The sequence below is a fragment of the Olea europaea genome, chromosome 1 (assembly GCF_002742605.1).
Source record: "Olea europaea var. sylvestris chromosome 1, O_europaea_v1, whole genome shotgun sequence".
Taxonomy (NCBI): Eukaryota; Viridiplantae; Streptophyta; class Magnoliopsida; order Lamiales; family Oleaceae; genus Olea; species Olea europaea.
The window spans coordinates 14,084,724-14,150,145 of NC_036237.1; the positions used below are offsets into that span (position 1 = coordinate 14,084,724).

The 65,422-nt window shown below is 35.0% G+C and overlaps 3 protein-coding genes and 1 long non-coding RNA gene across 19 annotated transcripts in view; 1 reads left to right on the top strand and 3 right to left on the bottom strand.

The window, feature by feature from the left end:
• The window catches only part of LOC111404695, a 1,315-nt gene extending 608 nt beyond the window's left edge, over positions 1–707 (bottom strand). Inside the window, exons 1-2 of the mRNA XM_023033466.1 lie at positions 657–707; positions 121–529 (exon numbers count right to left, since the gene is read on the bottom strand). Coding sequence (XP_022889234.1) covers positions 121–529; positions 657–707 — 460 coding nt within the window. The remainder of the gene's footprint in view (positions 1–120; positions 530–656) is intronic.
• A 17,132-nt stretch (positions 708–17,839) lies between these two features.
• Positions 17,840–19,075, bottom strand: LOC111404711. The gene is made up of 2 exons (XM_023033480.1): positions 18,153–19,075; positions 17,840–18,104 (listed from the first exon to the last, which is right to left on the bottom strand). Exons 1-2 carry the CDS (start codon positions 19,073–19,075, stop codon positions 17,840–17,842), a joined length of 1,188 nt encoding a protein of 395 aa, XP_022889248.1.
• A 9,201-nt stretch (positions 19,076–28,276) lies between these two features.
• LOC111395110 (serine/threonine-protein phosphatase BSL1-like) lies at positions 28,277–45,596 on the top strand. 4 transcript variants are annotated; one of them, XM_023021122.1, is made up of 22 exons: positions 28,277–28,806; positions 28,924–28,984; positions 29,104–29,182; positions 29,295–29,374; positions 29,461–29,555; positions 31,609–31,663; positions 32,880–32,924; positions 33,622–33,691; positions 34,690–34,791; positions 35,096–35,177; positions 35,278–35,442; positions 37,133–37,307; positions 37,377–37,572; positions 37,654–37,821; positions 37,931–38,169; positions 42,890–42,974; positions 43,400–43,498; positions 43,583–43,782; positions 43,854–43,929; positions 44,480–44,615; positions 44,699–44,838; positions 45,211–45,596. In XM_023021122.1, exons 1-22 carry the CDS (start codon positions 28,605–28,607, stop codon positions 45,292–45,294), a joined length of 2,634 nt encoding a protein of 877 aa, XP_022876890.1. In that variant the 5' UTR covers positions 28,277–28,604; the 3' UTR covers positions 45,295–45,596. The 4 variants fall into 4 exon arrangements, with proteins under 4 accessions (XP_022876890.1, XP_022876903.1, XP_022876908.1 ...); XM_023021140.1 differs by having other exon boundaries at positions 28,278–28,806; positions 37,133–37,238; XM_023021135.1 differs by lacking the exon at positions 32,880–32,924 and having other exon boundaries at positions 31,609–31,708.
• A 7,949-nt stretch (positions 45,597–53,545) lies between these two features.
• On the bottom strand, positions 53,546–59,857 carry LOC111395134. 13 transcript variants are annotated; one of them, XR_002702787.1, is made up of 8 exons: positions 59,727–59,857; positions 59,594–59,650; positions 58,259–58,479; positions 57,466–57,571; positions 57,330–57,382; positions 57,146–57,238; positions 55,383–55,549; positions 54,669–54,955 (listed from the first exon to the last, which is right to left on the bottom strand). It is a non-coding gene; the product is annotated as an uncharacterized LOC111395134 (long non-coding RNA). The 13 variants fall into 13 exon arrangements; XR_002702789.1 differs by lacking the exon at positions 54,669–54,955 and adding exons at positions 53,546–53,862; positions 53,967–54,083 and having other exon boundaries at positions 57,466–58,479; positions 59,493–59,857; XR_002702784.1 differs by having other exon boundaries at positions 57,466–58,479.
• Between the last annotated feature and the right edge of the window lie 5,565 nt (positions 59,858–65,422).

The window sequence follows — 65,422 nt, forward strand, 5'->3', positions numbered from 1 at the left end:
TTTTCAGGGTCGGCCAAAAGTAGCCTTGGCGGAGAACCTTGCGTGCCAGAGCCGTTCCTCCGGAGTGATTTTCGCATATTCCTTCATGGATTTCCTTGAGTATGTATGTGGCATCTTCGCCTCCTACGCATCGAAGAAGCGGCGAGGCAAAGCCTCTCTTGTAAAGGGTATCTTCTTGCAAGAGAAAGTGTGTATCCCTTCTTCTTAACTTCCTCGCCTCGCCTCTGGAAGCAGGCAGTGTCTGCTCCTTCAGGTACGCGATGATAGGCTGCATCCATAATGGGGTGCCTTCTATCCATAGTATCTCTTCACCTTCGGAGGTGGAGGGCTTTGATAAGTGCTCAATAGGGATTACGTTTAGCAGCTCTGAGTCCATGTTGCTAGCCAATTTTGAGAGGGCGTCTGCATGTGCATTCTCTAGATGGGGGACTTGAGTCAGTTCGAACCTTTCAAAATGAGGAATTATGTCCAGAACTAACTTCAAGTACGCAATCATGTTACCATCTTTGGTTGCAAAGTTTCCATTGACCTAATTTACTATAAGCTGAGAGTCACTGCTCGCCTGGAGCCTTTCGACCCGCATCTCCTTAGCAAGTCTAAGACCTGCCAAAAGGGCCTCGTATTCAGCAGCGTTGTTCGAGGCTTTGAAATCGAACCTCACTGCACAATTTAGCTTGTGGCCTTCCGAGCTTTCCAATACGATCCATGCCCCTGCGCCAGGCTCTCCTGAGAACCTATCTACGAACAGTTTTCATGGGGGGGCTCGGCTGGTTCCATTATCGCCTCCATTTCTGGGGCTTTGACAAACTTAACCATAAAATCAGCAAGGGTCTGGCCCTTGATTGTGTGTCGAGGCCGGAACGTTAGATCGAACTCACTGAGCTCGATTGCCCATTTTAGCAGGCGTCCTGATGCGTCTGTTTTTTGTATCACCTGCTTTAGTGGGAAATTGGTGAGAACTTGTATTGAGTGGGCTTGAAAGTATGGCCTCAGCTTTCTTGAGGCTGTGATAAGGGTTAGTGCCAGTTTTTCCATGTCTGGATAGCGTGTTTCAGCTGGGAGAAGTGCTTTGCTGATGTAGTACACTGGCAGTTGGCGTTCATTTTCTTCCTTGATCAGGACTGCACTGACCGCCACGTCCGAAATCGCTAGATACAGGAGTAGAGATTCATCCGGTTGAGGTTTTGACAAGAGGGGCGCCTCTCCAAGGTGCTTTTTCAGAGCCTCGAAGGCTTCTTCACACTCCAAAGTCCATTGCTTTCCCTGCTTCAGCACATTGAAGAAAGGCAAGCTTTTATCTGTGGCTCTGGAGATGAAGCGACTGAGTGCGACAATCCGACCGTTGAGACTTTGGACCTCCTTCGATTTTTGAGGTGACCTCATTTCTAGCAAGGTCGTTATTTTCACTGGATTTACCTCAATTCCTCTCTGATTTACAATATACCCTAAGAACTGGCCCGATGCCACTCCAAAGGTGCACTTGAGGGGATTCAATTTCATATTATACTTTCTAAGTATCTGAAAAGTTTGGTTGAGGTGACTCACGTGTTCGGCTGCCTGGAGGCTTTTGACCAACATGTTGTCCACATAGACCTCCATGGTTTTGCCAATGAGTTCGGCAAACATCATGCTGACCAACCTCTGATACGTGACTCCAGCATTCTTCAATTCGAAGAGCATGACTTTGTAGCAATATAGACCCCTGTCCGTAATAAATGATGTAGCTTCTTCATCAGGTCGGAACATGGGTATCTGGTTATACTCTGAGTCTGCATCCATGAAACTCAGTAGTTCATGTCCAGCAATAGAATCCACAAGTTGATCTATTCTTGGAAGTGGGAAACTGTCTTTGGGGCACGCCTTATTTAGGTTTGTGAAGTCCACGCATACCCTCCACTTTTCGCTGGGCTTTTCACCAGGACCGGGTTGGATATCCACCTTGGATAGATGGCTTCTCTTATGAAACCACTGCGGCTAAGTTTATTTACTTCATCTTTCAGTGCCTCGTATCTTTTCGGATTGAGGGCACGCCTCTTCTGTCTATGGGGGGCATAGGAGGGATTGATGTTTAGGTAATAGCAACTGATCCTAGGATCTATTCCCACCATATCTTCATGTTTCCACGCGAAGACATCCAGATTCCCTTTCAGGAAGCTTATCATCTCTGTTTTTGCTTCAGGGGACAATGACTTTCCTATACGCAAGACTTGACTGGGGTCTTCTGGATTGACGGGGAAAATCTCCAATTCTTCCATTGGGGTCACATTTGGTTCAGAGTCAATTATTCAGGAATCTAACTCATCAAGAGGGTGTCCTTGTTCAGGGACCTTTTCCATGTCGACGTCTCCCCCTTGTTCAGAGGTATGCCCTTGTTCAGGGGCGTCGAGCATTTTCACGTCCGTACTGACTTCAGCGGGTACCTCAGTTAGGATTACATTAACAGTTCGGGGCTCGGACTTTCGCAGCGAGTTTAAGTAGCATGCCCTGGAGCCCATCTGATCACCTCGGACCGTAGCAATCCCATGTTCGATTGGAAATTTCATGCACAAGTAATGGATGGACGTGACAGCCCAAAGATCTTTTAGAGTGGGTCTGCCCAATACTCCATGATAACCTGATCTGTGATCTACCACCAGAAATTCCATGAAGTGCTGGACCACTAGGGGTACCGAACCCATTTCGACAGGCAGGGTGATCCGCCCTTGTGGGATGATGATGTCCCCAGTGAATTCGAATAGTGGGTCGGTCATGGGGATCAAGCCATGTTCAATTTGCATTTTGTCAAAAGTAGAGCCGAACAATATGTTCATGGAACTGCCATTGTCAACGAGCATGCATTTTAATCCGTTTCTAACTACTATGATTCTTACAACCAATGCATCACAATGAAGGTGGTGAACCCCCTTTGAGTCTTCCTGGGAGAAGGTGATTGGGGTCATCCTATCTGCTGCTTGCGATTCATTGACAATGTAAATGATCATTGGGGGGTCCTTTGCTTCCCTTGTGTAATTCCTCTAGGCATTCCTAGTGTTGCCACCGACGTGGGGTCCCCCAATGATAGTATCAATTTCCCTGATGACCCGGCTTCCAGAAAATTGGGCTTGGTTTCCCTGTCTTGATTGACCTCGGTCCCTTGATTCTCTTCTCCGAGGAGATTGTTCCATGTGACCTCTCCCTCCCCTTCTCGGGGAGGCGGATCTACGAGGGTATTCGTCCCTGATGGAAGGGTGCGGGTTGCTTCGGTCAGGACGTCGATTGGCGTCTCGACACTCACTAGTGTCATGTCCATAGAGTTGATGGAACGTACAAAACCTTGTCCCTTCCAAGGGTCTGTTTGACTTTTTCTTCTTTTTCTTCTTGTTATCAGCTTTTCTAGATGGTCCCGCTTCGGCAGGGGCATTATCATATGTCAATACCGGTACTGCATTCAATATGGCAGAAGCCAGGGCCTGTCCGGATGTGGGGGCTATTGTATGACCCGCTTGGGTCCATTGCTGAATAACATGGTGTTCTGCGGGTTCTCGACCTACCTACCTCTGAGGAGGAGGGAGTCCCTGCGCCGCACGATTGCGATGATCAATCATTTCTTCACCAAAAATTTCCACTCTCATCATTTCCACTAGCTCGTCATATGTGGAGGGATTCTTGCTACGCACATCCCTCCAGAACAAAGTATTCATGTTAAGCCCACCTTTCAAGGCTGAAAGGGATTCTCTGTCAGTGACTTGTTCGCAGTAGGTGATTTCGTCTATAAACCTGGCGAGATAGCTTTTCAGCGTCTCCCCAGGGGCTTGCCTTATATCTTGCAGGCGTTGCACTGGTGTCTCTCCTTCCCTGCGTGAGAGGTACTGGTTCAAAAATGTTTTTTTCAAATCTGGCCAACTTCTGATGCTTAGGGGAGGAAGCCTGCTGTACCATACCTCGGCAGCCCCGCCTAGCGTTAAATGGAAGGCTCTGCATTTTAAAGTAGGCAGGCTCCCCTTAGGCTCATCTGTGTTATGTACTTGGTGAGGTACTTCTCCAGATCCCCCTTTCCTTCATACTTGGGGATCTTAGGGAGCATGAAATTTGCTGGTATTGGGAAGCTTCGGATCTCCCTTGAGAACAGGAGGTTATCATCATCATCGTCAATCTCATAAGATCGATAGGGCCCATCTGACCCTTCATCGTCTTGGATGTTCTGGGGAGGTGGAAGTGCTTCTCCTCGACTTTCCCAATCGACTAGGTTCCTCCTATCTATCCTATTTCTAAGAGGAGGGGGAACATGTTCTTGTTTGTGATCTGGACGAACTAATCCTCTTGTTGGGCGGACCCTATTGCTAGGACCCTCCCCTATCCAGTCGAAGATGCTTACCGACCTTTGGTCCTCATGTTCTTGAGGGAAATTGTCCCCCAAGCGTGGTTCTGATGGTTGACTCCCTTGCACATAAGATGTAGCTTCGGCGTTCATCTCCCTTTCGAGGGGACATTTCGTGTGCCGACTCATGTGGCCTCGGGAGTGAGATACAGGGGCTTCCCGCACCGGATAAGATCCTTGGGGCATTTGATAGCCCTGATGACCCTGGGCTTGCATGAGGAGTTCATGCATTGCCATATTCCTTCAGTGATGTCTCTCATACCTGCAGCTATCTGAGCCATTCCTTCAGTGAGTATGGCTGTTCTTCCACCTCGACGACGCCGGTGATGTGGTCTCTGATGAGTAAAATTGTTATGGAGTACCTCTTCTTCAGAGGCCTCTCTCATGGGGCTGTCGTCTTCATGGCTATAGCTCATCCTATCTCTTTTTCAAGGGTAGTGAGAACTTGAATTGTAACTCGACTTTGTTCTTTTTCAAGAATATTTCCTTTTCAGGGTTCGTTGCTAGTTTTCTGGTAACCTCTCCGATGGAGAATGCAAAACTTCGAATGGGAAGTGTTTTCCACAGACGGTGCCAATCTGTTGACCTCGAAAAATGGCTCTTCCACGTGGCCAATAGAGAGCTACTCCACGTATTCCTCCCTGCACACAATCAGCGAACGGTCAGATGCACACGGTCGGGACCAACGAGGGTGGTGGCGGCCGTATACACTCCGATGGTCAAGTCAGGTTTAAGTGGTCGGAACAGTACCCAGGGGCTGTGCAAATCAATGATAATGGGGGAGGAGAAAATATATAAGCTTGTTGTGGAGTGCTATGTAGTCAGATTTTCATTACCTTTGCCTCTTGCCAAACCTTGGGTATTTATAGGTGGTATGAGCCATTGGATGTGGGACGCGTGTATACATCTGACGGTATGAGGTGTTCACTCATAGGCGTCAATCAGCCGTGTCTGTAGAGTGGGCGGACAGCTTGTCTCTTATGAGTTGAATTGACATAAAGTTGATAAGTCACATCATCTAGCCTCATGGAAACGTCAAATCAATTTAAACCTTAGGTACAGGAAAGATCTTGGCATAAATCTCTTTCTGAAATTGGCGGCGAATCATCTAACCGGAGTCCACTTGGTCTCGGCCTTGTCTTCGGGGGCGAGGTACTTTTGGTCAGGTACTACTAGGTTGCAGGTATTGCTGACATCACTTCAGAAACACTTCGGACGGGTCTTTACCAGGTCGGAACATATGGTGGTGAGCGTCCGAGGCGTATCATATCGGTCTCTCGGATCGGAGCGTAACAGGTTGAATATGAGGGAGGGTGTTGGAACGATTTGCAATGTGAGAAGCTCTTGGAAAAGAATCTGTAGCATTTAACTATAGATAAAATAGCAATAAAACATCATATGCTAATGAATCCAACAATATAAAGAAGTAATAAGGAATTTCTAGCAACTTCATATCCCATAAAATTGACTGCGGTTTTATCACCTTATCAACACAAACAAATCCTCATAAAACTAAGTATTTTGTGCAGCACTATACATCTTACATTGTTCTAACATCAAAAGCCAACAATGTACTAGGTTGGTTAAACATATGTTTGATAAGTTAACCTTTAATGTTCTCATCCAAATTGCACATGAAGGAAACTAAACTTTAACCTGAACAAAATTGAACCCCATTTGACCCATTTTGATGACTGTAGCACCTAGATGCGATAAATGTGGGTGAGCAAAGTACGGACTTGAAATACCTAACGTAGAACAAGAGCATTAATATGAGTCTACAAAATAATGAAACACGTGTTCACCTTTGAAATTGAATATAACATTAGTAGACGATGGAGGGATCAAATTAGATTGAGGTAATTGTTTGGTAAACACTTGACATTCAACGTCACCCTACATAAAAAAAAAACCTAAATAGAACTTCAAAAAATTAAAAATTAAATACAATTCGTATACTAACAAACAAGAGTTGTGAATATGAGAATGGTGTCCGCCACGAATAATGAAGTTGTAGACGTAACTGAAAGTTCGATGTACTCTTCTATATCAGTAGGCTTAGCTCTCGGCCTCTTTCCTTTACCTAAAGTCGAAGTTGATTGCATATACATCGAAATAATTTAAATTTTGTAGTCGAGATTTTTTTTTAATTGAAGAGTTTAATAGAACAATGTACCTTTGTTTTCTTTGAAGTCGACTGCAATGGGCGTTTTATTCGAAGTTTCCTTGGCACACCTTTTTTATTCGATTATTTAGGATCTAATACACTCATGCTAACAGTATTTTGAGAATTAGTACATTGAGTTGCTAAATGAATAGTTGGCTGGAAAATGACATTACCATCACCACACAACTTTCAAGTCCTTAGTTCTGTAGCTTGAGATTTTATCTAGTTCATTATCACGCGTGCCAACTTTCATCGTTTGCAGTGAAGTCTGCCACCTCTAAAAAAACCTGACGCATATCATCATATCTCGACTGTTCACAAGTACTAACCAACCTGTCATAGTTCACTGCGACCCTCGTGTGTGTTCTACGGACATCACTCCTCCATCTCCGCACTATAGACTTCTCTAGATTATTGACATCATTACGATTTAGGATTGTGATCGCATGCCTATAAATAATACCTAGTGGCAATTGCAAATAATATCACCAATGTCTATCCGAAACGAGACGAAATATGTTTTCTTCCTCTTGTCCTCAGGATATACGATAGATTTTCAAACCTTGTACTTCCTCCCAAAACATCCATCTGCAATTGAAATGATAATAAACCTACCATATGAACTCATCTTGAACTTTGAAATATTGTAAACAACTGAAATTGCTTTTCCATTTCAAAAGTTGCCACCATTTTCGAGTATGACTTGAAATCAACCTGAAACTCTTTATCAACCTTATTCATCAGTGCTCTTTCTCGCTGTTTGGCAACCTAGTTCAATGAGGTCCTTGAATGAACATATCTATCAAAGAATTCATTTATACTCTCACTTCGTTGTGTTGTGGACGTCCCTGTCCAGAAAGTGATTTTCAAAAAGCAAGGTGCCCAACAACTTTTGTTCTCGTATAGTCCCAACAACTGATCGTTATCATGCAAGTCAAACTTATAGATCATCACTCTCCAACCTTCTTCGAATTCATCAACAATCTGCGAATCATATACCAGTCCATGTGTAGCCAAGAATATCGAACTTTTATCAACGTGATAGTCAAACTTCTTTGATAACTTCTTCATAATGTGCCAAAAACACCGTCTATACTTAGTAATTGGAAAAACAATATTAATTACATTTTGCATGGCCCTATCTTAATCAATAATTATTCCATAAGGAGGTTGGCCATACATGCACTAAAATCATGTCCTTAATAGCAATACAAACATACTTGTATCCTCATTTGACAACAAACCATAACCAAAAAGTGTTGATTGTCCATTGTCGAACTTCTTATACACTTGCCTTCACCTATTATCTATCCAAAAAACATGCTTAAGCCATGACCCGTAATCTAAATCCATATAGAAGTAAAGTTTTGAGCACCATGCTTGCATATTTGAAAAGTGGGATTGTAATACTGTGGCATCTCCTTCTCCAAGTCATTATCATCTGACTTTTTCAATATAGTTTCGATAATCATTTTCAATGGATGTCATATTTTCGTACGCACCTGCTTTTACAATTGTAAATTTGTAAATTTTGTGCAATGGAATTCTTGTCATATCATTCAATTCAAGCTTCCATTCCACATTTACACTTAATTTTCAGTTGCATCGATATAAATTAGATTTGGAAAGTGTTGATTTATGATTGTGCTCCAGGTGGACGGTGTTAATTCTCCATATTCCATGATTATCTGAAGATTCAGATATCCCCACTTTACAATCTATATGACTTGTTGGTTAAGGTTTCAAATGTATACTTGTATTACTGCTTCTTCGACCTTCACAAGTACATGTGAATGTCACATATCTAACAACTTCATCATTCTCCTCTTTTGAATTCCTTTTCCTTACTGGAAAATCTACAGCGTAAGCATATCTCTTGCAGAAATCAAACAACTATTTTTCATCCTTGAACGTCATACCCACATCAAGCATAGTCACTCCATCTCTTCCTAATGGTTCTTTGTCTATAATGTTGATATTGTCCGCAACTATCTCATTATTGGAAAGCATGAAAAGATCTTCATTCACATCTTCTATAATTTCGTATGTTGCAACCAAATAAATGATAACTTTCAGCAAAGCAAAAATCAATTACAGCACAATCACTTGATGGAATTTGTACAGACTTTTACAAAATAAACATTTCTTGCACAGTATTAATTTCACAATTTCAGATAATATAAACTCATGAAAGAAACATCGTACAACTTATAAATTTTTAAATACAATTAAGAATTACATCAAAATAATGGCCGACACTAATGAAATAATATTCTATCTTAATTTCATTACACTTTACTCATTGCATCGAATCACATAATGCATTACATAAACAATATAGAAACAACGCAATCTCACTCTTTCACTTTTGAAATGTGCTGAGCATTAAAGAATATATTTTTCTGATTTCATTCTCATAACATTCACATAATGCATTTAACAAAACATTAAAAATTCAAAATGCACACTACTAAACAAATCTATAAAAATCGTGGCTCACTTGGGCTATCACCGTATGTGGGTAAGAAAATGCCGATCGCGATTGGCAGTTGGTTTTTTGACGAAAAAATGCACAATGTGGCTAATGTAGGAAATAAGTTGCTCAGGTCAAACGGTCGAAAAAGATGATAGTGGCCTAATTTAATCACTGTATAAAGGTAAGAAAATAACGATCACGATTGTATATGTTAGAAACCTGCTTTTCCTCATTTTTCATTTTTTTTGTTGCCATGTCACCAATTTTTTAAATTATGTAGAGCGTCTGTGAAACTATCTCTGTACGCCAAGAATAATTCTATTCTGTTGGACCAATGCTATACATTTTGATGAGAAACAGTGCATTCATTTCTCTGCGTTGCATGTGAGATAACTAAGTCTTGTGTATGAATTTGAACATGTACTAATATTGTTGTCTTTGTATTCTCGAACTCACAGTCGAATTTTAATATAAATGATGAGGTCATAAGTAAATAAAAATGAAAATTAAATTGTCGAGCTTGTTAGTTGAATTTCCTAATTGACTTGAAAAAGTGTAAATGTATGGATAATTGTCGACATTTGTGAAATATAAATTGTAGAACTGAATTGTAGTAGTTGAATTGTATATGTAATTATGGATAATTGGCAACATTATGTGGAGATCTGCCTAGTGTGTAATGTTGTATTGAATTGCAGAAAGGTCCAGAGAATTTTCGAACTTAAGTAATTACGGAGAGAAATAAATAATGTCGAAAGGAATGTAAATTTCAAGTTTCTTTTTAAATGTCAAATTCTACACTATATTTCCATGCTTGTTGTGAACCGTTTTCGTGTTTTTGTCATCATCCGGAAGTTGGATGTTAACAGAGAAATTGAGCCATTATTTAAAATTGATGGATGTTTAGTTCATTTTGGAGTACAAGAGTACGCTCTGATATCTAGGTTGAAATGCCACAACATGGTAGAAACTATTAAAATGCAACAAGTATTGGTGAAGAAACAAATTTGGGAGAGTACAAGCTGTGTTTAGTGGTGATTGTAGATAGCATGTTTAAAGCACTTGAAAGAAAAAACGTATCAACTTGAAAACATTATCGTTGGTGGATGATTAATGTATTAATGTTATCTACGCATACTTAAAGGGCAAAGTGTTAGAATAATAATATGATCCAATTTTCATTTAGAATGTTATTTAAACTCCTATTCAAAATATATTTGGCAAATCCTAGTTGAAGTTTTATTTGGAAGCCAATTGAGAATTGAAATTTGTGTTGAACTTGAAGAGAACAAATTATGAACCTGGGAAAAAAGTCACCACAATTTCGTTAGCTGGCCACTAGCTTGACGCTCGAGCATCGTCATCAAAATTTCAACAGAGGCCTAGCGGTCAAGTGGCGTTGTTATCTAGCTCAGGTTTGTTTTGCATTTTGACATATTTTGAGCAATCCTTTGCATCTACAACTCTACTATTAGGGTTTGGATATCCCCTAGTTGTTTTCTATTTATATTTGGCTCTTCTCTACAATTCAGTCAATCGTGGATTACCTCATTATAAGTTAAAAGCATTAGTAAATACAAAATCTTTGTATTGTTTTCCAGATTATAATAAAATCTCACTCTCTACAAATTATATCGTTTTTGTGTTTTTGTAGTCTTTATTTCATATTGTGCCTAGAATCTCACATTTTTTCCAACAAATTGGTATCATAGATTTTAGTTTTACAATTTTTGGGAAGATTGAGGTTTTGATTGAGTTAAGAACTCAACTTGATATTTCGTGATGAGAACTATAAGGTATAAAATTTGGCTATTAGATCACAACACAAAATTCTCTTTGTGGGAAGTAAATATGCGAGCAATACTCGCTCAAATAGATTTGGGCAATGCGTTGTTGAGATTGACAAGATGCCGACAAATTTGACTCTGAAGAAGAAACAATGGAGGATCAAAAGACCCTTATTTCAAATACATCTTCAATTTTCAAATAATATTCTTCGGGGCGTTTTGAAAAAAAAAATCAGCAGCTATGTTACAGTTAAAGTTGGAGCAATTATGCATGACGGATAGTCTTGCTAGCAAATTATGTCTAAAGCAAAGTCTACATTTTCATCGTATAACAGAAGTTACATCTCTTTAGGATCACCTAGTTGCTTTTAAGGAAATCCTCACTGATTTAGATACCTTGGAGGTTAAATATGATGAAGATTTGTGATTGATTTTATTGTGTTCATTGCCTGCTTCATACATGTCTTTTAGAGACACAATTTTATATAATCGTGACACTCTCACCACCGAAGAAGTCTATGATACTCTGTATTCAAAGAAAAAAATTAAACATCTTGTTGCATCTAAGATTCATGAAGATGGCCACAGTATTAATGATGGTCATGTGAGGGGCAAGTTAAATGCCCCGTTTGGTACCCATTTTTTTCAAAATGTATTTTTTTCTCTTCTTTTTAACCACACATTCTTTATTAAAATAATATCACGTAAATAAAAAAAAACTTTTCATTATTTTTCAACCACACATTTCCATCAATTTACTATTCAAAAATACATTTTTACATAAAAATGTCTCTCAAATACCCTCAAAATCTAACTTCAAATTTTGAAATTATTGCAAAAAATGGCACTTGATAAACGATTGTTATAAGTTGGAGAATAAAGCAAAATTATGAAACATGTATTGTAGAAAATCCTAACAGTGATGGAGAGCTTTTACTTATGTCTAACTATAACTCCACATCTGACATGGTTTGATTTTTACATAAAAATGTCTCTCAAATACCCTCAAAATCTAACTTCAAATTTTGAAATTATTGCAAAAAATGGCACTTGATAAAAGATTGTTATAAGTTGGAGAATAAAGCAAAATTATGAAACATGTATTGTAGAAAATCCTAACAGTGATGGAGAGCTTTTACTTATGTCTAACTATAACTCCACATCTGACATGGTTTAGATTCTTATATAGCTTGTTCTTTTCATATGTGTCCTTTCAACATATGAAGAAGTCTAAGAAGGTGTTGTAATGATCGATAATAATACACCTTGTTGAATAGCTGTATTGGTCGGGTCAGAATAAAGATGTTTGATGGAATGGTTAGAAGACTTGATGCAGTGAAACACATCAAATCTAAAGAAAAATTTTATCTCCTTGAGTATTCCTGATTCAAAAGGATGCATGAGCACTGTTGAAGGTTAGTAAAAGAGCTTATGTTTTATTAAATGTACATAAAAAAATCTCATTTATATGTCTTGCAATATTATATATAATCTTTGATCAATCATATTTTCATAACTTAGGTGGATTTTGAGTTGGATTCTGCACCTTTGGAGTCTAATTCGAAGTCTTTTTTAAAGAATACATTTCAATTAAATTTAAAAGTTATGTGTGAATTCATCTTACCAACTTTATTGGTTGTGTCATTGTACTCAGTTACTAGTAATAGACCCATTTTTGGCCATAAAACTCCATACAAGGGAACCTCAAAGGGAAAAGAAAAAGTTGGTTCCTCCTCCGGTACAGCCCGCACCAGAGAGCTAATAGGAAGTATACGAAGATTCCGAAATGCAAAAACATTAGCTCGATATGAGAACATAATACGCCATTGGGGCATGATACCAGAGAGACAGGTCCAGTTAGAGGACTTTCGTGGTTTTGAGTTAACAAATCTGATACAAATCTGTGGATGGGAAAGGATTGTAGAAAAGCCACACCCGATTTATGAAAGTATAGTCCGCGAATTTTATGCAAACTTCAATAGTGAAATTGATACTCCGAATTCTGAACACTTACACCAGACGTGGGTGCAAGGTAAGTGGATAATGTTCTCTCCAGCCGTCATTCATGACTTCTACAATCTTAATTTGGACAATGTGATCCCGATTCCCACTTAATTCAATTGGAATGAAGCGGCGGAGGTTCTCTTGGGAAGAGAAAATGCTTGGCCCCTACCCACAGCAGAGTGGCATCAAATTGAGCTTACTCCCTCCATAGCCATCATCTGGGTCTTCATGTGCCATAATATTGAACCCACATCGCATCGGACAACTTTCACGAATCAAACTGCTGGGTTCATATATCATTTAGTCCGAGGATGCAAAGTTGATTTAGCTACTCTTATCTATAACCACATACAGAATTTGGGGACCTGGGGAAATAGGTGGTCTTCGATGATCTTCCCTAGTCTGATTAGCGGGATATGTCTCGCCGTCGGTGTTACAGTTGAGGCAGGGGAGATGGCTGAGAAATTAAGCCCATTGATAAAGCACACAACATTTGAAGCTCAGGAACAAGCTAGGGTGAGGAAGAGAGAACAAGACCGACTTGAGCAGCAAAGACATAATGAGTAGGGAGAAGGACAAGCAGCTGAAAATATACACCTGGCACAAGCCCCGCCACAACCAGCTAAAATGGATTCGCAGCTACTTCGACAGATAATTGCCACCGCCACTGGAACTAGCAGGGATATACAAAATCTCTAGTAGAGGTTCGAGACGATGACCACCACTGTTGAAAAAGTGCAGAGAGACCTCTACTCCTCCCGAGACTACACATTGGGCACTATGAATGAAGCCACAGCTGCAAGAAGGAAAGTAGAGACTATGAATGGTAGGTTCAACATGTACGCTAGGAGAATGGATGGTATACAGTGGCGTGTGAACGAAACTTGAGATCGTTTGGGAAGTATGGCCATATTCCCAAAAATAAAAATAAAAATTTGACTTGAAAGGGAATATGCTAATCGAAAATTTGGCATCAAAACCAATTCTTTACAAAAAATTTTGAAAAGCATCTTGAAAAATAAAATAAAACAAACGACTTTGAACCTCGAAATGCATTCCTTCACACTCAAACACCCAAAACACTTTATTTAGCCCCGACTCATGCAACTATAAGCGTGTAGAGCCTAGACTATCATGTGTGAATAATCGATGACCTAGTAAAACATACGAAATTTAAACAAATTCCTAAACTAATGTAATAAAATAAATTGAAGGATGCAGTGGGTTGTCTCCCACCCAGCGCTAGTTTATAGTCGATAGCTCGACTTTCCTGTGTCTTCTTCACGTTGGGTTGCTGAGTTGCACAGTGGACTTCTGCTTAGGGAAGTTACAGCCCCAATAATGTTTTAGTCTTTGCCCATTAACGATGAATGTGCCTTTGGTCTCGTGACTCACTTCAATAGCCCCATATTACATCACTTTAGTTATGGTATAAGGACCCGACCACCTTGTTCTTAGCTTTCCTGAGAAGAGTTTGAGTCTAGAATTGTATAATAACACTTTCTGGCCAACTTCAAACTCTCGCCTCTGAATGTGTAAATCATACCATCTCTTGGTGCGCTCCTTGATCAACTTTGAGTTCTCGTAAGCTTCCATTCTCAACTCATCAAATTTATTAAGTTGCAACAGTCGTTTTTCACCAGCAGCCTTGAGATCCATATTCAACTGTTTCATAGCCCAATATGCTCGGTGCTCCAACTCCAATGGTAGATGACATGCTTTCCCAAAAACCAAGCGGTATGGAGACATTCCTATTGGTGTCTTAAACGCTGTTCTGTAAACCCACAGTGCATCGTCCAACTTCTTAAACCAATCTTTTCGGGATGAGTTCATTGTAACTTCCAGTATTCTTTTTAAATGCCTGTTTGAAACTTCAACTTACCCATTGGTTTGTGGATGATATGGAGTTGCTACTTTATGTTTCACCCCATATTTGTTCAACAGCTGCTCTAATTGACGATTTATGAAGTGTTTGCCTCCATCACTTATTATCGCCCTCGGTGTACCATATCTTGTAAATATGTACTTCTTCAAGAACTCTATTACCACTTTTGCGTCGTTGGTAGGTAATGTAATAGCTTCCACCCACTTAGAGACATAGTCAACGGCCACCAAGATATATTGATTTGAGTACGATGGGGAAAAAGGTCCCATGAAATCTATTCCCCATACATCAAATATTTCAACCTCCAAGATGTAGTTTAGTGGCATCTCATTTCTTCTTGAGATATTTTCGGTTCGTTGGCATCTATCGCATCTCTTCACATACTCGAATGTGTCTCTGAATAAAGTAGGCCAATAGAAACCCAACTGTAGGATCTTTGCAGCAGTCTTTGAAGCTCCAAAATGCCCAGCATATACAGAAGAGTGACAATGCTCTAAAATCTTCGGTACTTCATCTTTAGGAATGCATCTTCTGACTATTTGATTTGCGCCTCTTCTATAGAGAATGGGATCCTCCCAAAAGTAATACTTCAGCTCTGCAAAGAACTTCTTTCTTCGATGGCTAGAATACTTGGGTGGAGGAATGGACTTAGCAAGGTAGTTAACAATATCAGTGTACCATGGGACTTTTTCTACTCCAAGAATTTGCTCATCTGGAAAGATTTCGTTGATATCAACTGACATCTCAGGTTCATCCCATTCCAATCTTAATAGGTGGTCGGCTACCACATTTTCACTAACCTTCTTATCCTTGATCTCAATATCGAACTCTTGCAACAACAATATCCAGCGGATGAATCTCGGCTTAGCATCCTTCTTTGTCATAAGGTACTTCAGAGCGGCATGAGTTGTGTAGACGATGACCTTAGACCCAACAAGATACGATCTAAACTTGTCGAATGCATAAACTACAGCTAGCAATTCCTTCTCGGTTGTCACATAGTTGATTTGGGCGTCGTTCAAAGTTCTACTTGCATAATATATCACATGAAAGATTTTATTCTTTCTTTGTCCCAATACCGCACCAACTGCATGATCACTCGCATCGCACATTAGCTCAAAGGACAAATCCCAATCAGGTGACACAATCACAGGCGCTGTTGTTAGTTTTTGCTTCAAAGTATTGAATGCTATCAAACATTCCTCATTAAACTCAAAAGATACCTCTTTCATTAGCAAGTTGCACAGAAGTTTGGTGATTTTGGAGAAGTCCTTTATAAACTTCTTGTAAAACCCTGCATGCCCAAGGAAGCTTCGAACTCCTTTTACTGATGTAGGTGGTGGTAGTTTCTCAATGACCCGAATTTTCGCCTTATTCACCTCTATCCCCTTTGCCGATACTCTATGTCCCAAGACTATTCCCTCTTGAACCATGAAATGACATTTCTCCCAGTTCAATACTAAATTCATTTCTCTGCATCTTTGCAAAACCAAGTTTAAGTGCTCCAAATACTCATCAAATGAGGTCCCAAAGACCGAGAAGTCATCCATAAAGATTTCAATGAATTTCTCCACCATATCTGAGAAAATTGCCATTATGCATCGCTGAAATGTGGCAGGAATATTGCAAAGTCCAAATGGCATTCTTTGGTATGCAAAGGTACCATAGGGGCATGTGAAGGTGGTCTTCTCCTGATCATCCGGTGCCACTAGTATCTGATTATAACCCGAATACCCATCCATAAAATAGTAGTGGGAATGGCCTACCAATCTCTCCAACATCTGATCTATAAACGGAAGAGGGAAGTGATCTTTCCTTGTAGCGGTATTTAGTTTGCGGTAATCAATGCAAACTCTCCACTCTGTTACCGTCCTTGTCGGAATCAACTCATTCTTTTCATTTTGAACCACTGTAATTCCTCCTTTCTTGGGCACAACTTGCACTGGACTAGTCCATTCACTATCTAATATCGGGTAGATTATTCCAGCATCCAGAAGTTTGATCACCTCAGCTCTTACCACCTCCTTCATGTTTGGGTTTAGCCTCCTTTGACTTTCAAATTTTGGTAAAAAATTCTCCTCCATGAGAATTTTATGCATACATAAGGAAGGGCTAATCCTTTTGATATCTGCTATGGTCCACCCAATTGCCTGCTTGTTATCTCTAAGAACCCAAGCAGTTTTTTCTCATCCACTTCACTAACCATGTTTGAAATTATCACTGGAAGTGTATTAGACTCCCCCAAATATGCATATTTTAGGTGTGGGGCAGCTGCTTAAGTTCAAACTTTGGTGGCTTCAGAATGGATGGCTGTGATTTATCAGGCCCTGTCCCAAACTCCTCAAAGTATCGTTTTCGAGTGTAAGGTGGGTTGGACTCCAAAAATCTTACACACATTTCTATGTCCACAGAATCAGATTTTGTGGATTGAGAATGTGCAATGCAGGCCTCCAATACATCTTATGGATTTTGCAATGTAAACGACTCTTCAATCATTTTATCGATCATGTCAACCCTGAAACAGCTGTCAGTCTCTATTGGTAGTTTCATAGCCTTGAAGACATTGAATGAAACCTGTTCTTCTCCCAATCTCAGTATCAACTGCCCATTCTGAACGTCGATCAAAGCTCTGCCTATGGCCAAGAATGGTCTGCCCAGTATTAAAGGAACATCTTTATCTTCTTCCATATCCAGAATCAGAAAATCTGCTGGGAATATGAACTTCTCCACTTTAACCAATACGTCTTCAGTTATTCCTCGTGGATGTGTCAATGATCTGCCAGCCAGCTATAAGGTCACCGTGGCCGCTTTAGCTTCTCCCAATCCCAATTTCCTGAAAACAGGCAATGATATTAAGTTAATACTTGCACCAAGATCACATAAAACTTTATCAAAATAAACTTCAACAATGGTACAAGGGATAGTGAAACTCCCTGGATCTTTCAATTTTGGAGCTTTCTCTTAATCTTGGCACTGCACTCCTCTGTTAGCATAACTGTCTCGTGATCTCCTAGCTTCCTTTTGTTTGATAGGATGTCCTTCAAGAACTTTGCATAACTAGGGATCTGAACAGTGCTTCAGCGAATGGGATGTTGATATGGAGCTTCTTGAAGACTTCAAGAAACTTCTTGTATTGCTGCTCCATCTTTTGCTTCTTCAGCCTCTATAGAAACGGCATGGGTGGCTCATATGGGTTCACAGTTGCAGTCTCTTTGTACCTTGAGTTTCCTTTATTTGCACTCGGTGTTGGCTCTTTTGTCTGCTCTTCTTGCTCCAAAGTCTCTTCTACTTCAGGAGATATCTCTTCTCTGTTTGCCTCGGGGTTATTCACTTGTCTCTCAGGTAATTGCACTCCACTTCTCGTTGTTATAGCCTTTGCATGCTCTTTGAAATTGACTTTTGTGTTACTTGGCAAGCTGCCTGGTGCTCTACCTGTTAATGCAACTGTCATCTGTCCCATCTGAGTTTCCAAATGCTTGATGGCTGCATTCTGGTCCTGAAGAGTGGCTTCTGTCTTCTTCATGAATTGGTTGTTCGCCTCCTCATATTGGTTGGTCTGTACCATGAATTTTCCGAACATTTCTTGCAATTGAGGCTTCTTCTCTTGCTGTTGATATTGCCCCTGTGGCTTATTCTGATTTTGGTTGCTCCAAGAAAAGTTGGGGTGCTTTTTCCAGCTTGGGTTGTAGGTCTCTCCATACGTGTTATTCTGTTGGCGTTGTCCCCATTGAGCAAAATCTGCTTGCTCTTTTCCTTGTGCCAAAATTGGCCATTCTGCTGTCACATGCTCAGCTCCACATTCCTCACAATTTGCCTTCTTTGTCTGCGCTGCGTTAGCTGACTGAGTCATGTTTTCCACCTTCTGAAATAAGGAATCAATCTTAGCGGATAACGCTGAATATACATCCACTTCATAAACTCCTGGTGTCTTCTTTGGTACTGCTCGTTCCATGGTCCACATTGCTGAGCTCGTAGCCATTGTCTCATATAACTTCAATGCTTCGTCAATTGTTTTCGTGGACAATGACCCATTAGCCAAAGAGTCAACCATGCTCTTGAAAGCTGGAAGTAGCCCCGCATAGAAATATTGGACCCGACGTCCTTTGCTAATCCCGTGGTGTGGACACTTCCTTAGTAGATTTTTGAATCTGTTCCAAGCCTCATTGAAATTCTTAGATTCACCTTGCCTGAAGATAGATATGTCGTGCTTTAGCTTTGCTATCTTAGCCGGTGGGAAGAACTTAGTATAGAACTTCTGAGTTAGGTCATTCCAGGTAGTAATGCTGGCTATCGGCTGAGAATCAAGCCATTCAATCGCCTTGTCCCGCAAAGTATGTGGAAACAGTCTTAATCTTATGGCGTCGTCAGAGATTCCTTGATATCTGAAATGCTGGCACATCTCTAAGAAACGCGAGACATGCGTGTGCAGATTCTCTTCAATTCTTCCATAAAACTGATGTCCGTTCTGGAACAGTTGTATCACATTTGTCTTCAACTGGAAATTTAGCTGCCCGAACGGTGGATATACAATGCTGGACTGTCTTTGAATGATTTGAGGAGTCATGAACTCTCCAACGAGCATGTTTCCTTCATCTTCTTCCCCTCTTTAATTGTCTTGTACAACATGATTGTGTTGTACATTCTCCATCTGATTTCTCGCTGCTCTGTTTTCTTTCTGCCTTCTTCTTAAGTTTCGTTCGATCTCTGGATCGACTGGGAGTAATTCTCCTTCAGCAGATCTTGGCATGTACTTCTGCAAGAGAATTCAATTTAAACACTTAAATAACTAAAATAAGCACTTAAGTAATAAAATTAAATAAGCAATAAAATAAAATGAACTAAAATAAAATTAACAATAAAAAGTTCGAATTAGTACTAAATTGAATAAAATTAAACGAATACTCAATCCCCGGCAACGGCGTCAAAAACTTGTTCACGAAATAATTCTTTCGATTTAAAACTACCGCAAGTGTACGGATCGTGACAAATAATAAAGTTGATTTTTAAAAGTCCGAATATCGTCCCACAGAGATTGAGTAGTTCAATTTTATATAATCTAGCCTTAACCGAGTCTACTTGAGTGAAAATATGGTCCAAATGCAAAAAGTCGTAATTTCAATTAAAAAATCCTAATTTCTCAATTAGGAACCCTAATCTCGAAATTTCTCTAATTAAACGACTCAAACACTCAAGTAAATGAAATTATGCAAATTCAAAAGCTAATTTATGGAAATGAATCAAAGTAAAGTCACTAGGATCATGAATCCCCAATTGAAGCTATAAAAATCCTAATTTCATAAAATCAATGACCCGATGGAAATTTGCCAATTCAATGTTCCTAAATCTATCCAACATATTCTCTCGATATATATTAGACCTATTCTTGCACACCACCAGCCTATATCTCTATAGATGATGCAAATATATAAGAATGCATGTGATTTTGTGAACAATTAGAGAATTGCATAAAGCATAGGGGTATATCTCTATCCCCTATCGGACCCTATGTTGATTTACACCTTATCGAACATATTCCACTTCTCTCGAATGTAAGAAATAAGTCATCAACACTCACACAATCATTGGCCACTAATTGCGGAAGAAAATCAATGCATATAAACCAATCAAATTGTCCAAACGAGTCTTTATATTAAAATCATGAAATATGAAATTAAAATAACAAACAATGGTTCATCGATCACCTAGTGAATTGAAAACCTAGCCTAGAATATTCATAATTACAGAATAAAAAACGAAATTAATAAATTGAAAGAATAGCACCCGTATGAAAATTTCTTGAAATCTTGAATAAAGCCTTGAAAATCCGCTTGAATTCTTGTGGAATCGGCTTCAAGATCGTGTTTCTTGCCTCCAAAAGTTGTAATTTTCTTCTCCCTGGACGTTCTCTCCTATTTCTGATGCATTTTGGCTTTTATATCATGTCATCACGGAACCCCGAAAGAGTTTCAATCAAAAATGCAAGTTCAGAATTTTTTTCATTTTTTATAGCCATGCGGCTGCATGGTTCAAGTGAAATGGCCCATGGAATCCCTGCAACCTTTTGTGCGGCCGCATGGTACAATTCTGTGAGGCCGTAAGGTTGTAACTTCAACTTTGCTATTTTGGTCCCTGAACTTCGTTTTCTCTTTTCTTAATCTCTTTTCTTTCTTTCCCTTGTTCCATCATCAAATATTGACTCCTAATTGACGTTTGGGTCAATCAATTCCTTGATCACTTGCTCGGCTCATCTTTTGATTAATTACAATTTAGTCCTTCATTTTTCACTTTTCTTCAATTCAGTCCAGTATTACTTCTTTCTTCCTCCGATCATCTTGTATCGTTCTCAAGCTCATACTTGGCAATTTTCATTCTCGTTCTACACTTTAGCTCAACTTTCCAATATTTGCACCTTTGGTCCCCGAACTATCGCTTTGTTTCGTTTTGGTCCTTTTTCTGCTCTTTTCTTCTGAATTCCATATTTTCCATAGAAACACCTACATTGCATGAATTTAACGAGATTAAGTCATAACTCAACTACTTTGTCCATGTTTAAGTCATATTTGTGAGCTAAATAAGTGTGTAAAAACACACTTATCAGTATGAATGCAGTAAAGAGCATTTTTTCTAGCCAAATTTTTTCTTTTGATGCAAGGAATTGTAATTTTGTTATATAACATGTTTCAGCCTTATTTGATTCTCACTAGATTACTTTTGCCCTAGTTGGAGTGACAAAGGTGGAGAAACTTTTCAGTTGAAAATTTTTGATAGAGAATTTGGATATTGGATGTTGCTGTTGAAGAGTTGAAATTTATGTAGAGGAATTTGTCTACAGTTGGAGAATCTTTGAAGTTTGTACATTGCAGTGAAATTCTGTCAAGTTAGAGATTGTTAAAATTAGGCGTAACTCGAGTTCTATTCGGAAGCCCAATTGAAAGTTGGACTTGAAGAGATCAAATAATGGACAAAGGAGAAAAATCGTCGCAATTTCGTTAGCTAGTTGCTAAATTGGCTTTCGAGAGACAACATTAAAATTTCTACAGAGGCTTTGTGTCCACCTAGCACTTGAGTAGTGGAGCTACAGCTTGCCTGGCACTCGAGCGGCATAGTTATCCGACCTAGACCCATTTCGTATTTTGACTTCGTTTTAAGCATTCATTTCCATCTATAACTCTACTATTTGTGTTTGGACATCCGCTGCTTGTTTCATATATATTTGGCTCTTTTCTAAATTTAATTAAGGGTGTTTAACCTTATAGTAAGTTAGAAATATTGTAAATACAAAATCTTTGTATTTTTTTACATATTATAATAAAATCTTCATTCTTTGCAAATTATATTATTATTATTGTATTTTTGTAATCTTTATTTCATATTGTGCCTATAGTCTCATATTTTCTCCAAAAACTTAGTATTGGATTAATCCAGTCCCAGTTTTTCACACAACACAAGTAGTAGGCTATGAACTCGTACAAGGTCCATTAACTCTATTTGGAATAAGTTGGCAATGACTATGTAAGCGACAAAGCATGAAAAATTGCATTACACTCTTTATGGCTTTCTTTTGGCTATAAAGGTAAGTTAATTGATCATATACTTAAACATTGCTACTTATTCTAATAAGTTGGCAATCGACAAAGATGTCGCACCCCAAAACTTATAAAAAATTATTCACAACCCATAAGGTATTCGCATATATGCTATGAGATAGTATTTCACAAGCTGCTTGTATGTAATGGCAATATGCGCATCTTTGTTGCAGCTAAAGGTATTCACTACCTTGCACCTAGCCTAGGGTGAGGTTGGACAACAATGGTGGTTTGAATTGAATATATCGGAGGTTAGCCTAAATGACAATTTGGGTTTAAAGGCTCGTGATTGGCATGAGGAAGAACTGGTCTAGGATGAAGTGGTTGAGGATGTAAGTATTGGTCAGGATATAGACATTAGTGGAGAGTTTGGTAAGACTAAAGTAAACATTTAAGAAGGACGACCTATAGGGATGGAGAAATGCATCTAGAAAGGCATGAGATCACAAGCACATTATGTTAATTTTGATCGACCTACGTAATCAGGGCGTACATGACCATTGATGTCTATTTTTCAACAGGTTTTGATATGCTTTCATCACTGGTCGATCACCATACCACCAGGAAGTACACATATTCGCCTCGCATCATATTCCTCCACCCACTATTGAGAGCACAACTAGATCCGAGATGTCAGAATTGTTGATAGAGCATGACTCTAAGCTTTTGAAAAAAATTGACAGTAGGAATGACTTATTGCCCCTGTTTGAGCCACATTATTTTAAAAAAAAATACATTCTTCAACAGTGATTTGATATCATTTCAATCACACATTCTTCAATAAAATAATATTACACACAAATCTAAAACTTTTCCTAATTTTTAACCGCACACTTTTCATTGATTTGATATCAATAATGCATTTTTTTCCCTATAATGTGGCTCAAACAAGCCTGCCCATTGTAAGCATACTATGATGAACTAATAGGTGTGGAGCATAAGAAGAACGAAACAAGATATTCTGAGTTGATGACAAATATGTTGTGAGAAAATTGACAATAGCATCGACATCTTATGAGTATAAAATAATTAGATGATAGATGTGGAGCATAAGAAGAACGAAACAAGTTATGTGGAGTTGCAGACAACTATATCTAACATTGAGATTATTATGCATCAACTGTTAATAGGCAGGCAATCAGTTGCAACTATAAGCACAGTTGTTGTTACGTTGAGACCCGCAAATATATGGGATCGTTGTACAGGGAATAGAAATAATGAGTTTCAAGTTTATCGTTCCCACGAGAAATAAGATTTAAAATGTAGTTCAATAGTTAGTATTAAATTCGAGTGAGAAGTGATAGCAAAAAAGTGATTTCGTGATTGTCTATACTACTTCTACTCTATACTAATAAAGCAACTAAATTGTGGTTTTATCGAATATGCTTGTATTGGATTCATGAGTCACCCTATTTCCATCTATTTCAATTATTAATTAATAATCTAGTTAATTTTATGTATTTTTAACAATCGATAGCGCAAATATGTTAAATGCTCTTTTTCAAGATACACCAACGTATGATTAAGATGACCTGATCCTGTTCCTAGTCTGAATTCATATGAAAATCATACTTTTAGTTTAGGTTATCTTCCTAATTGCACATACCATAGATATTATTCAAATACCTTTTGCCACGTGTTAATTTTACTGTTTTCTAAATTTCTTGTGAGTATTCTTACACTACAACAAGTAACTAACTATTGAGTTGATGCCCAAACAATTAAATAATGCAATGGAATGCAAAATACAAAAAGAAATAGCAAGAAGTACCTAAATTAAAGTCTAAAATTAAAATAAACAAAAATAGGATTCCTCAATCATCCAATACAATAAAAAAAAATTAGCTAAACATGTTTCTAATGATAAAACAACAAGAAGAATTGAAGAATATCACCCAAAATTTATAAATATAAGATTGAGATGTTACGGTCCAATTCTTGTTCATGATTATCAATCCTAATAGTTGATTCTTTAAATTCTTGATGTATAAGATTCAATCGTTTGTTAGATTTGTTCACCTCATCAACTTATAATGGATTTGCCCCTTATTCTTAAATGATTTTACGATATGGACTTAATTTGAGATTTTAGAAATCCTTCAATGGCTGCCCATCTCTTGTATTTTATATAATGAAATTAGGTTAAAATTCACGTCCAAATTGCCTTCAAAAAGAGTTTCAATCAATAAGGAAAATTGTCTTCGGGCGTGCATATTTTTGTCTCAGCACAACTTTCAGTATTTTTTTTCATAACTTTCCCTCCTAATATTCGATTAAAGTGATTCAAAGTTCGTTGGAAAGATAGCTTAAAGGGCTACAATTTTTTTTAGAGATAGAATTTTTCCAATTCAAATATTTACTATTCCGAAAATTGGTCTCAATCTCTGGTTGAAATTTTGGAATATCCTTTTAGGTTGGAAATTGATTTGTAAAGATCCTTTGATTGTATTTCATTCCTTTTGACTTTTTATTGCATCCAATTGATCTTATGAATCTCCAATTATCAATTTAAAGTCCTTCACAAGTTTTGAATATCACATTTTAGTCCCCCAAACTTTGAATTTTGCCATTTTTATCTATTTTTCGTTTTTATTCCAATTCTTCACCCTTACATAACTGTTTCTAATAAAAGTAATAAATAATAAATTAGTCACCAATATGTACAAAGAATAGTAAAATATCATCATTCAGGACCTTGAATAAGTGTAGAAGCTATACTTATCAATTGTCGTGGAAGGAAATGACATTCTATCGACGACTATAATAAGATGGAAGAGGAGGATCATGATAGAGGAGGATCATGATCATGAATTGGGCTTATATTTCTAATAATCATTTTTCCTAAATAAGCCCAATTTACATGATTTGTGTGTCGTCATAATGATGCCAACTAATGTCATTTTTATATCTGCAAGTGTACGGATCGCAAAACGTAATAAAGTGGACCCATGAGTTTGGATTGTCGTTCCCATAAATACTATACTTCAGCACTTAATTTAATTTTTCTTCAACCACTATTCGATGAAAGCAAATAAAAATTTGTATGGTTTGATTTTTAATCTAAATACGTGAAAAACAATTGGATACACACAAGATTGGTTTAGAAATTAAATAATGTTTTCGCCTGTTAATCATATTTATATCTTAAATTAAGATTCATAAAATCTAAAGTAATGTTTGGTCGAATTCTCCAATTGTATTCAAATAACCTCTCTCGAGTTTTCATTGAACATATTTAACTAATTCAATTTCATATCTCTATGCAAATCATATTTATTTAAACGAATTCTTTATCCTAATAATTCAATTTTGACCGCAATAATTAGTATAGGTACCTCTACTTAAACCAATTTACCGAATTTTATTATATGGTTTAAATTATAAACTCACTTCTCGATTTGTAAATGATTTACTAAATTATTAAATTAGTGATCAAGTAATTTAAGGTATTAAATTCATATTCTAATCAACACGAGAAAAATAAAAAACAAAAATCTTAATTAAAAGACATAAAAGATCCCAATTATGTTACATTATTTATCCTAACATGAGATTTAGCTATTCATAACGAAAGAGAAAAAACAATAATTCGTCATAGAATATATCACTGGATTTGTAGTAAAGATGTAAAAGAAAAAATATCAATCTTGTACCAAGATCTTCTTCCTCTTCCAATCAATACTCTAAATGTTGAATTGGTTGTTGATTTCCCCGAATCTTCTCTTCAATCTCAAAGCGTATTTCTTGCCTCTCAATGTATGAATCTCTTTAAAAGTGTGAGAAAATTGTATTTATAGGTACCTTCCCATGTGTAGAAAATAGGATTTTCTTCTGGACTTCAAATGGGCCAAAAAGCGCCTAGTTGCGTCATTCGACGGCGCCGCAATGCCTAAGGTACAATGTCGCGGCACCACCTCCTAGCTTCTCCTTGCGGGACCCTAAATGTAGCACCACGGCACCACAACTCTGTTTGTCTCACTTTTTTTGGGTGCTTCTGTTTCGCGCGTGTTAATTCACTAACAATTAAAGAGGATCAGACGATTGTGTAAAAGACGAAACCTCTTGAGACAAAGTCCCAAAAAGGGGTGTTCTTTTTATTGGCGATGAACTTTACAATTGGAAACGAAAAACAACGTGCCTCCAAGGGGCGCAAGCACACGAGTTACAGAAAAGGAAGTGTTTAAGTCTAAAAGCTAAAGGAATGAAAATTACATATTCTCTGTTCGAGAGTTTTGGATTCAGTCCTTTGCTTCTAAGTTCTTTCTCCCTTTTATACTTCATAGGCGATCCATTTGTGATTAACTGCTCTAAAAAACTGTTTGATCGCCCTATAACTACCCACTTTCTTTGTAGTGGCCATTTTGTCATGAAACTGTCCTTTTAACTGCTGTCATTATCTTGCATCGTTCAACCGCTTTCGATTGAATCCCTTGAGTCGTGGAACGTGATAAGGTTATTTTAGCAACTGCCTCAATAACTGCATTTCTTGATAATCATAATGCGTTATGTTTGTTGATACCTTGGGCGACTTGAAGATTTGGGCGAGACTCTGGGCGACCGTATGCCACTCTATTCGTTCAGATTCTGAGCGACTTGCAAACTTGGGCGATGGCGTTACCGCACTATTGGGCCCCTTATTTGGGCATTCACCTTGATTCGTTCAATTGGATTTCGTTCTTTGTGCTATCTGATTTGGGGATCCTCCAATTGGGCTTTACTCTCTGGGCTGTTCGATCTGGACTGAATTTTTATGTGTCAACAGCTTCAGCACTACTTGTCCAACAATTTTGCTTTACCTTACTATCTACAATTTCTTTTTAATCCATACCAATAACTTTAATTGATGACATTTTTCGTGTCTTTCACCGTCTCAACAATCCTATAAAACAACATTAACAAGGACATTGAAAACGTTCAATACTTGTAAAATCTAGCTTACAATCAGTTAAAATTGGCTTAATAACAACACTAAATGTTAGAATATAACAAAACCATGCTAAATACTTCAATTTATATATTGCACATTTTTATAAATTTGAGCCTCTTGATTTTGGAAAATACATGTAGTCAAAACAATATGGAATTGATCAATTTGCTTACATGTAACTTTAGAATTACATCGTTACCTTCTTCTTCTCCTTAGTTTAAATATCAAGAAATCAGTATGGTGGATTTGTTAGGCTCTCTACATATGTTATAAGAATAATGTTATTTGTACATATGGAATTATGTAATTTTTTATATATAGATGATGTGTTTAAAAGAGAATGGGGGAGTTTTTTCTATTTGATTGAATAAATTTTGATCCAACTTGATGCTCTTTAGTTTCAATAAATTAATGTCGTGGAACAATTGGCATAAATGATCGCAACCAATAATATGGCGTTAAATATTAAAAAGAAATAAATTTAAGTTAAATGGACCTGTTTGTTTAAAGGAGTATGGCCCTATGAGAGTTGAAAGCTTTATTCTCCCAACTGGGTTCCTTTAACATTTTGAGAGCTTCCTTAGATCAACTTCTATTAATATTTCATTTGTATATTAGATTATTACGGAGCTCTTTATGTATAAGTTGCATTATTCGTCAATTAGTTTACGTCACTAGAATGATTTAAAATAAATGTAAAATTGTTTTAGAAATTGATATCATTTATGGCAGCGAAATTATTTCTTCATGGTTAGTTATTTGAAAAGCGTACAACAGTTGACTCTTCGCCCCCGTTTCGTCCTCATTTTGGAAATAAAAATGGGTGGAATAGTATTTTTTGAAAAATGAGTGGTTAAAAAAAAAAGATATTTTTTTGATTTATGTATAATATTATTTTACAAAAAATTGTGATCGAAAATAGGATGAAGAAAAATGAAATGGGGCCAAACGGGGGCTTGTTTAGCCCCGTGGGTTCCAACTTTGTTTGAGGTTGCTGCATCAAGAATTCGAATCCTGAAATATAGATTTAGCTCTTAAGTAAGTGCAAGTGTATAAACGACATTCCATTGTCTGCCCTATAGGCATAACCTGCTATTTACATACTCGCCGTGGAACCTGTTCAACCTTTAATTTATTTATGTTCGTTCATCTTTCTTCAAATCTGATCCAACTTTGGGTCTGAACGAGAAAACTGAAGTCTAATTTTTGAAAAATAATAATAATAAATAATATATCCAGAAATAGTTCGGATTCCGGTGGCACCCCACTGCTGGGTTATTCGAATCCATTTCACGTTTTATGTCTGTATTAAAGTTTAATTTTCTTGAGGAAGTTGTTCAATTTTTACTATTGGATTTTCTGGCATTTGATTGTGCATATATCGTTGTTGTTATTGTTATTTCTGACGAAATTGGATGGGATCGAAGCCATGGCAGCATCCAGCTCCGACGTATCGCGCTTTAGAGACCTATTGGGACAGCGATGAGGACGCCCCCGGACCTCGCTTCAGCCACACTCTCACCGCCGTTGCAGATACCAAAAACCACGGCCCCCGCATCATCCTATTTGGAGGCGCCACCGCTATCGAGGGTGGCAATGGCGGAGCCCCTGGCATCCGTAATCCTCTCTCGTTGTGTTTCTATTTGATATTTTAAACGAACTAGGAGGTGCCATATATATATTTTTTTATTTATTTATCATCATCATTATTATTTTGTAAATTTGGTTTTCCAGGGTTAGCTGGAGTTACGAATTCTCTTCATTCCTATGATGTTCTCACTAGAAAATGGACCAGGCACGTCGTGTTATAACTACTGCGACTTGCACGTTCTGTTTTTCTAATATACTCTAAATTTTGTAAAAGTTCATTTTGCAGTGTTAGTTGTTAATTGGATCATTTTTTTGTTTTCCCAGACTCCAACCGGCTGGTGAGCCGCCGTCTCCTAGGGCTGCACATGCAGCAGCAGCTGTTGGCACCATGGTAGTGTTTCAGGTGATTGGAGAGCAAGAAACTGCAAAATTTAAGCAAAGCCTGCAAAGGTCTGATTTTTTCCCAAAGAAATTGTATACCAAAATTTAAAATACATGGTTTCTTTTGTTGCTAGGGTGGGATAGGTCCTGCCGGGCATTCTACTGATGATTTGTATGTGCTTGACTTGGCCAATGATAAATACAAGTGGCACCGGTATGTTTTTACGACATACAGATGCATTTACTATCCTCTATATTTTGTTGGTCTTTTGACTTGGTTGTCACTGTTTTGGACTTTAGAGTTGTTGTTCAAGGACAGGGTCCAGGGCCGAGATATGGCCATGTCATGGACTTTGTGGCACAAAGATACCTTGTTACCGTTAGCGGCAATGATGGTGAGGCACAGCTGTCTCTTTTTATCACCACTTTGATGTACTTCTTCATTATATAGTTTGTTTTAAGAGAGAGATCATCCACACTTTTAATTATATAATTGAAGTGCTACATGTAACTAGTTTTGACTGGATGAGAAAACTTCTTTTTGGAAAGTAATTACACCATTGATGAAATCTCAACTAGCAAAATAAGTATTTTACATCATTCATAAAATCTCAATTTGTAAAATAATTGCGAATACCCATTGAGCTGAGCTGGAAATTAATTAGGCTTCCTGTGGTTCTGTTAAAACTTCACCTTCATTATTATTCCTGATCAGCGTTTTAGGGCCTGTTTGACCTTCAATAACTTTTATTATCAGCATTTAGATTTGGAAAATGCTATAAGCGCTAGTATTGGAATAAACCAGACCTTACAAAGTGTGAACTAACCACTTCATCCTTAAGGCCCAGCCAACAGAAGTAATAATATCCCACTCAACAACAATTTTACTCTTCCCAAGTAAAAAATTGTTCTAATCTATCAATCCATCAACTGACAACTTGTCCCCTCTGGCCAACATTTCACATCCGTCAACCCAACCCACCATGCCTAAATACCAAGACAAATCACCTCCCTGAAAATCCTGAGATTTGGCCCCCATCGATCATTTACTTCAAAAAAATTGAAAACCTGAATCGCAAGGAACCTATCTTGATCCGAAGTTCCCACATATGCATGCAGCAATAAACATTTTCAAACAAGTCATATTATTTCTAAATAACTGGAGTTGAGGAAGGTCCTGGTAATTGGGAGGTGGGTAGGTAATGTCACGGTGGTGCTTGTTAGGGTTGTGGAGGGGTTGCAGATGCTCCCCAATAACACCCCTATGCCTACTCTTTTTAACTTGTAGCAAATTCCTGCTACTCTCCAAGAATCTTATTTGAACTCTTTTTGGTTCATTACACAGATCAAAATATTAATGCATCTAGCTTTCACATATATATTTTTGTTTATGATTTTACACTTGGGAAAGATAAGAGTCTCGTGTTAAAAGTTTGAATTCATGTAACGTCATTTATTATATCTTGAAATGCCACACGTGACCATGTGATAATTGGGTTCTCTAATTAACACGGTGATGAGAGATCCGGCCACATTACCTAAATGTGAAATCCCTAAAGAGAAAGTAATTTATTTTTTTCAGAGTTTAACATCATTTTGTTAGGTTGTCAATTAGAAAAACTCCATAGCAATAGCATAGTTCTCAGCAACAGAAAGTTGGAATTCTTAGATTGATTTAAGATGCAGGACAAGCTTGATGCACAGATTCGTACGCTTGAAAGGAAAGGTCACCTGGCTTGATTACGAAGAAGAGGCTGTCTCAGATCATAAGAGAATCGAAGCCCTACGGCTACAACGTAAGCTAGCCAGATGCCTTGCCTCATAAGGTCGGGAAGAGGATGAAGAAGGTAAGGGAGGGACGATTGAAGGTAGGGAGAGTGAAGGCTTGGACGGAGCCGAGCTGATGTTCAAGAGAAATGAGAGGAACCACCGCCCTGAGAACCTTCGAGTTCTAGAGTAGAACCTATAGAAGGGCTTTAGCGTTAGAGTTTAGGAAGGTCAAAGTGGACACCGATGGGATAACTTTAGGCGCTGTTTGAGCCGCATTCTTTCAAAAAAAAAAATACATTCTTAAACTATGATTTGACATCATTTTAACCACACATTTTTCAATAAAATAATATTACGCGCAAATTCAAAACTTTTCCTCATTTTTTAACCACACATTCTCCATCAATCTACTATTTTAAAATACATTCTTTCAAAATAATGTAGCTCAAACACACAATTAACGTAAAAATATGCCTGGTTTCAGTGAAAAATTTCCAGACATGCTTCAATAAATGCGGTTTACTATTAGGTCAATATGTCTGTCATGTGTGGATTTGAGCGTGCATGTGCTGAGAAAGTAGGTCAGACTTGTGATATTGGGACCAGAAATTGCTAACTTCATTCTGTAGAAGTAGTGGCTTTTATCCTTACCTAACAAAAACTTCTGTTCATATGCAGGAAAAAGACTGCTCTCTGATGCCTGGATTCTGGATACTGCCCAAAAACCATACATGTGGCAGAAGCTTAATCCAGAAGGTGATAGACCTTCTGGTAGAATGTGAGTACATGTCTATCGTAATTTTAATTGGTGCTGGTGGATTCTTAAATTTTTTTTCCTACCATAATATTCTGGTTGCAAACATGCTTTAATTTTCATAGATGCAAGATTTTCCACTATTACTCGACTTTGCTCTTGCACTGTAGCATTCTTGTACTGTTTTCAATCTTCTGTATATGAAGAAAGTTCATAGTCGGGCCATTTGATTCATTTATTGAAAAACACTGATTGTATATGAGATTGACCATATGATGCTCTTTGGCTCCTGTCTACCTTTTCTTCTCACTGCTCATGTCTGCTTTTGGAGGCAAGTGAAAATATTTACCTTTTCTTCTTGCAAGTCAGGACTTCATATGTGCATTGTTACAGCTATGCATTATTTATAATGTATGACCACCTTCAGCCTCTGAAAACTATTACTTTTCCACAATACTAATTGTCAAGTGGTTGCTTTTCTTTTCACTGTTATAAGAACTCAATTTGTGATGATACTTGAACAGTCCCAACATATCTGTCATGCTGAGAAAGTGTAAATTGCTGTCAGATTGTTTTTTTATAATTATTGACCAATTATTCATACTGAAGTTCTATGCTTGGGATGTCAACGGCCACAATGTTTTTCTTGCTCAAAAATATACTTAACTGCATTATTGTGAATGCAATTTACATATTACAATTTTTATGTTGTTTTTGGTAGGTATGCAACGGCTAGTGCACGATCTGATGGTATGTTTTTGCTTTGTGGCGGAAGAGACACCTCAGGCATGGTATGGTTAACTTTATGTTGGACATTTGAACTGTTCTTGATAATTCATGTTTTCCAGTTAAATCTTACTCCAAAAAGAAAGAGGACTGGCATAGTGGCATTCTGCCAACTTTAATTTTCTAGATTGAACATTTGCTTGCTTAAGATGAACTATGTGCTGTCTAAGTGTACTTCTATTGTGCATAGGAATTGAAAAATGTCCACATGTGCAAAAAAAGTCAGTCCATTCACATGAAAGTTAGCTTTTATTTTCTGTACTTGCATGGTACAGGTTATGGCTGTATGTTGATAGTGCTCATCTTTTCTATGTATCAAATGCAGATGAGCTAGATTTCCATCCTTTTTCTTCATTTAATGAAAGGTATTATTATGAGACTTAGTGGATACTGCCCAAAAACCATACATGTGGCAGAAGCTTAATCCAGAAGGTGATAGACCTTCTGGTAGAATGTGAGTACATGTCTATCGTAATTTTAATTGGTGCTGGTGGATTCTTAAATTTTTTTTCCTACCATAATATTCTGGTTGCAAACATGCTTTAATTTTCATAGATGCAAGATTTTCCACTATTACTCGACTTTGCTCTTGCACTGTAGCATTCTTGTACTGTTTTCAATCTTCTGTATATGAAGAAAGTTCATAGTCGGGCCATTTGATTCATTTATTGAAAAACACTGATTGTATATGAGATTGACCATATGATGCTCTTTGGCTCCTGTCTACCTTTTCTTCTCACTGCTCATGTCTGCTTTTGGAGGCAAGTGAAAATATTTACCTTTTCTTCTTGCAAGTCAGGACTTCATATGTGCATTGTTACAGCTATGCATTATTTATAATGTATGACCACCTTCAGCCTCTGAAAACTATTACTTTTCCACAATACTAATTGTCAAGTGGTTGCTTTTCTTTTCACTGTTATAAGAACTCAATTTGTGATGATACTTGAACAGTCCCAACATATCTGTCATGCTGAGAAAGTGTAAATTGCTGTCAGATTGTTTTTTTATAATTATTGACCAATTATTCATACTGAAGTTCTATGCTTGGGATGTCAACGGCCACAATGTTTTTCTTGCTCAAAAATATACTTAACTGCATTATTGTGAATGCAATTTACATATTACAATTTTTATGTTGTTTTTGGTAGGTATGCAACGGCTAGTGCACGATCTGATGGTATGTTTTTGCTTTGTGGCGGAAGAGACACCTCAGGCATGGTATGGTTAACTTTATGTTGGACATTTGAACTGTTCTTGATAATTCATGTTTTCCAGTTAAATCTTACTCCAAAAAGAAAGAGGACTGGCATAGTGGCATTCTGCCAACTTTAATTTTCTAGATTGAACATTTGCTTGCTTAAGATGAACTATGTGCTGTCTAAGTGTACTTCTATTGTGCATAGGAATTGAAAAATGTCCACATGTGCAAAAAAAGTCAGTCCATTCACATGAAAGTTAGCTTTTATTTTCTGTACTTGCATGGTACAGGTTATGGCTGTATGTTGATAGTGCTCATCTTTTCTATGTATCAAATGCAGATGAGCTAGATTTCCATCCTTTTTCTTCATTTAATGAAAGGTATTATTATGAGACTTAGTTGTCCCAAAAAAAAAAAAAAAAAAGAAAAGAAAAGAAAAAAGGTAAAATAAAGATGAAGCCAATAATGATTCAGATCCCCTCCTTCCGTAACCACTCATATAACAAAATCAATCCACCGCTGTCCCCTCATTATCGCTGCCATTGCAGCCACCATCATTTTCGCAAGTGGTGCTTTCGCAAGCCAAGCCAGGCCAACATGCCTCGATCTGCCCAAGGAGAATTCGACTGCTACCAGAGTGATAGCAGCATGGGATGGGCTGATAGGGACGGTGGACAAGTGGACAAGAAAAAATGTATTTGGGATATGATAATTATGGATATTCTAGTGAACTAATATGAAACGTCGAGGGTAAATCAGCCCTTTTGGATGTTTATGATGAGAAGTTTTGTAGATCCAACGGCATGGTCCTCTGCTAAGTTTCAATACTTGTGAGGCTAGGTGACAAGTTCCAATAGTTCACAGCGTCTCAATGCAAGTACTTAATATATGTTTCTTTGGATGTAAATTGATAATGCACATATTCTTCTTTTCCTAGATACTAAATTGAAGCTTTATGTTGGGGCCTACATTGGAGTGTTTTTGATTGAGATTATATATTGAATTCATGCCTCTGCAGCCACTAGCAGATGCATACGGACTGCTTATGCATCGGAATGGGCAGTGGGAATGGACTCTGGCACCCGGGGTTGCACCTTCCCCGAGGTATCAACATGCTGCAGTAAGTGATTTCCAGATATCTACACCCTAGAATTCATTTCGTAATTATCAAGTCTGCTACAGGCAATATATTAAAATTTAAATTCCTTTTATTCATCCTTAAAAAACTGTCTTGGTTTTTTCTTTCTTTTCTTTGGGAATGGGGCTTAAAGTTTTAAATGGAGAGGAAATTTATACCTGGAGGTTAGGAGTTGTAAGATTATAAGTGCTGATTGGATTAGGTCCTCGGCAGTTTCATTGATGGCACAGTTACTTGTCTTTATTCCCACAAAATCTTCAATAATCGTAATGTTGGGTTTCATCAGGTTTTTGTTGGTGCAAGATTGCATGTTACTGGGGGCGTTCTTAGGGGCGGACGAGCAGTAGAAGGTGAAGCAGCAATTGCAGGTAAGTTTAGAGGCTTTTTTTCTGGTTTGTTAATTAGAGTGATTACTCTTAATGTGAAAGTAATTTATATTTATATTTGAATTGGTATTTCTGTTTGAAGTACTGGACACCGCTGCTGGAGTTTGGCTAGACAGAAATGGGCTGGTGACTTCACGGAGCAACAAGGTACATGCCGAGGATCCCTCTTTGGAGGTTATGCATCGTCATCGCCATGCAGCTGCATCTGTTGGTGTTAGAATATATGTTTATGGTGGTCTTAGAGGAGGTAAGGTTTTAATAGCAGATGCATCCAATCTTCTTTTACCCCTCCCCCCTAACTTAATCAAGACCTGCCATCAGAATCTGGATGATGACAACAATACAAGCAACAACTGCTTGATAACAGCACCTAGCTTTACGATTTTGGGGAGTGAATTTAAGTTTTTCATAATTTTGTATGTAATTTTTCTTAATTAAATGTACAAAAGACAGATTTGTAATTTTCTTTTTGAATTTCAGTTTTTGAAGAAACCACTTCCCAGCTCTCTTTTGAAGGATTGAGAGCAGAGATTTTTATGGAAAAATATTTGCTTTCATATTTCTTTCTAAATCTGACCAGAAACACTTGTGGTGCGTTTGGTTTGCGTTTTCGTTTTCTCTTTTCATTTTTGAAAACAGAAAACGTTTTCTATTTTGAGGGAATATTTTCAAATTACAAAAAACGTGTTTGGTTTGTCATTTTGATAAACGGTTTCACAAAATAGAAAACTAGAAAATGCATTTGGTTTAAAATTTTTAGAAATTGTTTTATGACATTTATTCAATTAAAATGATTATTTAGTAAAGCATAATAATTTTATGTTAATATATTACCAGATAATATATATTTTAAACTTGGTGAATTTACTATTTTTCTTGTTACAAAAATAAAATAATAAATAATAAATGTTTAGAAATTGTTTTATGACATTTATTCAATTAATTTGATTATTTAGTAAAACATAATAATTTTATACTAATATATTATCAGATAATATATATTTTAAACTTGATGAATTTACTATTTTAAAAGTATTGCTAAGCATCCCAAAAAAAAGAAAAAGAAAACGGCATGTTTTGATCGTTTTCCGCGTTTTGAGTTTTTTAACTGAAAACACTCGAAATGAAAAAAAATCTTTTTGAGCTTTCAGTTATAAATTTTTGCTTGTTTTCGAAAATGCATTTCGAAAACGAGTGACCAAACACATTTTGGGTGTTTTCGAAAACTAAAAACAGAAAACGGCAAACCAAACGCCCCCTTAATTTGTAGCTCAAATTTGAATGATATTTCATGGACTTTGTTCATGTGATGGTTAACGTCACTTAACTATGTTTTCTATCTTTTCCTTGTCCTGGGCCAAGATGTCCAATGTCAAAGATGATCTGTTATTTCCATTAAGTTTGAGCTAAAATAGGAAGGAAGCCATCTTGTGCTGATGTGTGAATGCATGATGAGATGTCAACCAGCCCTATGTTTTTTTGTGAATTGTTTGTTCATTGATAACATTTTCATCATTAAATCCTTCTCTTTCCTAGAAAGGTTGGATTTACAGGGCATGGAGACTTGTTCCTAATACAAAACAGAATACAGGAGTTTAAACCACCACAAACAATTCCTTTTCCATTTCATTTGCTAAGATGCCTGTTAATCTGCTGTAGTAATTAATACCTGGTGGAGAGTTGAAGTGTGCATTATATTTACTGATGAAAGTAAACCCCTCCTGTATGTAGACATGAGTGCATAATGATCTTTACATGGTGGTTGGATGACATGGTTGTATGCGGCAGTGTTTTCATGATTACAGTTCGATTTATTATCCATCCATGGAACATCAGCAACAATGTGGGTCTAGAAATTTATGAATATCATAATTTGTATCTTTTTGATATATCCTTTTTATTTTCTGAATTTATTATTATTTTTTTAACTGTTGCAGATACTTTGTTAGATGATTTTATGATCGCAGAAAATTCTCCATTTCAATCTGACATCATTTCCCCAGTTTTAACATCTGAAACAGCCTCAACAACTACAAGTCCAAGGTCAAACCATCCTAATTTAACTTCAGATACTCCCGCACCAACTCCAGATGGAAGACCTGAAATCTCCTTGTAGTGTTTTTTATCCCTGGCCTGCTTTTAAGTTCTTGATAATTAATAAAGATGTTTTCAATCATACAGTGCAAACACAAATTCCATGGAGAAACTCGCTCAAGCATCTGCTGCTGAAGCCGAGGCTGCTAATGTTGTCTGGAGGGCAGCGCAGGCATCAGTTAACCTTGAAGAACCTTCTGTATCAGATAATAATTTGCAAGCTGCAGAGGCCATTTTGGAGGGAAGTGATATCGAGGCTGATGTTCGCCTTCATACTAGAGCGGTATGTTTGTGCACTGTCTTGTATTTGTATTATGGATCTATTTATATCGAAGACATTTTAGCACTATTTTCAAGGCTGCAGGTTGTAGTTGCAAGAGAAGCTGTGGGGAACTTGGGGGGTATGATTAGGCAGTTATCCTTGGACCAATTTGAAAATGAAAGTAGACGAATGGTTCCATTGCATAATGATCTGTCACATCCAACCAAAAAGTTCACGAGGCAGAAGTCTCCTCAAGGCCTGCATAAAAAGGCAAGATTTTTATCTTTGTGCAGTGTTTCAAAATAAAGAGAATAAAAAAAGAAAAGAAATGTTGAGACATTGTTATTCTTGTTCAGTAGATTGTATTTATCTGTGGCAGATCATATCTACGTTGCTTAAGCCTCGAAATTGGAAGCCTCCTGCTTACAGAAAGTTCTTTTTGGACTCTTATGAAGTGGGTGAACTTTGTTATGCCGCCGAGCAGATCTTCATGCATGAGCCCACAGTTCTCCAGCTGAAAGCTCCTATCAAAGTGTTCGGTGATCTTCATGGACAGTTTTGTGATCTGATGCGGCTATTTGATGAATATGGATTTCCTTCCACTGCAGGAGACATAACGTAAGTTCATAGTTGAATCTGAACTGTTACTATCTTTGATTTGTTACCTGCAGGGACTTTTTATCTTTCTTTTACTAAGATAACATACGGCCAGGCTTGTGATTACGTACCTATTAGCCTCATAAGCGAGTGCATCTTTACAGTATAATTTTCAAGTTTGAAATATAGTACTTTGCTTAACAAATTTATCTAATCATAATTTATCAGAAGGGGAAATGGAAGTGTTAAGCTAGTTTCATTTTATCCAAACGGGCATCTCCATACTGCCAAGCCAGCTTAATAAATAATGGTTGAAAGCTGTGACCCTAAATTGAAAACTTTTGAATATCACGATAGGTTTTTCAGGATTAAGGAAGTTTGATAGTCTTGTATAAAAAGAATATTGGCACAAAGCAAACGGCATCTCATCTTGGTGCGATAAAGAGTTGATTTATCGTCTATTATCCACGTCTCTCTATATACTATTTGTCGGTGAAGTTGTATTCCTCATAGTTGAGCTGCTTAGAGTAAGATGGCGTCCAAATCTTGACCCACAAAAGAAAGCCAATATATATGGTGCCGTATTTGCTTAATGGCTTCCCAAGGTAACTTAATCTGTGTTCTTGCCACTAAGGATTAATTAGGCCCTTGTTTGGGCTCCATTTTTGAAAAAATGCATTTTTTCTCTCTTATTTTCAACAATGAAATATCTAACCAAATAATATTACACGTAAACCCAAAAATTAACCATACATTCTCTAAAAAATCATTATTCAAAACACATATTCACCCAAAATCTATTTTTAATGGAACCCAAACAAGGGCTAGATGTCATTTGAAACATCATTTATCAACGGTCAACGTGGTGTTGAAATAAGAAGGTCCAAATGGCAATTAAAATAAAATAGAATGCTTGCCAAACCAAGCTCGAACCAAAATTGCTTTGTTGAAATCGTCAGTTTGGTGCTACATAGACCTGATAATTAAATGGTTTTGAAATAAATCGTACCATTCTAAAATAGTTTGGTTTAGATTTTAAAATTTTAATGGCAGTTTGATACCAAATCGGACCATTTGAAAATAAAAGGTTTTAAAGTTTTTGCCAAAAAAAATTATAATCTTAACCTCTAAAATAAAATATAACTAATAAAATTTAATACAAAGGGGGGAATTTAGTCAACTTTCCATTACCAAATACCAAATAAATAATTAATTAACCTAATTTCATAATCCCATTGTTAAGAATTTCTTTGATTTGGTTAGTATTTAAATTTGTAGTTTGATATAAAAATAAATTTTTTTATCGCCAATAAACTATGAAAATATTTTATAATCATTGAACTAGTGATGAAAAAGTAAACAAGAAAAATATACAGTCGAATCATGGTTTGAAATCAAACCAAACCGTTTGAATGGTATGGTTTATGGTTTGGTTTTTCTCAAACCATTTAAAACGGTTTGATCTGGTAAAGTTTGGCCAAATCGGACCAATACAACCCTATGCTATAGCAACTTACCAAGCAATAAGAATAGCTTTTGAAAAATACTAGTGCACAAAACAGGAAGCTGAAAAGGTGATTCCAGAGGCTTTTACTGAAAGGATATGAGCTGTATATTTATCTTGAAATCAAACATGGACAGAAAGCTATCTACAAGATATCTCGACATAAGGGTAATGGGAAGTAGAGATCAGAACTGAGTTAAGTGTATTAACAATGAAAACTAAAGTCCATGTTATTTAATGAAAGACTGTGGATATTGGGAATTTGTTGAACTCCACTTTAGATAGGAATTTTAATTGTAGTTGAAGGATTCAGTTTTTGGAATTGAGGGAGGCTGTGAAGTGGATGAAGATGAGAAAAATTTCAATCAAAGATTGCAAGTGTTTAGGCGAAATAGGTATTCTATGATTTTCAAAATTGTTCAATGAGATTATAAAGAGTGAAAAATGGATGAAGGATGATATTAAGCTTATTGATAGAGAGAGAGAGAGATTCAATATTGTACACATTAATAGAGTATTAAGCTTATGATACTATGAAATTATTAGAGAGAGTGATTGTGTGACAACCCGAATCCTTAACGGTTCGAGTGTCATTAAACTAAACTAAACTAATTTAAAGAATATTCAGCATAATCATATAAATTATTTAAGTACTTAACAAAATTTAATTAATGTGATGAATTTAATAAATTAACTAGGAACGAGAAATCTTAAAACATTTAAAATCCAATGAAATAATAGTTTGACAACTTACAATTTTATTATTGAAACCATTGCCACCATAAGCCATCTCTGTGTCAACTGCTTCAAATCATCAATTATCTGAAAGTAGAAACATAATAGGGTGAAAATAATTCTCAATAAGCTTGCATGGATGATGAATTCATATATGTATTTCTACGGAAAATTCATAACTTGCATAGGAAGACACGAAAATTAGACCGAACTTATATGGTGCTAAATTCTCGTGCATAGCGCTACTAAACTTAGTCTGTTCTTAATAAAACATACGTAACATGGACCAAACATAACATAGCCGTAGAAATGTTACATACATAAATATTAGCCATCATAAATATAAAGCACAACTTACCTTTTTTTTTATTGGACAATCCAAAATGATAAAATGAGTTATTGTTGAAAAGAGATCCTCGAGCCGAGTGTGGAGTTGATTATTTACCGTGTGATTGTATAAGTATACGACTATATTTAATATCAAAATGACGAGAAATAGAGGAAGTGGGGAGACAAAATTATAGAGGTAAGAGGGAGAGTGTGTAAATAGTTGTTGAGTGCCGGGTAATTTGGTATTGGGTTTGTCTCCTATTTATAATGAAAATTCTTGACCATGTGTAGAAAAGTGACAGGAAATGCCTAGATGCTAGGCATGGTCAATTCTTAAATGTTGTGTTGTCACGAAAATGATAAAATCAATAGCTTAAATCACGTGGTTAAATCAATTCATTTAGCTTAAAACTTGGTGTAAATGATGCATGTGGTCATATCAATTTTCTTTATTTACGTGATCAAGTCAATTACATTGGTTTGAAATGTGGTTTGAATAATGCATGTGGTCAATAATTCATCATTAATCAAGACCAATTAGCATATTTACATATATTTTATGCATGATTTCATCTAATTTTCAAAATAACTTTCTACTAGTAAGGTCATTAGACTAGACCAATAATCAATAAGGTCATTTAACTTTAATGATAGTGCACTTAAGTCCTAAATTTAAATTTAATTAGCTGTAAAATTTCGGATGTTATAGATTCAGCTTATATTAAGGTGTAATTCATAGGTATCGTAAAATTATATCGGCTTTTACTAGGAAAATCCATAATATGAGCCATTTACCTGCTAAGAGATCAATGAAGTATATGGAAAAGAAACACAATTTGCCTATGGGTAATAATATTATTGATATAGAAAAATGTATATGATTGAGTGCCTAGGAACATGCTATGGTGGTTGCTAGAGGAAATTTCAATATTTTATTTAATTGTATGATAGAGTAGTCTTGAGCATGAAATGTTTGGGCGGGAGTAGTTAGAAATTCTCTATCGTTGTAGGAAATTAGTTGTAGGAAATTAGAGATTTGGACGATTACTTTGGAAATTCAAATGTTTTGAGTGAAGTAGAACCAAAAGAGAGTCCATGCATGACATCTTAGTAATAGGAATAATGAAGATTACAGAGGATTCAGGAATTGAAGAGGATGTAAAGCAAATGATTAAAAAATGTTGGATAAAATGCGGAATTGCTATAGAAATTCTATATTAAGAAATATCATTATAGGTTAAAAGGACAAAATTCGTGAACGTGCGATGCTGTTTCGTAGTGAATATTGAGAATGACAAAGTTCTTAAAATGAATTTAGCAGAAATGAGGATACTAACATGGATGCGTGGTCATACTAAAACATTTAAGATAAGAAAAGAGAATATATGAAAACAATTGGAGGTGTTACCAATTGAATATAAATTAAGTGAAGGACGACTTAGCTGGTTGAGACATTTCCTTGCATAGACTTAAAGAGGCTCGTTCGATAGAGAGATGCAACCTTGGTAGAATATGATACAAGCGAGAGTGGAGACCAAATTAAAATGGTTTGTTGTGGTTGTTGAGAATCTAGTGGCTTTGTACTTTCCAATAGATGTGTCAATGAAAAGAACGGATTGGAGAAAGAATTCATGTAGTTGCCCCATTATTTGACAAAAGACTTAGTTCAATCCTGTTATTTTGTAATGTGCACCAAATAGTATGTCCCAAACTTCTGAAGACTCAGCTACAGCTAGCATCCCTCAAGGTCCATAAAAGGAAAAGGAAATTAACTGACCTTAGTAGCAATGTTTCTTCTAACATACCTCCTATAGCTCTCAAAATCATCCTGTGACGTACAAATTTTTGAAAGCATGACACTGAATATGAGGTTCAGTATGGAAATGATTTTACGAAGTAGAATGTGATGCTTGGAGGTTATATAGACGACGTATGTCCTCAAAGTTGCAGCAACAAAATATCATATATCTTTTTTATTTTTGTCTTTCCAGAATGAATTTTATCTAGCAAATGCATATAGCTCTTACTGAATGTAATCATGGTTATGACAGTGATTGGTGCCTTTTAGCGTAAGCATTTAGAACTATATGTTTTCTCCCCCTTAAGATCTGAATGACAAGTGTCAAATTTCTTGTGGAGTCATTTAACAGGTATTTATTTATGTCATTTCAGTTATATTGACTATTTGTTTCTGGGAGACTATGTCGATCGAGGACAGCACAGCTTGGAGACCATCACTTTGCTCCTGGCTCTGAAGGCAAGTAAATTGACTGAGTTATTGCTTGTTCTTAGATTTGAGTGTGTTTGGCTAAACTTAAAACTTGCTTTTAAGCATCTTAATATGCCAAGCACATTAAAGCTTAAAAATGGTATAGAAAAAAACTGGGAATACCTTTTTTGTGATAAAAATGATGGTGGCTTTTTAAAAAAAGGTTTGATCCCTCAACCTTAAAAATGCAACACGTTATTAAAATAGTATGACGGTTTTTTTGGTCATTTACTACATTTACATTACTTCAAAGTAATTCTTTCTCAAACAAAAATTTACTTATAATACTTGACCCTACATACGCACTAAGAAAGTAAACTTACCTTTTTACTTTAAAGTGACTTGCTTTTTTTTTTTTAAGCTTAGCCGGACATGCTTTTATTGAACTTTTTATATACTAATTGTCCTTTCAGATTGAATACCCTGAGAATTTTCACTTGATACGTGGGAATCATGAAGCTGCTGACATTAATGCACTTTTTGGCTTTCGCATTGAATGCATTGAAAGAATGGTATGCATGAGCATCCAAATAAATTTCCTTTTATCTTTATAGACTCTGGGAGTCTGATTAATGATATGATTGATGTGCATATAGGGAGAGAGGGATGGGATCTGGGCGTGGACACGTTTCAATCAAATGTTTAACTGTCTTCCACTTGCTGCATTGATTGAGAAGAAAATAATCTGCATGCATGGTGGCATAGGGAGGTCGATAAACGCAGTAGAACAGATAGAGAAACTCGAGAGGCCTATAACAATGGATGCCGGGTCAATCGTACTCATGGATTTGTTGTGGTATGTGTAACTTCATATCCTTTGATTTAGCTCTTATACAACAGTTTTTAGCACTTTATGTTTTCTTGTAGGTCTGATCCTACTGAAAATGATAGTGTAGAGGGTTTGAGACCAAATGCCAGAGGACCCGGTCTTGTCACATTCGGGGTATGCATTTTATAAGCCACTGTAGAAATGTGGTAAAATCACAATAAATACCTATCTATTTGTTCTAATCTTCTCTGTTTGTATGATATAATTGTGCATGATTTTTAAGAAATCACTTCTTTTTTTCCCCTTTCGATAAAGCGTACATGATGTCTGAACTAGAGTTTCCCGACCAACATAAATTTTCTTTTGGAATCAATTGTGATGATGTTAGCCTATGTATCTCTTATGACTTCATCTTAGCTATTATTATGCAAAAGTATTTGCTTGTCATTACAAGAGTTCACTATGGAATGTTTGTCTGTGTCAAGTGTTTACTTATAACTAAATAATTTTAGAATAAATTTTTTTATTGAATAAAGCTGGAGCTAAGTATGTTACCTTTTTTATATATAAATGTAAGAGTTACTTTCAAAAAGTTAATTGTACTTATTTTTTAGCTTAGCCAAACGTGTGTTCTTGATTTATCCATTCACAGTCTTGATTAGATCCATTTTCTACCATTGTCCATAGTAAAAAATCGTTTTGCTTACTCTATTATCACTCGCAGCCTGATCGGGTCACAGATTTCTGTAAGAAGAACAAATTGCAATTAATCATAAGAGCACATGAATGTGTTATGGATGGATTTGAACGATTTGCTCAGGGCCAGTTAATCACTTTATTTTCTGCAACCAACTATTGTGGTATGCAGTTATACTCTTTAATGTTTTTTTACCTTTTTTCTTCTGTAGCTTAAAACATAGTCTAATTGAACAAATGCATTCAGGAACGGCGAACAATGCTGGGGCAATATTGGTTATTGGTAGAGGGTTGGTTGTTGTTCCTAAACTAATTCATCCGTTACCACCTCCTCTTCAGTCCCCAGAGACATCTCCTGAGCGATTTACAGACGATACGTGGATGCAGGTAACGCTGTTTTAGATTTTTTCAGATTTTCATCAGTGCATAGGGTAGAAAACTATTAGTCGCTCAACTTATGGCTATATGTCCTGTCTCACCAAACTAAATTTTGTTTCAAAGTGGTCACTGAAGTTCGGTTTTCATTTCAGTTTTTCACTCACAGAATCTGATAGTTTTCTAACGGAATGTCCAACATGGAAGACTTCCATGTCAGATTCCCGACTCCTATGTCAGGCATTCCATCATTAAAAAAACTAACGAATTTTAACTAGTAACCATTAAAAAATAAAATAAACAGCTGCAGCAGCAAATTTTAGTGTAAATTTTTGAAACCATCATCCTGTTTGAGTACTAATGCCTGATAATGGTATCTCATAGGAGCTTAATATTCAAAGACCACCAACTCCAACACGAGGTCGCCCACAGCCCAGCCTAGACCGAAATTCACTTGCCTATATTTAACGTCACTCATTGATCCGTGTATATTGTAATGTTGCACGGGAACAAAATTCTTTCGGGGGGACAGTTATTCGATGTTCAAGTTGAAGCCCTGGAATTTATTGTCCACACTGCTGTATTCTACAGATACAAGAAGTGTTGTTTTGTTGTAATACACACTGAGAAGGGTGGTAGGTAAATTGATGGATGATGCAGTTTTTCTGATACTGGAAGAGTATATTGTGGGGGGACATTGTATTTTTATTATAAAAATTACGGAAAAATTAATATAAAGTAATCACAGAAAGATAGGTAAGTTTACATATTTATGTGCCTGTTAATGTTTGTTGTTTGAAAATATATTGAAATGAAGATTAATTGCTGTTTTACTTTGAAATTTGAAGTTTTTGGAGTGGATTTCTAAGGAAGATGAGAGCTTTCTCAATCTTCTAACTGAAAACACGGACTTGTTACGGAACTTCAGGCCATTAATAAAATAATACTCTCCCTGTACCATAAAGAAATAAAGAAAGACTAGTTTCAATTTTTGTACATTTTAAGAAAATAATCAAAATATAGTTTATATAGTTGAAAATATAATTTTTCTAATATTTTTATACATTAAATGATGGTTTAAATAGAAGTATTTCCTTGTAAATGGTAAGTTTTTTAGTGAATAACAATTGTATGTCTGCAATCCTAAAAATTATCATCATATTTCTAATTGTTCTTTATAAATGCGAGTCTTTGGTTCTCATTATAATACACACAAGTCTATTGATTTTTATAATTCAACCAACATCAATGCTTTTATATACATATACGATACGATTAACCTCTTTTTCATCTATTCTGCCGCCTCGTTGCAACAGTGTTTATTCATTAAATTCTCCTTTTCTTTTGATTCGTGCATAATCATATCATCATTTTGTTGGTAGCATACATGTGTTAATTGGTTTGCATTAACAAATTGATTTGAATTTGTTTGTCTACGAGAGTGTTCCTTAATAATAATTATACATGCATCAAATTTATCGATTCACGGTTGTACACGTTTGCGTTAATGAATTCACGTCATTAATTTATTTATTTTTTTCACCCAATTCATGTTAATGAATTCAAGTCAACTTATGCGTTTATAAATTAATTAAAATTATCATTGTAGTATGCAATTTAATGTTTCATCGTTTTTTTATTTTTTTTATGTTTAGCAATAAAACATCAATTATTGAATTCATTCTTAATTAATGTTGCTCTCGAAGTAGCACAATTATATAAATAATGCATGACTCCAGAAGAGATAATATTTTTAGATAATAGTTTATTGTTACTCCTAAAATAGTACATTATTATAATTAATACTTCTGAAAAACATGAATTATAATTTCGATATTTTAAAAGAATATTGACATATTGTTCTTGAAAAAGCAATGATAAAGTATAACGTGCTCCCGAAATAGAACATGTTTCAAAAAATATAGTATTTTGAATTAATGTTTATTCATGAAGGAAAATATATAACTCATGTCATGTATAATATTGACTACTTGATTAATTATTATATGATTATAGAGTGTTTAATCATATTCTTCAAAACTAATTGTACTTTTTTATTGTGTAATTAATCAAACGGAAAATATCATAAAACTCGAGTTTACTATACTTAACGTATCGCGCAAGAATTATCAATCACGGGTCCTCGATGTTAATATTCATCTTGTATCAAAAGGTCTGGGAGTGATAATAGAATAGGAAAAAAAAGAATTCTTGTGGGATCGTGCAAAAATGCTTATCTTCCATCGTCATCACATTCATGATGGATTGAAAATCGAATACCTCACTTAGAAAGCTTCACGAGTTCTTTGAAAAAATTTGACTAAAAGATTTGATCATTAGAGGATTATAGTCCTTCTCAAAACCCGCTATGTATAGATACATCTTCGTTTGCAAGACTTTAAAATTGTTAATGAGTACAATTCTAAACTATTTAGAATTATTCAAAATTGACTGTGTGGAGAAAAAATCGCTAATGAAAATATGTTGGAGTAAACATTTTTTACTTTTCATGCCTCGAATGTGCTCTTGCACAGTAATATCGCGAGCGTGATTTCAAAAAATACTCAAAACTTATATTTTACCTATTTGTGGCTGAACAAAATAGTGAACTGTTGATGAAAAATCATATGTGATTTCCAACTAGTTTTTTGTTCAAAATGCACAAAGCAAACATAAGTAACATATCCAAAAAGGAGCATGAAGAAAGTTGCTTTAAATGTAGAATGAAATAGCATTAGGTACATACCTATCGTACGATAAAATATCATGTGGATCTTTATTAAAAATCAACCAAGGGAAAAAGGAAAAGTGGAAACAAATTTTGTTGATTATAATGGTCCAATTAATGTGACTTATTTGGATGTCTCTTATTTCTTTACTGATCCAAATTGAAAAATTGATCATTTGATTGGAGGTGGTGTAATGAAAGATATAGATTAGTTTACTTTTTAGTATTCCCCTTTGTCTCAAAAGTTCAGTTTGAAATAAGCTTTTCCTTTTCGCAAAAAAATTGAAATTTTATTATATATCTTTAATTTCATAATATTGAATTATGTTTAGCCCTTTTAATTTATATTCAAGTTTTTTAAAAAATATCTATTTTATTATATTCATAGATTTATGAATTGTCAAGACACATGCTTGTTGATGGTACAACTACTCAAATTATTCTTCATAATAAAAAATATTTTTTGAGCTTTACGTTAGCAGAAAATAATGTTAATACAATATTAGGTACATCGAATATTGTTGAAATCTCCAAAAAAGATTGTATTATTTTACAAAATAATACAAAATTATATATTGGCAATGCACTTTATTATAGCAAATTAAAAAAAAATGGTACTTAGCACATTCTCCCAATGGATGTCACATTGAGACGGTGAAAGAAAATAATATTGAATATTTTCGCATAACTTTTTTCGTATTTGACGAGAAGTAGATAAAAAAATTCATGCATTTCTATTTAGTTATAGATTTATAAAAATTGTTGAATAAATATTGTGACAAATCAGAAGTTCATTAACCCAAAAAAATTTATGCTTTGTCATAATCGACTTGGACATTCAAGAGCTATGCATTGGATAATAAGTAGCTCACATGAACATTTTTTAAAGAACCAAAAAATTATTTTGCTTAATGATTATCCATGTGTAGCTTGTATGCAAGGTAAGTTAATCATTAGACCTTCGACTACAAATATCAATATTAAATCTTCAACTTTCTTAGAAACAATTCATGGAGATATATGTAAGTCAATACACCTACCATGTGAACCATTTCGTTATTTTATGGCATTAATTGATTTCTTTTACTAAATGCTCACATGTTTGCCTACTTTCCATTAGGAATGAGGTTTCTAAAATTACGAGCTAAATTTCACGATTACTCAATCAAAATAATTCGTTTTGATAATGCTAATGAATTCAGATCGCAAACATTTGATGATTATCTATGCCAATCGGGATTGTTATTAAACATTCAGTTGCACATATTCGTACACAAAATGATTTAGTGGTAAATGTCTACAATTCATTGCTAGACCAATAATTATAAAAACAAATCTTCCAAATTCTATTTGAGGTTCTGACATATTACATGCTTCATCATTGGCTTGTATAAGAGCAATTGCTTACTATCAATATTCACCTTTACAATTTACATTTGGTCATGAACCCAATATTTTTCAAATATACGTTTCCACCCTACAACATATTAAAATGGGTCCCCAATGAAGAATTGTGGTTTTATGAGGATTTTGATACACCCTCTACTATTAGGTATCTTGAACCTTTAATGGGTGAGTTATTTACTGCATATTTTGCAGATTGTCATTTTGATGAAATGACTTTTTCAACTATGGGAGGGATAAAACTATATCATGAAAAACAAGGTAAAATGTCTTGGACTAAAACAACTCTATTTCACTTTGATCCCCGCAGCAATCAATGTAAGCAGAAGGTCAAAAAATCATTTATTTACGAAAGTTGCAAATCATTTACCTATGTATTTGTTAATATAAGAAAAGTAACAGTCATATATACCAACAGAAAATATGTCAGCAAAAATTGATGTCCCTGAATGGCAATCTGCTGTAACAAATTAATCTCAAATATGTCAGAAGTATGGTCGATCCGTTTGTTCAAATGACTCTATACCTCAAAAAAGAAAGGTACAAGAGAAAAATCAACAAAAAACTTTAGAAGTAACATTAGAAAATATTGATCAATCAAATATTGAAAATATGGTTCCTAAAAAATCACAAATGTCCGAAAATAATGATATTACATTAAATTATACGTTATCTCGTAAATTATGGGAATGAAATAATGTTATTCGCATTTAACGTCGCTCTTGATATTATGTAAAATAAGGATCATGAACCACGGTGTGTTAAAGATTGTCAACACAGAAATGATTGGTCAAAATGCAAAAAAGTTTATATAGACAAAACTGAATTCCCAAAAGAAATGAAAATTGTTTGGACATATAGTTCAAACACCAGAAAATACAACCCCTGTATGATACTCAATGGGTTTTTATACGAAAGAAAAATGAAAATAATAAAATTTTGATTATGAGAAAACACACTCTCCCATAATGAATACTATTAATTCAGATTTTTAATTAATTTGATTGCATCACAAATTTTAGACATGCACCTTATGGATGTAGTAATAGATTTTTTGTATAGTTCACTTGATAGCGACCTATAAACGAAAGTCCCCGAATGACTTAAAATGTCAGGAACAAATGATACATGCTCGAGAACCACGTTTTTCAATTATATTGTAAAGATTATTATATGGATTGAAATAATAAGAATGCGTGCGATATAATCATTTTAACGAATATTTGTTTAATGATAATTATAAAAATGATGATGTCTGTCCATGTGTTTTCATAATAAAAATCAAAAATTGGATATTTAATTGTAACAATTTATATTGATGATTTAAATATAATTGACACTCCTGAAAAGCTCTACAAAACTAAAATTATTTAAAAAATGAATTTGAGATAAAAGATTTTGGAGAAATCAAATTGTCTCAAGTTGCAAATCGAATACTTCTCAAAATGATTATTCGATCATCAATCACATATAATGCATATCCATTGACATCACCTATAGTTGTCCGATGACATAATGTCAAAAAAGATCCATTTCATTCACTTGACGATGGAGGAAAGGTTTTTGGTCTTGAAATATCATATTTTAGTACAATTGGAACATTCACTTATCTTACAAACTGCACGCAACCCGACATAACTTTTTCTGTAAATCTTTTTGCAAGATATAGCTCTAAACTAACTCAAAAACATTGGAATGATGTTAAACATATTTTTTTGTTATCTAAAAGGTACATTTAATCTAGGATTATTTTATTTTCAAAAATTCGGATCTCCTTTAATAGGATATAAAAATCCAAGTTATCTTTCTGATATACATAAAACTAACCACAAATAGGATATGTGTTTATACATGGAGGAACAGTTATATTATGAAAACCTGTGAAGCAATCTTTGATAGTAACATTCTCAAATCATTCTAAAATTATTGCAATCTATGAAGCAGGCCAAGAATATATATGGTTGATGAACGTCGACCATCATATTCAAACATCATACGGATTAACTTTAATAAAATATAGTTCAATAACTCTGTATGAAAATAATGCAGCTTATATTACACAATTCAAAGGAGACTATATTAAAAGATGCTATATAAAAGGTGACAGAACGAAGCATATTTGTCTGAAATTCTTTCACAAACTTGAACTTCAAAATAATAGCTACATTGATATTCAACAAATTAGTTCAAATGAAAATGTAGCTGATTTATTCACAAAAGCACTGTTGACATCTACATTTAAGAAATTAGTTCACGAGATTTAAATGAGCTGACTCAAAGATTTTTGGTCATTAACAGCAAAAGGAATAGTTGTACTTTCTTTCATTCGTTTAGGTTTTATCCCATTGGATTTTTTTTAACAAGATCTTAATAAGACATTATTTATTTTTTAAACTCCAAAACAATTGTACTCTTTTTTCTTTGTTTAATTTTTTTGTCCCATTCGATTTTCATCAAATAAGATTTTAACGAGACCAATATTTTATAACGTGTCATTCAAGGGGAGTTTCATAAATTGTAAATTTATTAGTGAATGACAATTGTACCCCTGTAACTATAGAAATTACTACCATTGTATCTCTAATCCTTCTCTATAAATATGTGGCTTTGGTTCTCGTTATAATACACACAAATCTATTAACTTTTATTCACTCTTCTTTTTTTTCTTTTTTTTTTTTTGCCTCTCTCTCTTTTCATAATACTAGTTATTTGCCCGTGCAATGCACGGATTGTATTGTTTTAAAGGTAATGTCAATGTGTTCAACGTTAAGAATGATAAGAGATGGATGAATAAATGTACACTAACAGACTAAGTGTTTTGGATTGAAGAACAACTTGAAACAATATTATATCTTCATAATAGATGCAAAGGAAAATGTACTCAACCAAAAATATTAGATCATTCCCATTCAATAAGAGATTAAAGCCATTTGGGTGAAGATCTACACTTGATCATGAAGGCAGCAGTAGTAAGCTTTGCAAGTGAAGAAGAACGCCCAAACATCTCTGCCACATTAACATAAAAGTTAAACCTTGGTGTATATACATAAGAACTACTAAAATGATTTCTCTTTCTCTCTCATCAAAGTCGAGGGAACAGTCTATGCAGCTAGAATGAGCACCAAGGAAAATGTTGGTCCGTATCAAGGTCCCCCTCCCCCAAAGGATATGCAATAGAAGGTAAACCAAAAGATAAGACATCTGTAAATGGCTAAACACAGTGTATGAGAGATGATTGCTCTAAAAGTACAACGCAACGGTTGTAGTATAGCTTCGGGATGTCGTATCCACAGGGAGATGAGAAAATAGCCCAAGAGTTCAAAAGCTAGAGTTTTGTTGTGATTTTATGTAAATGTAACGTATCAATTGAAATAGAATTCAAATAACAATATATAAGTTAAGAAAATTTAAATCAATGTATGAAGCAGTAAAGTGTCAGAATTCCCTCGATTAGATTGGATCGATCAACGTCAATTTTGCATGAAGATACTCAATTAAAGGTGTTTTTTTTTTTTTTTTTTTTTTATCCTAGCACTTTAATTGGAAGATTTACACATTAAAACCCCTCTTTAATTCCTTAAGAGTTAAGAGTTCCAAATCTAGATTTCTTGCACAACATAATTCTACAATAGTTTATTGAAATTAGATCCAAAATCGATCATATACCTCAAGCATATGATAGTAAAAGATCACACCAACAAACGATTTGAAATTGAAAATCAATAAATACTTCGATCATTCGATAAAAAAACTTGATTGAATTCATGAAAATCTAATATGAATTAATTCAATCTCAAACATGCCCAACAAATATAAGAAATCTAATTCCAGAATTTTTAATAATGAAAGAACAAATTACATGCAAGAAAGAACGTTAAAAAAATCAAATCTAACCGAGTTCCTTCGTGGCTTCACTAATTAATTTAATTTTCCATGGATTTCTTGAGCCAAACTTGAGAGAAAATTGATAGGAGATGAAGAAGAAGCGTGTTCTGTCTAATCTAGAGCTTAAAATCGTGTGCCAAGTTGTTTTCAAAAGAGATTGAACCGAATAAGGAAACTAAATTTTCTGCTAGAATATTCTGTGCGACTACTTTCAATATTTTAACCATAACTTTCTCTTCCAATATCCGATTAAGGAAATTCAAAGTGCATTAAAAAGATAACACAAAGGGCTACAAATTTTCTAGAAATAGATTTTTCCAAATTCTGATGTTTACTGGGTGAAAAGTGGACTTCAATCTCCGACTAAAAATTTGGAAAATCTTTATGCGTTTGGAATTTGATTTGCGAAAATATTGTGGTCATATTTAACTTCTTTTGACTTCTAATTGCACCCATTGGACTCCTAGCTTTCTCGAATCATCATTTCATTGCCCTTCTCATCTTTATATTGTTTGCAACTTGATCCCTAAACTTCACTTTCTTCTATTTGGTCTTTTCTCGCTCTTTTCTTCTAAATTTCACATTTTCTATCAAAATACAACTTGAATCAAAGTATAAGTAATGAGTGCATTTTAGTATCAAATAATAACACGAATGTAATAATTAAGATGGGAAAATATTATATTTTACACTCTTATCAAGAGAGTTGAATTTTGAGTTTTTTCCCAAAAAGGGGTGAAGGAATAAATGTGGCACAGGTCCCAAGCAAATGTAATGTAGAAAACCAATCAAAGGTTTGACACTGGAACCCAAACACTAAACCCACTGCAATGGACGGGATACATCAATTATCTTTTCACAAAAATAAGACAGTCCTATTACTCGACAAATATACATGCATACTACCATCTCAAATGCTAATTTCCACGGCAAAATAAACCTGTATGTCTAATCGAAGATGGGATTTACTCTCATGAAATGTGGCTATCAAGGCGAGCCCGGAGAGAGTTGTTCTTGGCCTACATGTTAAGATAATAATTAGATATAAATCGTGTACCGAAACCAGTTTATGATGATGTTACAAGTTATATGAGAAATTGAAGAAATTAAAATTGCATTTGACCGTAGTAAAATCGCCAATTTGAACCCCGAGGAAATAGCTCCAATAGGATTTGCCTTTAAAAGAGCCTCCAAAGCAAACTTGAATTCGGGGCGAATGATGCCCATTTGCAATTTGTAACTATGAAAAATGAAATTAATCAACTCGATGATAGATCCATGTATGATATCAATGCGATGGCATAAGTCCTTGTACCATTTATTACTTTATATATTCACGGAGCTAGAGGAATTTGAAAACATTGAAACCAATAGAAAAAAAAGTACTCAAGTAAGAAAGCAACATGAACATAAGAAACAGCTTCTCTAGCATACAAGGTGGCTGTGTCATGAGTAAATGAGTTGATTTCTAGGAACGCAGATGGAATCTTTAACGAGAAAAATCGCCAAGCTAATATATCTTTAGAGAAAATGAGCAAGAAAATATGCAAAGGAACAAAAATCCTTATGTCCAAAAACTGAGTCTTGTTATGAATAGTGAAAACGTTGAGCAAAATATGCTCCTAACGGCTATTAGACCTAGAATGACCAAGAATATATTCATTGTCCTAGAAATACAGACATTAAATTGTATACCACCAGCTGGTAGTTGTCTTTCTTTCACAATTGTTCCCATTTCCTTCCCTTTAATGAAGAACCCGCCCTCTTATTCCCTCTCATTTTTTATTTTTTTTTGGGGCAAATAAAGTTAATGAAAAGAAGCAACTGATCAAACAATATCTCAATACAATCTTGGTGAATTTTTATAAGCATGATTGGTCATGACTAAATAATAAAATGAACAAAACTTTAGCTTATTACATTTATAATACTATTCATGCTATCCGATTCTCCATATCAAACATGTTACTATTGGCTGTAGAAAAAAGGTTGCTAAGCACGGAGAAAAAACAAACATTGATCGTATATCAATGATATATCTGAGATAGAAGCAAGTCTTCCTCAGGCATCCAACCTCCTTTCTTGAAATCAGAATTCAAATGAGTGAACTATCTACATAACAGAAATGAAATAAGAAAAAGAAAAAGCAACTGAATGCAGTATGAGTAGGAAAAAAAAACAGAGGATGGTGCCTATATTTATAACATTAATATGAACTGATCTTTTTCTACATTGGTCGCAAACCAAAAAATTATTCTTTTTGGCAGTACTTAATCATTTAACCTTTCAGTTCCAACAGATATTGTAACAGGTTTCTCATCTGCAGTTTTTGGATCAACCATCCTTTCTAATGAAATGTAAATTAGAGTCCTAGAAGCAGTTTGAAGAAAGACTTGAAAGAAATAACAAGTGGCGATTTATAAATTTAACTTGACCATGAAAATAAAATGTTATACTTCAATGACAACAAAAATATAAGTATATTTTTGGAAGATGAAATCTCTTATGTAGGGTCTACAACAAAGATCCGACAAAATACCTGTCGACATTCCTCAGAAATTTGAATTTGTTCTGGAATGGAACACTGAACACGTAAGATTCTCTGAATTGTTTTTCGAAAGTCCTTAGGTTCTTCAGGATCCTCAAATGGATAGGAACCCACTGCATTTCATATAAAGTGACCCCACAGGACCATACATCTACAATCTGAAGTGGTACACCATGTAAGATTTAACAGCCAGTGAGCCAACAACCGTTCACAAATATAAGAAAGCAATTGAAAGATACGTAGAAGATGGTCTTAGCTCCTGTTTGGCCCCCATCATTTGGATTTATATGGGGGAGTAGTGTTTTTTTAAAGATTGTGTGGTTGGAAAATTTTCGATTTGAGTGTAATATTATTTTATTGAAGATTGTGTGGTTGAAAATAAGAGAGAAAAAAATTAAATTAAATTCAAGAGTTTTAAAGGGGGCCAAACGGGGGCTTATTTTCAAAATAAAAATAAAAATAAAAATTGTTAGCTACTAAGTTATTACTTTCATTTGTCCTCTCAAGGCTTAGTTTCTTATTTTTGTCCAAAGGAACTGGAAAAATTTACAGTGTTAGCCATCCATAACTTAATTTTATGCATTTGATTTGCCCAACTCAATTTCGGTAGAAGATACATCAAACAGGAAAAGAGATAAAAGGAAAAATAATGCCACGTCTCCCCATCCCTGCTTCCTCCTTTTCTCAATTTAGTGCATATTTGGGCTTCAATATTCAATCAATTCTGGCACATTGTTCCTAGTTCCAGTCTTGCTAAAAATGTTGGCAAACTTCTTGATACTGCATAAGTTGTTTTCTCAATGAGTTTGTTTTAGAACTCACTATTATATTCAACAAATACTTTATGACTATGCTCTCTAAAAGTTTCATTACCAGTCACTCCAATCCATTCTGAATAAGTTTTAATTTATTGACATAATTTTGAATTTCTGTTCAATGGCTTTTACACTTTTCAAATTATTAAATTTTTTATGTATGCAATTATTTCAAATTGTAGGAGCTAGAAAACTAAAAGCATTCAGGATCAATCATCTAGAACTTGCAATATTTTGTAGTTAAAAGAAGAAAGACAATATAAATTTGTGAGTTATCATGTATTGTATCATTGTCTAGCCCTAAACATATCACTGGAGTCTTCACTAAAATTGACATAAAAAAGAAGTGGTTTTTGGTGCAACACCTCAATTATAAGAGTAAAGTCGAGTGCTACTGAACCAACCTCTTGAAAATTAGATTACAACTCTAAAATCCTAAAACCTATTCAACTTAAGAACCATATATTTTGTCAATGCAATCGAGCATACAAATCCATATAAACTGATTGGAAAATTCTTAGTGAAAGCACCTATTTTACGCTACATATATCATATGCCTTCACCCAAACCTAGATGGTGAAATACAAGAAACTTCCAAACAAATATCCATAGAATCTAAAAAATATTTCATTATATTGTATCTGAAATCCACATTCAGATGTTCTAAACACATTTTCATGTTTCTACCATGCATGAAAGATAAATATAGCAAACATATTTATGACAGTGTCAAATTCTATCAAAAACAACATGGACGGTTTTACGTTGCCATCATACTCAAGTAACACTTCATGAGCAATATATGTAGGAGTTCCCGCAGTAGATTTTGGTTGAGAGTGCAACGTGTGATACAAACCAAGTAAACAAAATAGGCTAGCAGGGTTTTCTATATTATCCGAAAGTTGATAAAAATACATATGTGATGATTCGTAGCATTACCTTAGATTACCTAAAATCACAAATTTTGAGCCTTGGAGCAGGGTTTCCATCCAATAGTGTGTTTCCCAGCTTCAAGTCCCTATGATATATTTTCTTCATCAAGAAACATAAGAATGACCAATCAGAACGAGCAGAAAATAATAATAAAAATAACAAATGAATTTTAACTAAAACATTAGAATACCATCGAATACAATAGCTAACTCCAAATATAAGCAGTTGAAAAAAGAAGCAAACCTGCACAGAAACAACAGCAAATATTATCAGTCACAATGTGCTTGCATGAAACAGCTGAATAATAGCAATTTAATTAAAAGAACCTCATCCTCACTAAAGCGTCCAGCATTGCATATTCACTCAAAAAGATCTTCTCCAGATTCATACTCCATGACAATGGCCAAATGAGATTGGCTATGAAGATTGTGACTAATAAGAAAATACAACACATAATCATATAAATGCAGAAAAGCAATAATCAGCAACAAACCTTTTTAAATCTAACAATATTAGTTATCTCAAAGAATGGTGATTTATAATTTCACTCCAAGCATTTTAATCTATCTACAATAAACATTGCCAAATAGGTCATTGATTGTGTGAGTAGAAAAATATATCTGAGAAATATGAAGTGCAGAAAATATCTCATGAAGCCAACACCAGCCTTGCAAGCTAAACAGAAATACTTCGCGGAATATCAAACCATAATTTCCTTGGACATTTCATGGAGGAGAGAATAATGGAAAAACAAAATGTATCAGGCATAATGTTGCAATTTATCAGAAGAAAGAAACTCTAATCAACCATAGATTAGTCACCAAATCGTTACACAAGAATGACTACTGAGAAGAAAACCATCCAATGACTATTTTCCAGCCCCTGAAAAGCAGGGGACATAAATTATACATAAAACCCAAAAAACTGAGAAAAAGATCCTATGTTTAGATAATAGTTTACACTCAAATTCATTAAAGACTCATAGACACGTAGAAATGTTTAATTGGACTAAACAACTTTGAAACGGATGTATAGTGTCCGAAAGGAAACAGCAAAAATGTTTAATTAGACCAAAAAACTTCGACAAGTGACACAAGTTTATATTATCTAGAAACTTACATTTTAGGTGAGTGTCAAACAGGTTTCCAGTAATACCTTCAATGGCATCATCCTTGAGAAGAATGTGTACACGCTTCCTATACTTGACATCAGAACATTGATCAATAGAAACCACATATCCAAGTCTAACCCTGGGGTAGTTTCTCACAACCTTATTCATCCAAATCTTTGGTTAATCACAAGTGTCATCAGCAAGTGCAATGCAGACCATGTTTCTTATCCTACAAACAAAATTAGAATTAAATTAATAATAAACATATAAATATGGGAAATCTTATTAAACATAAGTCTCAAGACATTAGTATTGAAGTCCCTCAATCAACCCCAACGTTGACAAACACTAAAATATCCACTCTAGTACAGAGACACAAAACCAAACGACATTTAAAATCCCAACCTAAAAGTACAAAACTAAAAATCAAGCACCTTTTTGAAGTATTCAAACTATTTTACATAATTCTAAAGCTCCAAGAAATCGATACTTTGTGAGGACACGTAAAAACCCATAAGATCAAAGTAAACAAATTATTTCATTAAGCCTTCCCTCGAATGCAAAACTCTCCAAAACCAAGAGAAGTTTTTTTTTTCCTCATTCCCCAAAATTTCTCGCTTAGATAATCAACTACAAACAACTAAGAAAAAATCCAGAAAAACTCCAAATTTTCCATTCCCATAATTAATTAAACACAACTAACCGATAATAATAATAAATAAAAAAGTAACACAAAAAAGGCATTAAAACCAATTTTTTCTCACAAACCAAATTTAACCCAAATATCAGAATCCCATATGACGAAACGTAAAAAAAAAATTCCATAAAACACATGAATCATAACCCCATGAATAGAACCCCTGAATTTCAGCACATAACCACATGTTTATGTACAGTGTGACAATAAAATGCATAGCCAGGAACTGCAATTAATTATCTTACTTTATGAAAATAAAAAATTAGCAATACCAAAACTTGGGTATTCATATATGTGCCATCTGAGTTGCACTTTGGTAGTCAATAAAAACATAAAGCAAAATAATTAGTGTCATCCTATTTCCTTCATTTCTTTTTCATTGCAACTCACGAACGAGCAAAACATATCCCCATATATCACATAATTATTCCTCCATACACTATAATCACTAATTTCCATTAAAAAATCAATATTTATTGCAGTAATATCCCAATTAACATAAGTAAGAGGTGTAATTCTATGTACTTCAATGCAAAGGCATTTACACAGGAGTGTTTTTTTTTTTTTTTTTTTTTTTTTGGCTAGAAGGGATCGTGAGAGGAGATCTTCTTGGCGCGGTGGACCTCAAGATGGTGAACGTACGTACTGATTATCTGCAGAGTAGCTGGGCTCTTTTGATTGGCGCTTGGATTCTCCCAAATCACTAATGTTTGAAGGCAAAAAATAAAGAAAACGCCTTTAAAGATCAAAGAAAATCCTAGAACTTATCAGTTACAGACCTGTTAGCTTTGAATCTCTATAGAGATTATCACTACCGTGAGGGATGATAAATGAAGGTGAGGCAGACTGAAAGATGAAGGGCTTTCTTTGCTTTCATTTGTATTGGAGAAAAAAGAGAAATAGAGGCCACGGTTGCAAGAAATCAAAGCAAATAGTGGAGTCAGATAAGCCCAGTTTGAAAGTTAATTTGAGAATTGATTTTTTGATTGTTAAAAAGGACGTGAGGTTTATCTGTGAAAGAATAAATCAAAAATTACGGATAGAATAGTAAAGGGTAAATTTAACCAATAATCACTAAACTTTACACTTAATTACTACTTGCTCACTCATCTTTCACATATTACTGAATGCTCACTCATCTTTTTATATAATTACTCATTCACCACTCGTCTCTTCAAATAATTGGGCTACTTTTACGACAAATTTTCGACAACTTCCGACCACAAAGAATGTCGAATTTTGATACCGTTGGAAAGCTCACGATGTCCTCTTCAATTACCACCCAAAATCTCATTATAACTCCAAGGGATTCGATCGAAAAATTGCCTTAAAAGTTGCCCAAAAATTTTGAAAATCTGCCCAGATTTTCAGATTTTTTGGGTGACTTTTAAGGCACTTTTTCGGCAACTTTCGACCATCAAAACTAAAGAATTTTGATACCATTGGAAAGCCCACAATGTCCTCTTCAATTACCATCCAAAATTTTCCCATAATTCCAAAGGATTCGGTCGGAATAAACCCACAAAATCAGCATTTTGGAAAAGCGAAAATCTGGACAAAGTTCGGGATGATGACTTTGTGGGTTTATTCCAACCGAATCTTTTGGAGTTATCGGGAAATTTTGGGTGGTAATTGAAGAGGACATTGTGGGCTTTCCAATGGTATCAAAATTAGATAGTTTTGTTGGTTGAAAGTTGCCGAAAAATTGCCTTAAAAGTCGCCCAAAAAATCTGAAAATCTGGGCAGATTTTCAGAAATTTTGGGCGACTTTTAAGGCAATTTTTCGATCGAATCCCTTGGAGTTATAATGAGATTTTGGGTGGTAATTGAAGAGGACATCGTGAGCTTTCCAACGGTATCAAAATTCGACATTCTTTGTGGTCGGAAGTTGTCGAAAATTTGTCGTAAAAGTAGCCCAATTATTTGAAGAGACGAGTGGTGAATGAGTAATTATATGAAAAGATGAGTGAGCATTCAGTAATATGTGAAAGATGAGTGAGCAAGTAGTAATCAAGTGTAAAGTTCAGTGATTATTGGTTAAATTTACTCGAATAGTAAAATAACGATTAAACAATTAATTTTTTGGAGTGAAAAATTCCCCCAAGCAGGCCCAAGATTTTTTTGTGAACAGTGATTAAACCAGTTTGGGAATAGTGGTGAACCAGTTTCAGTGTGAAAAAGATGATGCAAAAATGAACAGTACCGAGCTATTCTCTCTTTTATAGTAGCAGTGAAGTGATATTTCATATTTGTTGATCAAAATGCACATTAAGAGCATGTTTGAGAGTGATTTTGAAAATTAATTTTTTTATCATTAGAAAAAATGTGGGATCCATTTATGAGAGAAGAAGACAAATATGACAGCTGAAATAGTGAAATAACGATCAAAAAATTAATTTTTTAAGCCAAAAAATTACTCCCAAACAGACTGTAAGGATATATTGGAAAACTTAAAAAATTAATTATAATCTTAACAAGGAAAGTGGCATATAATTTGAGACGGATGATAAATGAAAACAACTCTATCTTTATGGGACGGTGGGAAAAAAATTTATTTCTGGTTTTGGAATTATAGTTTCTTAGCCTAGGGTAGAGGTGATGAAGGAGAATTAGGATCAAATTTTTACAAAATAATAATAATAATAATAATAATAATAATAATAATTGCCATTTAGAATCAATCAATAAACTTTCAATATATTACCGCATTTTTGAACCTTTTGACAATGGGTAGGTAGCACCTTCGATTCTTATCTATGAATAGTGTGATCATGATTTCATTTTCAACCACACATTCTCTCAATAAATACCATGAATGAATAGAGACAATGGGGAAAAAGAAAAATGTAAAACACCCCTCTCTCGAATCTGGAACACTGCACATCTTTGCTGCTACCGAACATTGGTAGCCAATGATTGTTTGTGGCGCGTAGGTCATTGGTAGTAATTCGAACGTCAACTGTCAAAAGTACTCAACCCTTACAATATATCTATTCCAAATTTCCAAGATTCTTCAATTAATTATTGACAAACCTCGTGATATTTGGAAAAAGAATTCATATCAATAGCTACTACATCTCTCTTATGGGTGAAAACGTTTGATTCGGGCTATTTATGCTGTATTTTCAACTCAAACCATTTCATTGGTTTGAAAAAAATTTCAAACCAAAACATTATTTGGATTTTGGTTCGATTTTAATCCGCGATTTACCTACAATATTACAGTAATATATTTAAAAATAAATTAACATATAAATTTAAATGAGAACAAATAATGTCAAATGTTAACTTATATTTATATTTGTTTGAAATTTGAAATATAAACAAAAAGGCCAAAAAAAAAAAAATAGCTAGTTAGAATCTAGCAATATGCTAATAGCTTTCTCCACTTAAATCTTTTACAAGCAACAATAAAGAAGTAGCAGTACCCCTTCAGACTTCATAAAAATTGTGTTTTAACCTCTCGTTTGATAACAATTGGATCAATATCCCTATTTGAAAAATGTAACAAAAGATATAATGGCAAACATATTCTAGCATAATTTCGAGATACATTTCTAAGTACTCCATTAATATATATGAATTAATTGTTTCAATGGTCACTAAACTTAGACTCATGTCTTTGATTGATCATTGAAATTTAAAATGTTGAGTTTTGATAGCAGAATTTAGATCCATGTCTTCGATTGCTCATCGAAATTTAAAATGTTAAGTTTTGACCACTGAATTTTGAAAAATATTATACATTACTTACTGTAAACTCGATATTTTTCAATCCAGTGGCCAAAACTCGATATTTTAAATTTCAGCAAGCAATTGAAGACATGGACATAAATTCAGTGATCAATCAAAAATATAACCTAAGTTAAGTGTCCATTGGAACAATTAACTCTAATATATACGAATTTTGTCAAATGACCCCCATGGTTGACAAAACAAATGACCTGCACTCTCACATATCGAGGTGGGTCCAATCCGAATTTAAAATTCGACCCACTTGTGTTGTTTGTGTGCGGTCATGCCCTCGAGCACTGTAGCTCGATCCAATATTTATAGTAAAAAAATTTAGGGTTTGTTTAATTGCAAGAATGAAATTTTGGTGGAAAGAAAACAAATTTTAAGGAATTGTCAATTAAATGTACTTGATTGGTATAATTTTTCACTTGAAAATTTTTTAAATTTTGGATTTTTTTATGTTCATTTGACTTTGTTCTTCATGAAAATTGTCAATTAAAATGATAAAATTTTTTACAATTGTTGATATAATTTGTTTCCATTTTCAAAAATTAAAAATTAAAAAAAAATGGAAAACTCAATTCCCACCAAAACCAAAAGAATTGATTTTCCTTTAAATCCATTGAAATTTTTTGTCATCAAACATGCATTTTTAGATGGAAACGAAAAATGTTTTCCATTTTTCATGGAAAATCATGTATATCAAATAGGCCCTTAGTTCAACTCCAACAGTAGAATTTTCTACAAATTTTAATACTATGTCTATATTTTCATGTAAAAATGAACAAAAAGTAAACTTATAATGCGTGCATATATAAATTAAATAGACATATCTGCATACACAATGAATGCAAACGCATAGACAACATTATAAGAGCAAAATAAAAAATAAAAAGGTAAACAAGAACTGTCTATTTGGGCCATTAAGCCGAGTTACAGCATCAACAAATATTTCTTGAGCTTCGAAAATGAGTGATTTACTACTGTAGGTCATGGCTTTTGAAACCTTTTTTTTTTTTTTTTTTTTTTTCTTTTTTGGTTCATTTCATATGATTTGGGGGTAGTTTTAGTTTAGTTTAGATATCGTGTTAGGATGTGTGTAGTGGACTTGTAAAATCATGGGCTAGTAGCATTAATGATGAACATAATTTACTTTATATGATTATTTCAATGAACTAATTGTAATTTATATTGCTAAATTGTTTTTTGTTTTTCCAGAAAAGTGAAACTATAAAATTGATTTAATTTTAACTAAAAGATTAAAAAAGGGTTCAACTTGATTTTAAAAAAAAAAAAAAAAACTGAACCTAACCATTTTGAAACGATTTGGTTCAATTTGGGGGAAAATTCGTGAGTAAACAAACAAATCCGATTCGATTCGATTCGAGGTTTTCGTGATTTTTTTGTGGACTTATTATCTCTAACAGGGTAAAAATAAACAAAGATTCTCTAAATTGGATTTTTAATTTTTATTTTCTTTATTACTCTTACTTTTCAATATCAAAGAGCTTGTGGTAATGAAATGACGTTGTTGTTCGCAGATCTTTGGGAATGGAAAGGTGTTGATAAGAACAGATCTGGCATTTGGCAATGGGACGAGGTGGCACAGGTCTGGGGATTAAAAAACAATTGTGCTATGGGTACAGGGAGCTTCTCACAGAAAACCTACAGGAATTTGAAAAAAATTACGTGACAGTCTTTTGTAATTAAAAAATGATGCATGGCAGGAAAATGAAAATATAATGACATAAAATTCATTTTCCCCAAATTTCAATCGGCAGCCTCTTCCTTCATTGAATCCTAAGCATCCGACGAAAAAGCCTCCACTTGAAGCAAAATCGGTCTGCGCACTCACCGCCACCCTCGACCGACGCGGTGACGCCAACGAAGCTGTGCATACTGTTAGTGATATAGGGGTTTTGGTCACCATGTCTTATAGTTTAGTTATTGAAAATTCTTTCCTGCAAGTCTCACTATCTTAATATATTTGCACAATTTCAGATACCTTCCACATTGGCAGCTGTAAATGCCAGCTGCCGTGGAGAAATATGTGAATGATAAAGATGGTCACTTGAATCACTTGGAATACTTAAGGGTGTGATTGGCCATCGCTATTGAAGAACAAAATCTGCCACCTATTCAGCTTTGTCTACATTGGCATAATTTCAGATACCCTCAACATTGGCATCTTTTGGATGGTATATTGTGGACAATCCCATTCAGCTCTGTCTACATTTTGGATAGTATATTGTTGCTTGCACTTTCGAGATTTTAATAGCCTCAAATCAATGTAATTATTGTTGCAAGGATTGATTAAGTTTCCACTGCAGACAAAAGAAAAAACAAGATTTTGTTATGATTATGGGAAATGCTTTAATGGGAGATTGATTAAATTTGGGTAATTTCTCTGTTTTGTTGCGTTAACCAATTTCTTGTTGAGCTTTCAGTTAATTGTCTGCACAGAACAAAAAACAAAATGGAAAAGGTCACCTGGCAGCAAACCAATCTAGCCCCCATTTGGCCCCCATTTTCTGAAAATGAAAATGGGGGAATAGTATTTTTTTGAAAAATGAGTGGTTGAAAAAGAAGGAAAAATTTTCGATTTACGTGTAATATTATTTTAGGGAAGATTATCTGATTAAAAATAGGAGAGAAAAAATGTAATGTAATGTAATTGAATTTAATGGGGGCCTATTATCATATTGTGAGATAGATCTTGGGGGGGGGGGGGGGGACCACC

Coding starts and splice junctions, on each gene's coding strand:
- LOC111404711 (XM_023033480.1), bottom strand. CDS start 19,075: ATGTGCCAGCATTTCAGATATCAAGGAATCTCTGACGACGCCATAAGA. Junction 18,105..18,152: donor GACCAGAATGCAGCCATCAA/GCATTTGGAAAC, acceptor ATTAACAGGTAG/AGCACCAGGCAGCTTGCCAA.
- LOC111395110 (XM_023021135.1), top strand. CDS start 28,605: ATGGGATCGAAGCCATGGCAGCATCCAGCTCCGACGTATCGCGCTTTA. Junction 28,807..28,923: donor TGGCGGAGCCCCTGGCATCC/GTAATCCTCTCT, acceptor TTGGTTTTCCAG/GGTTAGCTGGAGTTACGAAT. Junction 43,783..43,853: donor GTACTCATGGATTTGTTGTG/GTATGTGTAACT, acceptor GTTTTCTTGTAG/GTCTGATCCTACTGAAAATG.